Genomic DNA, 65,780 nt, shown 5'->3' with positions numbered 1-65,780 from the left:
GCCAATCGTCGGCCTCGGCCATGGCCGACCGCCAAAAGAAGAAATAAAGAAATAAAGAAAAAATAAAGAAAAAATTAAAAATAAAATTAAAAATTAAAAATTAAAAGAAACAAAAAAAGAACACAAATTTACCAAACATGTTTCTATTCTTTTTTATTCTCGGAATAAGTTTACTAAACACATTTTTCCTGGTCAAAATTATTTCTGAATGTAAATAGTTTTTTCTATTTCGTTCCCGGAACACTTTTGAATAGAAAACACAAACAAACGCACCCAATATCTATGGAAGACGCTAACTCTCCAATAAAATCTGATAAAATGTTTCCCGAGTTTTGGGAAGCCTTTCCACAGTAAAATGGAAATTTAATTTAATCTAATTTATACGAGCAAAAACATTAGTTCCATGTTCTCTAGGTCGTGACTCCTTTGTCATTGCCATCTTCAATTGAATAGTTCATTTTTTCTTCATTATTAACACTATTTTCCTCAATCTGTTGCTTTTTTTATATGAACTCCATCCATCTGATTGAGATCAGAAAACAAAAATTAAGCACCGTATGTCTAAATTATACACATTGTAGATACCAACTAAAACTTGACGTCAAGAAATAGCTTTTATTAAGAAGCGGAGGTTAATGAACCTTTTTTTCTCTTCTGCAAACATGTGTTAATCGACTACAAAATACTAAAACAATTGGGAACTAAATTTTCTCTTAATGTTTAAGGAGCAATATCTACTAAATCTTCTCTTTAAAAAAAAAAAAATTTGACCCGAGAACAATATCCACTAAAAAGTTACTTATTGGTTTATATATATATCATCACTTAGATTTACTTCTTTAAATAAAATAGGAAACTAGATCTCTCATGCCACGGCTTTTTGTATAAAGACTTTATGGATATTTCTGAGGAAATCCCACCAAGTATAGTTTCCCTTATATGATATGTGTGTGTATATATATCCATACAAATTATATACCGCTGAAGAAACTGAGAAGCTAATTCCATGGAAGCTTTACGACATCAACAGGAACGTCGCGGTCTCCAATCTGACCCAGACGTAGAAGGAGCGTTCAAAGCAATACGTTGTTGCTTAGCACTCTTCATTTTGGCAGGCGTCATCTCTCTAGTTTTCGGCATTCTTGTTTTCGTCCACTGCTATTGACATAAACAATTTTTAGTAATATTTTATCTTTTTTTTTTAAAAATATTTATTTTTATTTATTTGTTATTTTCTTTCTTTTTTTTCTCTCTTTTTTTATTTTTTACTTTTTTTCATCCATCTTCCTCTAGCTAATTGCCACCAACGAAGGAGGCCGAGCCCGCTATCGCCAGGTGAGGGGCCCCGCCAAATCTGGTGAGACCGCCAAATCTAGTGAGGCTCAACCTCGCTAGTGCTGGAGGCACGCCGCCATTGACGTAAACAATATTTTAACATTCGTGACATCCAGCCTTTAGAATGTCGCAGTCCACCTATAATCGAATCTAAGTACTCTAACAAGGGGCCAATGCCAACGACACCACTGGATCACCTCACCTACTTTCGAATGAAATTTTCAGGCCAGGATCATTGAAGCAGAGGACCCACTAAATTTGCCAATTATGATGCCAGAGAAAAAGTGTGCTTCCCATCCCCAGCAACATGCTTAGCGAAAGGCCTACCGGCATGCCGAAGCCTCAAGATTTTCCTCCAAGTTTTACAAGCTGAAGGACTTATCCTTTGGCTCGTAAAACTCGAGCCAGACGACACAAAGAGAACCAGCTCGTGCTGAAGATCATCCAGATAGAAAGTATCTCTAAACTCACCTTAGCCCTAATACTAAATGCATAAGAAGAATTATTTGATTACAAAATTAGCTTGATCTTCCGCTTCACCACAGGTGTCTAGCCATCTCCAGAATTTCCATCTATTGTAGCTTAATTTGGGTCTATCTACAAGGAAATCCTTAAAGTACCCGAATAAGAAAATTCTCACAATACTTTCAAGTCTAAAGAATTGACAAGACAAAATTTACAGCTATCAGCTGCGAAAAACAGCGAACTTGGGCATAACTCTTTCTTATAGCGGCGGTATATGTTACAAGTATTCGTATCTAAATCTAAAACATTAAAGTTTCCGAACAGGAACAAAAGAGAAAAAAAGAAGCAAAAATTGCCATGAAACCTAGTTGCACTTGTGTGTCGTGCCACTCAAGAGCGAATCCACTTGGCTTTGGTTTTGGCTCGAAAACCCTGCCTTCAAACCATGGCAGTCGAAACTATCCCATGCCCACTAGTCACGCCAGCCTTCATCATTATTAAGCAGCCTCAGTTCCAACTCCATCACTCCGCCGTCTTCGCTGTCCTTCGCTATGGCCCGAGCCACCAGGTCCCTGACGTCCGTGAGAAGGCGACCACGCCCACAGTTGCCTTCCCTCTCGGAGGGAGGCTGAACCCCTGGAGAAACGTCCCCGCCATGAACTCACCGTGGTAGAAAGGCATGACCAGGGTGTGGCCCCAGCTGAGCCGGTGCGGCCAACACATGAGGTTTTTCACCGAGAGGCCAACGTTCCAATTCCCGCTGATGACGGATGACGGTGGCAGGGACGGCGTGGACGAAAGAGAGACAGAGAAAGATAGGCCACGCATACCGTCTGCAACGGATTACTCAAGGCCCCGCCAAATCACGAGCACTATAACCACGCCGGTCGGCACAAAAATTACGCAACCAGTAACACGAACTGCTGTTCTTGTTCCTGCTTCTCGGTTGATTCGGGATCGTGGCGTTGCTGTCGCTGAACTTCCATGGTCTTCGCTTCTCAGTTCCTTCGGTGATACCTAACTTACTTCCTCGAGTTTGACGTGAACATGCATATACATAGATATATAGAGAGAGAGAGATCACGTTGATGAACTCCAACTCGGATTAGAAAACATTATCTTATCTAATTCTGATTCGAAAGAATTCCTCTACGTTATTTTTCCTTTCATCGAGTCGGTCTAGGGGATTTCATGGGACAATTAGCTAATCTAATTCCGAAACTCATCGTAATATCTTACTTGAATACTTAAACTATAAAGGAAAAATTACATTTAAATCATAAAAATTCTCACGATTGTCCACTTCACTCCTCGCTCCGTCCACTTAATATTGGATTTGTTCACCTAAAACTGATGGAATAAATGGAAGGATTCAAAAAAATTACAAAAAAAATAAAAAAATCATAGATTTATTATATGAATATCAATTCAGTCCTGAGCATTTTAATGTGGTCAATTTAGTCATAAATTCTTTTTAAAATTTGCTAATATTTTGATTGGAAATTGTTAATGTGGACACCGGCACAATTATAATGTTTAAATATTTTTTCTATTTTTATTTGCTAGCATTGGACAAGGGTGTGGTGGCCTTTGCTAGATCTAGGCAAGGTGAAGGTGTCTTGGCCCTTGCCAATGGTCTGCGAATTTTGAGGCCGTGGACTGACGGAGGGCAGGCAAGAAAAGAAAAGGAAAGGAAAAAAGGAAAAGGGAAATTAAAAAAATATATATATGTAAATTGTCTCTTCTGCAAGCATGTGTTAATCGACTACGAAATCCTAAAATAATCGGAACTAAATATTCTCTTATTGTTTAAGGAGCAATATGTACTAAATCTTCTTTTTTTTTAGATAAAAAAATTTGACCCCAGAACAATATCCACTAAAAAGTAACTTATTGGTTTGCATATATAATCACTTAGATTTACTTCTTTAAATAAAATAGGAAACTAGATCTCTCATGCCACGGCTTTTTGCATAAAGATTTTATGGATATTTCTAAGGAAATTCCACCAAGTATAGTTTCCCTTATATGATATGTGTGTGTGTGTGTGTGTGTGTATATAGATATGCATGTATTTATTCATGTAAGCAGTAACTATATACCGCTGAAGAAACTGAGAAGCTAATACCATGGAAGCTCTGCGACGTCAACAGCAACGTCGCGGTCTCCAATCCGATCCAGACGCAGAAGGAGCGTTCAAAGCAATATGTAGTTGCTCAATAGTCTTCATTTTGGCCGGCGTGGTCACTCTCGTTTTCGGCATTCTTGTTTGTCCGCCGGTCCCCGGAAGCTTCTTGGTACACTGGCCTCTCTTTCTCTCTCTCTTTCCACCACGCCGACGGCGCCGCCAGTGGTTAGCGGGAACTGGAGCATCGCCCTCTCGGTGAAGAACCGTAAGCGGCATCACTTGGGCTGGGACCACGCCCAGATCATGCTTTTCTACGGCGAGGAGTTCGTGGTGGGGACGTCTCTGCCGAGATTCAGCGTAGCTCCGAGAGGGGAGGGGACCCTGGAGACGAGCGTGGCCGCGTCCTCCCGCAACGTCGGGGAGTGGGCGGTGCAGGCCATGGTGAAGGACTGGGAAGACGGCGGAGTTATGGAGTTGGCGGTGACGCTGCTTCGCCATGACGACGGACCGGGATGGGACAGGTTCGACTGCCATGGCTTGAAGATAGGATTTTCGAGCCAAAACCATAGCCAAGTGGGTTTGCTCTTGAGTGGCTCGCCACACACGTGCAACTAGGTTTCATGGCCTCTGGCCAGATTTTTAAATCTTTTTATTTTTTTCTCTTTTTATTTTTTTCCCTGTTCGGAAATTTTAATGTTTTGAATTATCGTCCATACATAATTCATTGATGTAAGAAAGCATTTATGCTGATCTTGCGTTTGCATAATTTGTTACACGTTGCGTCTCGAAAGTTCTCTCTCTTCTACCTCCGCCTCCGCTCTTGCCCTTATTGGCAGCCAGAATGTGAAACATTTGCGCAATTACCTCTTTCCCTGTTCAGATTTGGTCGTAGATTTGCACAATTACCTCTTTCCCTGTTCAGATTTGGTCATAGATTTTTGCTATAGGACCGATGAAAATTAGGGGTGAGCATAGTTCAAGTTGAATCGGTCCAGCGTCTAATCCTTGAACCAACTTGCACAGCGCAAGGTTGAGCCTCGGACTAAGGACTAATCTAATCTCGCGTCTAATCCTTGGACCAACTTTTACAGCGCAAGGTTGAGTCTCCGACTAAGGACTAATCCAGTCCCCTCCAAGGTCCACCTTGGATTGATACTCACCCTTAGTAAAAACCCCACATTTCAAGAGGAATTTCATGCCCGTATTCATCAAAGGACTTAGGGAGTTGAATCTTGTTCGTCAACAGTAGAAAGTAATCGCTTCCCACCTTGAATATCAACGGAGTACTTTAGGCCATGAGGGATGAGTATGATAATTAGTTGCTGTAAATTCTAAGAGTTCAGTAGAGATTAGAAAATGCAGGTCGAGAATCGATTTTAGTGGATAGAGAGCTTTCCGATGCGTAGCAAGCCAAAGTAGTTTCTTCATTGCGGAATGGCATCGAGTGTGCTATATGGTTCCTAAACTATTGTATGGTGAGGTATGATTCCAATCTCCATCGATGAGTATCAATTGGTATCGAAAAACTCTGTTGGCTCTATAACATGATGATCGCGGGCCTAAATTCCGCGTCCGGTAGGGTACATGAGAAGACGAGCAACGAGGCTTAGTTACAGGGGCTAGACAACATATTTAAGCATAGTATATAGGACAATAGCAGATGAAATAAATGTATGAAATGATGCTGCTGCTCTTATGCTCTCCAATCGGCTCCCGGCCGCAATGCCGGCACACGCATACGATAGACGGGTCAATCGCAGCACATTTGCCAGAGCCAGCAACAACACAGACCCGCAAGGCTGCCCGATGATGGAAAACAAAGAAAAGGAATAGTGTCAAATTTCGAATTAGGATAGAATTTCATTGCTTTTAGTTCCTCTAATCTGCACCATTTGGACTAGAAAGAGAGATCGGACAAAAGTAAAATCGGAATGCTCGGGAACGTACCATCCACCAAGACAGCCGCTGGCTCCTCCCTGCGGAGGAGGAGGAGGAGGTGGAGGCGGAGGCGCGTACTGAGGAGGAGGAGGAGGTGGAGGTGGAGGCGCGTACTGAGGAGGCGCCATCACCGGCGGCCCTTGATAAGGGGCTGCAGTCACTGGCAGGACAGAGGTTAGCAAATCTGGGTTCCTATAAACAGCTTACAAAACACAAGCAATGTCGGAAAAACGCATTCCGGACTAGCATTCGATTGGCCAACATCATCGAAACCCATTTCCAGTAGAAACAATGATTAGGCCGGAAGAAGCAACGGGAAATATGACTATTTCTGAGTAGAAATTGTTCCCAGGGACAAAGGAGAACATTACCTTGGCCAGGAGGAGGGTATGGATATGCATACTTGGGATCACTCATGCTGCTGATGATGGGCTGACAAACTGCAGAGATCAATAAAAAACCTCTGAAATCAAACTAGAACAGAGTGGCTGATAAATCAATGGTGGATCTTGATGTGGGGTGGGGAGGTCTTCTCTTTATACCCTTGAGAGAAAGAAAAAAGGAAAGTAGTAAAGAGACTTACCAAAGACAGACAAACCCCAAATCCTTAGACTTGGTCGAATTTGGGGCAAGTGCTTTATCTCTTACCGCGTTTTAACTTGCCCCCAAGAAACAAGCATGCAATTAGCAATCATTTCTTGAGGAGATCATGCCTGTAGAAAGGAACAATTTTGGTATGAAATCTTTCAGTTTTGGAAATAATGGATTTCGTTCGGGACGATGCTGTCGGGCCGCGTTCGGTCGTCCGATATGGAAAGCCACGTCCTTCGTCATTAAGGAGACGTGTTAAAGGGCAATCATTGAAAGAGACTCTTCCATCGAAAAAAGAATCTTTTTCGAGCAATTTAATGTTTTTGAATTTCGTATGATGGGTATCTCATCTATCTAATAATTTTTTTTTTGGATGATATTCAATTTAATTCTCCATAATTTTTCGAGAGGAGTACGATAGAAAACATAAAAAGGAGAAATCAAGCTATTATAGCTTATCTCCTATTATTTGCCCTGTTGTAATGATATTGAAATTTTTCATCCAGGATGTGACAAGCCAACAATGATGTGGCGGAATGACTATCGATAAAACCTCTTGGGAGTTATCAACCTATTATCCCCAGCATACTCTCGGATCACTACGGCCAACTTTAGTCTCTATTTAATTGGTCGGTCTCACAGTCAGGCAAGCTTATAACATTACTTTCACTAGTAGAATCTTAGCTTGAATCTATTTTCGCATCCCCGAATCTCTCATTTGGTCAACTGAATCACAGCACGAACCCTTTCTGCCTTCTCTTCCCATCCACTGAGATATAGTCTACCTTTCTCCATAAGAGCAAAAGAAAAATGGACTCTCTTCCAAAACGGACTCAGCACTTATACCTTCCGACCTTCTCTCTTTGTCTAACTTCCTATCTCTCACATTCGCAACATCTGGCCTTTAGAATCTCATAGTCGACCTATAATCGAATCTAAAACTCTAACAAGGGGCCATTGCCGATGACACCACTAGATCACCTCACGTACTTTGAATGAAATTTGCAGGCCAAGATCCTGAACTAATGCATTATTAAACCTCTGAAGCAGAGGGCCACTGGGATGCCAATTATCAAGCCAGAGAAAAGTGTATTTCCCATCCCCAACAACATGCTTAACGAAAGGTTTAACGGCATGCCGAAGCCTCAAGATTTTCCTCCAAGTTCTACAAGCTAGAGGACTTATCCTTTGGCTTGTAAAACTCGAGCCAGACAACACAGAGAACCAGGCTGTGCAGAAAATCATCCAGATAGAAAGTATCTCTAAATTCACCTTAGCCCTAGTACTAAATGCATAAGAAAGACTATGTAATCACAAAATTAGCTTGATCTTCCGCTTCATCACAGGTGTCTAGCCATATACTGAAAACTTCAAAATACCCTAATAAGAAAAATCTCACGATACTTTCAAATATGGATGGTTACAAATTAAGTCTAAAGAATCGGAGAGACAAAACTTACAACTATTGGCTGCAAAAACTGCGAACTTGGGCATAAAGTCTTTCTTATACCGGCTGTATATGTTCCAAGCATTCGTATCTAAATTTAAAACATTATAGTTTCCGAACAGGAAAGAAAAGGAAAGAACATAAAGAAGCAAAGTGGCCATGAACCTAGGTGCACTTGTGTGTCGAGCCACTCAAGAGCGAGCCCACTTGGCTTTGGTTTTGGCTCGAAAACCCCACCTTCAAGCCATGGCAGTCAAAACTATCCCATCCCGACCGGTTTTGCGATCTGTCGTCGTCGTGATTAAGCAGCCTCAGTTCCAACTCCATCACTCCACCATCTTCGCTGTCCACTGCCATGGCCCGCGCCGCCCATTCCCTGACATCGCGGGAGAATGCGGCCGTGCCCGTCTCCAGAGTCGCATTGCCTCTCGGCGCCACCCCGAATCTCTGGAGAAACATCCCCGCCACGAACTCGCCGTGGTAGAAAGCACGAGCTGGGCATGGTCCCAGCCAAACTGGTGCCGCCACAGGTGGTTTTCCACCGAGAGGGCGACGCTTCAATTCCGCTAATGATGGACGACGGCAGCGACGGCGTGGAGGGAAGAGAGAGAGAAAGAGAGGCCACGCGTACTGTCGGCGACGGATCTCTCGAGGGCCCAGGGTTGACAAAGAAAGCCTTAGCAAGCAAAAAACCAAGGCGGTGATCGCCAAGAGGTTCGCGAGTATTAGGGCGATCCTAAAGAGGATTTGGCCAGCAGCAGGACGATCTGCTGCTCTTTTGCTGCTACTCGGTTGATTCGGGATCGTAGGGGTGCTGTCGCTGAACTTCCATGGTCTTCGCTTCTCGGTTCCTTCGGTGATACCAAAGTTACTTCCTCAAGTTTGAAGTAAACATGCATATATAGAAAAGGAGAGAGAAGATCACGTTGATGAACCCAACCCAGATTAGAAAACATTATCTAATCTGATTCTGATTCGAAAGACTTCCTCTACGTTATCTTTTCTTTCATCGAGTCGATCCATGGGATTTCATGGCACGATTATCGCGGGGTAGTTGAAACTTATCGTAATAGCTTACTCGAATCCTTAAACTAAAAAAGAAAAAAAAATTGCATTTTAATCAAAAAATTGTCACGATTGTCTACTTTAGTCCTTGCTCTGACGTAATATTGGTTTTTGTTCTCTTAAACTAGAGTAAATGGAAGGATTCAGAAAAATTACAAAAAAAAAAAAAAACATAAATTTATTGTAGAATGTCGGTTCAATCTTGAGCATTTTTATTTTTTCAGTTTAATCAGAAATTTTTTGACAATTTGCTAGTATACTTTTTCTAACCAATTTTGATCGGAAATTGTTATTGTGAACACCGACTATAGTCGGCCTTATCATGGACAATCATTATAATATATAAATAATTTTTCTAAAGTTTTTTCCTTTTCTTATTCTTTTGTTTTTTACTAGGGATCATCGACCCTACCTAGTATTGGGCGAGGCCATGGCGGCCCTCTAGATCTAGGCAAGATGAGGGTGTCTTGGTCCTTGCCAATGGTTGGCTAATGTTGAGGCAGTAAACCTTGGAGGGTAGTAAATAGAAGAAAAGAAAAAAAGAAATTCATTTTAAAAATATTGTATAAATTGTCAACGTCAACAATCTTTTGCTAAAATTTGTCGAAATGACTATAGCATCAAATTGTCAAAATATTTAGGAATCAACTGGCCAAATTAAAGTGTATAATTAAATCAACATTTGTATTATTAGTTTATGATTTATTTGGGAATTGTCCCGAAGGATTCAAAAGCATCAAAAGTCATAGTTTTCAAAATTGAAAAGCGAAATAAAAATTTTAAGACTTAAAAATATATTATCACATAAGTTTTGAAAGTTGTCTTGTTTGTCCTGAATTTCATAAATTGACTCAGTCAATAATGAATGCCTGTATACTACCCGAACTTTTCTTCGACGCACCATAGGGCAATAAGATGGCCTATTTAGTATCTGGACCTATCTCCGAACGCACCATAGGGTGATGATAATACTCCTATAGTTTGAGAGATTTTCAAACTATTTTAATTAATTAAAATTAGAACTTTTAAAACCATGCAATTATACGCGTGAATGAATTATTTTATAAAAAAATATTAATATTAGATGGAAAATGTTAACGAAAGTTCTTAGGGCACTTTCTAACGCTCGTAATTATATCTTGATAATAATAACAAAATCCCATTGGTAGTATGTAACTTTCTTAAAGCGCGTTTTTTTTTTCTTTTTAAAAGTGTCTTAAATATTGTTATTTTTAGTTTTAGTTAATTTAAGGAATCCCCAAAAAGATCCTTATACGATTGATAAAATAATAAAAATGACGGAGAGATAGAGGCCAGGAGGCAAGATCTAAACTTTGGGCACGAGTAAACCACACACGTAGATGATTAATTATATATATTATCACGTAAAATTAGAAAATATGCCATATAATTTTATTTTAACTACTAGAGAACTACGTTTTATGTAGAAACAAAACAAAGAATAGGGAGATGTAGAGGATATAATTACTTATGTAGATTGTTATCTAAACGTTATTATTAATTATTCTCATTGGAAATCTTGAAATTTTAAAAACAGAATTTATCTACCCATTCGACATCTACGAAATGGATACAACAAAGAAGATAATTGTGAACGTGGCAATTTATGAATTTCGGGACAAACAGGGCAACTTTTAAAACTTATGTAGATAATATATTTAAGTCCTAAAATATTTATTCGGGGCTTTTCAATCTGAAAATTGTGATGCATTTGAATCCTTTGAGATAATTTCAGAAAAAAAAAATCATTCTGGATAATTACCAAAAAAAATCTTAAACTTATTATACGGATGCTAATTCAGTTATGAACTTTTTAATTTGGCCAATGGAATCCTAACGTTTTGACAATTTTACACTATAGTCATTTCAGCCTTTAAATGAAAATCATTAACGTGGATGCTAGTCGTCTCACACAAGAGCCTTACGCTTATGCGGACAATTTATGCACTTTTTTTTAATATATAATTTCCCTTTTTCTGTTCTTTTCTTTTATTTTCTTTCTTACCCATCATCGATCCACAGCCTCAACATTCGCGCCCAATGGCGAGGGCCAGACACCCTCGCCTTGCCCAAATCTAGTGAGGGCTACTATACCTCACCTAATGTTAGTGAGGGTCACCGACCCTAGTAAAAAAAAAAAAGCAAAAAAAAAAAGGAAAAATAATCAATTTAAAAAAAAAAAATTATAATAATTTTCCACATCAGCATCAACCATCTTATTAGTATAGTCGGTGTCTACATTAGTCTTTTTTTTTTTTAATCAAAATTGGTCAGAAGAGCTATACTTATAAATTATCAAAAGATTTATGACTAAATTGACAACATTAAAATGCTTAAAATTCAATTGACATTCATGCAATAAGTTTATGACTTTTTCTTTATTGTAATTTTTCTGAATCCGTCCATTTACTGCATCAATTTAAAGTGAACAAGAATCAATGTTACATGGACGGAACGAGGACTAAAGTGGAGAATCGTGACAAATTTTACAAGTTAAATGCAATTTTTTATTTATAGTTTAAGGGTTCGAGTAAGCTATTACGATAAGTTTTAATCATCCCTAGATAACTGTCCCATGAAATCCCATAGACCGACTCGATGACAGGCAAGATAACGTAGAGCAAGTCTTTCGAATCCGAATTAGATTAGCTAATGTTTTCTTATCCGAGTTGGAGTTCATCAACGTGATCTCTCTCTCTCTCTCTCTCTCTCTCTCTCTCTCTCTCTCTCTCTCTCTCTCTCTCTCTCATATATATATATATATGCATGTTCACTTGAAACCTGAGGAGGTAACTTAGACTTCGCCGAAGAAACCGAGAAGCGACGACCATGGAAGTTCAGCGACAGCAACGCTACGATCCCGAATCCAACCGAGGAGCAGGAAGAACAGTAGATCGTGTTATGGCTTGCGTAAATTTAGTGCTGATCGGCGTGGCTATGGCGGTCGTGTTTTTTATTTTGCTTTTTGAAGCCTTGAGTCATCCGTTGCAGAAGGTACGCGTGGCCTCTCTTTCTCTCTCTCTTCCCTCCACGCCATCGCCGCCGCCATCATCCACGATCAGCGGGAACTGGAGCGTCGCCCTCTCGGTGAAAAACCATATGCCGTTGTGGCGCCGGCTCAGCTGGGACCACGCCCAGGTCATGCTTTTCTACCGCGGTGAGTTCGTGGCGGGGACGTTTCTCCAGGGATTTTGCCTCCCTTCGGGAGGGAAGACGACCGTGGAGACGGGCGCGGCCGCGTTCTCCCGTGAGGTCAAGGACCGTGTGGCTCAGGCCATAGCGAAGGACAGCGAAGATGGCGGAGTGATGGAGTTGGAACTGAGGCTGCTTAATAATGATGGAGACTGGCGTGACTGGTCGGACTGGGATAGTTTCGTCTGCCATGGTTTGAAGGTGGGGTTTTCGAGCCAAAACCAAAGCCAAGTGGGTTCGCTCTTGAGTGGCTCGAAACACAAGTGCACCTAGGTTTCATGGCTACCATTGCTTTTTTTTTTTCCTTTTTGTCTCTTTTGTTCCTCTTCGGAAACTTTAATGTTTTAGATTTAGGTAAAGAGTTTATGCCCAAGTTCACTGCTTTTCGTAGCCGATTGCTGTAAATTTTGTCCCGCAGATTCTTTAGACTTGGTTTATAACCATACATATATGAAAGTATTGTGAGATTTTTCTTGTTCGGGTACTTTTAAGGTTTTCCTTATAGATAGACCCAAATTAGCCTACACTAGATGGAAATTCCGGAGACGGCTGGACACCCGTGTCGAAGGGGAAGATCAAGCTAATTGTGTGATTACATAATTCTTCTAATGCATTTAGTATTAGGGCTAAGGTGAGTTTAGAGATATTTCTATCTGGGAAATCTTCTGCACAAGCTGGTTCTCTGTGTTGTCTGGCTCGAGTTTTACAAGCCAAAGGATGAGTCCTTAGAGCTTGTAAAACATAGAGGAAAATCTTGAGGCTTCGGCATGCCGTTAGATCTTTCACTAAGCATGTTGTTGGGGATGGGAAATACGCTTTTTCTCTGGCATGATAATTGGCAATTTCAGTGAGTCCTCTGCTTCAATGGTTTTCTGGTAGATTAGTTCATGATCCTGGCCGGCAAATTTCATTCGAAAGTAGGTGAGGTGATCCATTGGCGCCATTGGCATTGGCCAATTGTTGGAGTATTTAGATTCGATTGTACGTCCACTACAAGATTCTTATGGATAGGAAGTTAGCCAAAGCGAGGAGGTCAGAAGGTGTAAGTGTTGAATCCGCTTCAGAAGAGAGGGCGTCTTTCGTTGCTCTTATGGATAAAGGTAAGCTATATCTCAATGGATGGGAAGAGGGCAATTAGTCCAGTTCTCTTCCACCCAAAAAAAGTTATCGAAGCCATAAGACACCTATTATACGAATTCAAAAGAAGAAGAAGAAGAAGAAATTGCTTTAAAAAAAAAAAAACTCTTTCTGTGATGGAGGAGTCTCTTGCGATGTTTGCCCTTTAAAACTTCTAGCAACAGGGAAAGTAACGAGAGATATATTCTAATAGCTTGATTTTCATGTAATTTCAAGTACACAAGAAGACTCCTCCGGAAAGGTGTACTTTGCCACATGTGCATTATGTTTAAAAGAGGCCTGCGGATTGGCATATTGAGGTTATTGGGCTGGTGCTGCATTTAAAGGAAAATCTTTTCCTTGCTTGCTTTCCGGTATTTCACGGTATGCCTATTTGTACCTTAAAAACAGGCTGTATATTTTACGGTGACAGTGTGAGAGGAGCAGGCGATTTTTAACGTGCGAGGACGTGCCCGCTGGCAGCAAAGTGAAGAATTAGAGTACCTCAACCGTGCACGGCTGAGACAGGCCTATCAACGAGCTGATGGCGCCATGCAATGGCTCCGAGGCTTTGCTGTGGGATGACAGCGAGCTAGGAGGGGCCGGCAGCAGTGGCCGGCAATGGTCGTGCTCTAAGTTTGGTGGTTAGGGTTTAAGTTGTTTTAGGGGTTTGGATTAGTGTGGGAAAATTGGATAGGGGTATTCGGAAAAAGAAATGGCATCTTCGTAAAAGTCAAAACCACAAAAAACCTCAAATAGTATACTTGCGACAAATTTTTCTCAAATTACTTTTTTAATTATCAAATACCTCAATTGGTACAACTATAACAAATTTAACTTTTGTTAATTTTTTAAAAATTTACCATCAAATTATTGAATTGAATGATATGTGGCAATTGACATGTGTAGCAGTTTTGTATTTTATCTTTTATTTGTCACAAATTTACCAATTTATGATTTTTTATGAATTAATTAAATTTAATGAAAATTAATGGATGATAAATTTATCATAAATATATAAGTTTGAAGTATTATGTGAAATTTGTTAATGGTGTATAAATTTGAGGTTTTTCATTATGCCTTACTCGTAAATAATTCCACGACAATATCTGATGTGGGGGTGCAGAGTAATGATTGAAGTTGGAAATTCGGGTATTTAACTTGTGAGTTAAAAGAATAGAATTATGAAAGTGGTAACGAGCGAAAACAAAAGTATGTTTTATATATTACGAATAAAGACAGGATACCGATGGTCATGGTTTAGAAGTAATGTTTGTCCGTTCTATAAATCTTAAAAGAAAAAAAAAACATAACTTTTCGGAGTGGCTTTTATATTTTATTTTCACCTTAACACGGCCATGCACGGCCGTGTGAGTAGATTACAATTAACCCATGCATGTGTGGAGACTAAGGCAAATGAATAGAGAGGATGTTGGGCTGTATCATTAGGATAATGAGCCGCAACTCACCGGCCCAAAACCCCTCCACATTAACCTCTAATTGCCGACATAATTGGTCAACTAGCAAGAAGAAGTTTGACTGGGGCTTGGCTGGATGAAGCCACGTTGCTTCTCTATGGGCGGACAACAAGATGGATGGAGAGGCCAGCTGAAGACACGTACCCCCCAGCTGTCTTCGGTCCTTGCTGCCACCATAGAATTTGCATGCAAATTGCAAATTAATTGAGGACAAACAGGCGGATTGATCGAGAGAGAGTGTGAAGGAGAGAGAGAGAACGAAACCAGTGAAAGTGAGAGAGAGTCCGTGGGAGAGCGACAAGCGAGTGTGAGGAGAAGGACCATTCTCCGTACGTGTGTGTTGCCGCCGTTGACGCCGTTCAAGCCCGCCATCGTTGAGCCGCGCACTCCTCACCGTTTCACCACACGCCGTTGAACCGTAGGACATCAAGACAAGTGGAAGTTCATTAAAAATATGTGATGCAATGCCATAGAAATTTGATATAGTGAGATGGGTTTAGAAAATGTTTGAGTATGAATGGTGTGTGCTGGATTTCGGTGGTGATGGGTTGAGAAATTGAGAAAATGCTTTGATTATCCATGTGTGCTTGTAACCCTCATGAACTACATTGTGAGATATAAGTTTAGATGAGCCTTTGAAAGTAAGTAGACCAAGGTGTAGGTATCGGATTCCATTGAATCTGTGTGGTTCGACATTTTATCTTGAGAAACCTAGTAGTTTTGCCGATTTTTCTATAAGAATTTCTAATAGGATTTTGGTTTTGGTTTCTTCACAAAAGCTGTAAAGAATTGCCTAAACTATAACATAGATTATTGTTAGATTTTTCGGAACTCAGATGGTGGCAGAAAATTATTCTAACATGCGGTATCTTCCTGATTGAAAAGCAAACTCTGATTTGAGCTTGTAGCTGTGATATACGGTCCGTTGCGACTTGTACATAATTATTTTGGCTTAGTGTTCTTCATGAAAATTTTTCCTCTAGATCTCAATTATAACGTGTTAAAATTTTAGAATTTTTCAAGGTCATTTGATGATTATTTCGAAATTTTTACTAAAAGAGCGCATTCTGGCCTTTAAACTGTTTTACTATGAAATTGTTCAATTTGTCCTAAAAGTCATTGTATCTTGAGTTGTTATTCACTTGATGGATGCGGGGACATTCAGCATATCATATGACATCGAAATCTTTGATAAAGATTTATAGATTTATGAGACTCTCGGTATCATTGCATCGAAATATATTTTAGTAATGATATATATCAAGATATTAATGTTACCATCGGACAGCTGAGTCGACGATGCGCTGGGAGACGGGATGCCCATAGGATTGAATGAGCCGATGCCATTGGATGCCTAGGGTCTGTAGTGCCCAAAGGGTCCCCGGGAGCCTCGAGATGCCCGGTAGTAGGTATTGTATGTAAATTCGGAAGGAAGGGGCAACCATTTTCATAGCGAGCCCTGGATATGCCTCGTGATACCAGGTGGGATGCGAGATGCCCAGGGGTGAGATGGAACATGCTCTGATGCCTGGAGGTTTGTGCCCGCTCGCGATGCCAGGTTGCATCCCTCCGGGCTTTCGCACCCAACCTGGCATCGCGAGACCCTCCAGCACAAACCTCCGGGCATCTAGAGCGTGTTCCATCTCACCCTTGAGCATCTCGCACCCCACCTGACATCACGAGGCATATCTAGGGCTCGATATATGGAGCATTTTCTCAATTTCTCAACCCATTACTACCGAAATCCAGCACACACCATCCATAACATTTTCTAAACCCATCTCACTATATCAAATTTCTATGGCATTGCATCACATAGTTTTAATGAACTAGTTTTAATGAACTTCCACTTGCCTTGATGTCCTACGGTTCAACGGCGTGTGGTGAGACGGCGAGGAGTGCGCGGCTCAATGACGGCGGGCTTGAACGGCGTCGACGGCAGCAACACACATGTACGCAAGATGGTCCTTCTCCTCACACTCGCTCGTCGCTCTCTCACGGACTCTCTCTCACTTTCACTGGTTTCGTTTTCTCTCTCTCCTTCACACTCTCTCTGGATCAATCCGCCTGTTTGTCCTCAATTAATTTGCAATTTGCATGCACATTCTATGGTGGCAGCAAGGACCGAAGACAGCTGGGGGTACGTGTCTTCAGCTGGCCTCTCCATCCATCTTATTGTCCGCCCATAGAGAAGCAACGTGGCTTCATCCAGCCAAGCCCCAGTCAAACTTCTTTCTAGTTGACCAATTATGTCGACAATTAGAGGTTAATGTGGAGGGGTTTTGGGCCGGTGAGTTGCGGCTCATTATCGTAATGATACAGCCCAACATCCTCTCTATTCATTTGCCTTAGTCTCCACACATGCATGGGTTAATTGTAATCTACTCACTTGGCCGTGCATGGCCGTGTTGGGTCCTCGCTCATAGTTCAATTCCCCCAATATTCGACTCTTAATTTCAGCACATACAAGTGCTGAAAAATAATTACTTTCACGACCACACGGGATTGCAACAATGTACTGGGGTTCGGTTAGTAGGGTACACAATTGGATGACCAAAGTTAATATAGAAAAATATAATTGTCAACATATCTTATAGCACACTCTTGGCCTCATTAGAGATAGTGGGCAGGGATGGGACTATGACTTATGCAACGATCGAAATACTTCTAAACGCGACCTATCAGTCCGAGGATGGAATCGAAGCAATGTCCATGCAAAATACTAATGATACCATCCGGTGATGCTTTCATTGATCAGTCACTACTGTTGCACAATCACGGGTTGTCGAAATTCTCGGGTGCCACAATTCTCCCCTCTTTAGAGAATTTCGTCCTCGAAATTAGGCATTACTCACGTCTCCACAAACAAATGGGGATACTTCTCCCTCATCTCTTCCTCACTTTCCCATGTGGCTTCCTCCACATCATGATGTCACCATAATATCTTAACTAGTGGAATTCTCTTGGTTCTAAGAATTTGCTCCCTTCTATCTAGTACTCATACAGGCTCTTCAATGTACCTCACTTTCTCATCCACTTTGATGGCTTCATGATCGAGTATGTGTCTTGGATCGGGCTGATACTTCCTCAGAATCGACACATGGAACACATCATGCAAGTTTTCCAGCTTAGGAGGTAATGCTAGTCGATAGGCTACATCCCCTATCATTTCTAGTATCTTAAAGGGTCTAACAAATTTGGGACTTAACTTCCCCTTCATTCCAAATCGTGCTATTTCTTTCATCGGAGATACTTTAAGGAATACATGATCTCCCACATTAAATTTTAAAGGTCCTCTATGCTTATCTGTGTAATCTTTCTGTCGACTCTGGGCTATCTTAAGTCTTTTTTTGATAATCTCAATTGCCTTAGTGGTAACTTGTACCAGTTCAGGTCCTGTCAATCTCCTTTCACCTACTTCATTCCAACAGATGGGGGTCCTGCATTTTCTCCCATATAATGCTTCATATGGAGCCATGCCTATACTTTTCTGAAAACTATTGTTATAGGTGAATTATATCAAATGCAATCTTTCATCCCAACTTCCTTTAAAATCAATGACACAAGCTCTTAACATGTCCTCTAATGTATGGATCACTATTTCTGTTTGTCCATCTGTTTGTGGATGAAAAACAGTACTTAATTGGAGCTTTGTCCTTAAGGCCATTTGAAGACTTAGCCAAAAATTTGAAGTAAATCTTGGGTCTTGATCAGTTGTGATCGTTACAGGAATACCATGTAAGCGTACTACCTAGCTTACATATATCTCGGCATATTTATTCATTGAATAGTCTATGCGGACTGCTAGGAAATGAGCAAATTTAGTTAAACGATCTACTATCACCCAAATAGAGTCGTGACCACTTGATGTCATTGGTAATCCTTGCACAAAATCCATCATCACATAATCTCATTTCCATTCTGGTACATCCAATGGTCTCAACAGTCCTGCGGGTTTGCGGTGTTCCACTTTCACTTGGTGACACGTTAAGCACTAGGAAACGTGCTTGGCTATATCCACTTTCATGTCATTCCACCAATACTGCTGGCGTAAATTTATGTACATCTTTTTACTACTAAGATGAATACTATAATTACTCTTATGTGCTTCCGACATGATTTCCCTTTTTACTTCTTCATTGTCGGGAACACAAAGCCATCCTTGACATCTTACTACAAGAGTTGCTTGATAAAGGATTTATTAGGCCAAGTGCTTCTCCTTGGGGTGCACTAGTCCTATTTGTGAAAAAGAAGGACGGGTCAATGCGTTTATGGATTGACTATAAACAGCTGAATTAGGTAACCATAAAGAATAAGTATCCCTTGCCTAGAATTGACAATTTATTTGTCCAACTGTAAGGAAGTTTAGTCTTTTCTAAAATTAACTTGAGGTCAGGAAGTCAAGGATAAAGAAAGAAGACATTCCTAAGACTGCATTTAGGACTCGTTATGGACACTATGAGTTCCTAGTTATGCCATTTGGACTAACGAATGCTCCGGCTGCATTCATGGATTTGATGAATATGATATTTAAGCTTTATTTGGATCAATTTGTGATTGTCTTCATTGATGATATCCTAATATATTCTAAAGGACCTAAAGAGCATGAGAGACACCTGAAGACAGTATTGCAAATCCTTAGAGACCATAAGTTGTACACCAAATTCAGTAAGTGTGAATTTAGGTTGGACCAGATAATATTTTTGGGACACGTGGTGTCGGGAGATGGAATTGTAGTAGACCTCGCAAAAGTTGAGATAGTAATAAATTGGCCTTTTTTTTTTTTTTCTTTTTTCAAATTTGCAATATTAGTTGGCGCACCCAAAATGGTTGTGGTATAAGCCATTGTGGTATAATGACAAATTAGAATTAAGGCCTATTTGATAACCATTATATTCTTGGGAATAATTTCTGTTCATAATTAATTTTTTTCTGATTCTGCTTTATAGATGAGTTTTTGAGCATTTGAAGGCATATAGTAACTGTACAAAATTTATATTCCTGAAATAGAAATGCATTTGATACAATCCTCAAATTTTTTTATAACTTAGAATTTCTCTTAATTTTTAAATAATGTTATTACATTTTTTTTCTTTTTCTTCTTTGTGTTCTTCCTCTACCTAGCTGCTCTAGACAAGAGGAAAAGAAAGAAGAAAAGGAAAAGAAGAAAAATAAGAAACGAAAAATGAAAAAAAAAAAAATTGCTTGATTCTTCAGTTGTTTCCGAAAAAAAAAGTAATTTTTATTTTTTATTTTATTCTAAATTTATTATCAAGAATAAAAAAAAATTAACTAAAAATATCAAATGGATTTTTATTTTTTTTTGTTTCAAGAAAAATAGAAATAATCTCTGTACCATACAGGGCCTGTTTTAAAAGTTCACTACCCATCCTTTTTCACAAGCAATCATTGCTAATAATCAATTTCACAACCATAATTTCATTTGTTTGAAACATTGTACGTAAAAATATCATTATTATTACCCACTGGTGGGCAGCTGCGTTAGTAGGGTGGCTTGGTTCTTCATCGAGAGGTTGTAACCTTCGAACTCTCATGTTACTATCACCTCTTAAGTGAGGAGCCATGGTTGTGGGGCCCTGTATAGTCATGATACTTGGGCGTAAGCCTTACGGAGTAATGAAGCAGATCCTTGGATATAAAAAAAATGTTCAAAAAAAAAAATCTCATTATTATTATGCTACGACAAAATTATAGAAACATTCTCATTAAAAAGAATGTTTAAGTAGAGGAATTGGTTTAGAAAGCAAATTAAATGACTATATGAGAGATTTAAAGTTGTCAACGGGACAAGCTAATGAATATCTTGACAATTTTAAGGGTCCGTTCATTTTGCGGAAAATGGGCAATTTTTGGAAAATATTTTCCCATAAGTCATTTTCCAGAAAAATAACAATATTTTCTGGTGTTTGGTTAAAACCTGAAAATGTTTTGGAAAATATTTTATGGTGTTTGGTAATAAAAACATTTTCTAAGACTTCACTACTTAGTAATGCATCATTTACTGACCTATAAATTCATTAAATATGAACTTGCCGTTAAATCCGGCAAACTTGCTTCATATCTTTGCTCCCTCATTGTCACAAAACGCTTATCTACTCTAAAAAAATGTTCATATGGATTTTAAAAAGAAGCAAAGGAGAAAAGAAGTAAATCATGTACACCCCTAATAAGAATATTTTAGTTGAGTGGCATGTTTTCCTCCTGCGTCTTTTGTGTTCCAATAAACAAAAGAAAAAAGAAGCAAAGTGTGTAGAGCCATTTACTTAAGTAATGTACAACTTGCAGGCTATAATAAATAAAGAAAAGGATAAGTAAGAGTGGAGAGTGTGAGCTTGAGATTGACGGGCTCGAGGTTCACTTGGCAATGGCCGACGATTAGCCAAAAAAGAAGAAGATGGGAAATAAAGAAAGAAAAAGAAAAAAAAAAAGAAAAGAGAAAAAGAAAAATAAAAAGAAAAAGAAAAGAAAAGGAAATTAAAATTAATTCGAATTAAAAGAAAAAGAAAATTAAAAAATAATTCAAATAAAAAAGAAAAGAAGAAGAAGAAATGAGATGAGGAAGTGGGGATTTGTAGAGGTGTGAGATAAGAGAGATCAAGAGAGGAAAATGTTTTCTACTTTTCAAAAGTTGAAAAAATTTTCCCTTAATTTAAAAAACATTTTTTCCTTTCATGGAAAACATTTTCCTCAAGGAATTTATTTTCTATGAAACGAATGCTGAAAAATAGTAAACATTTTCTAGAAAATTATTTTTCGCGAAATGAACAAAGTCTAAATCACAAGTTTTTCAATTTTGTTAGAAACCCGAGAAAATATTGAGTACATTTAGTATTCAAACGTGACAAATAAAAGGGCACCTCAAATTACGCCACAAGTCTAGCGTGGGCTTACATAGGGGTGTTAACGATTCGGTTCGGTTTGGTTTTTGAAAACCGAACCGAACCAATAGGAAAAAATTTGAAACCGAACCGAATAAAACTTGAACCGAATCGAAATTTTGGTTCACCCCATTTTCGGTTTTCAACTTTTTGCATCTGTTTTTTTTATCTTTTTTTTTTTGTTGTATATATTTTTCATTTTCAAGAAATAAGCTCTTATTAGTTTGTTGGTTCGGTTTGGTTAACTAATAAAAACCAAATTGATAACAAAATTTCGATTTTTAATGAGAACCAAACCGAAAAAATTGAATTTTTCGATTTGATTTTCGGTTCAGTTTTTGACACTTTCCCCCTCATTTCTCTCTTCTCTCTCCCCACTTTTCTCTCTCCTCGGTTCGGTTTTGGTTTTTCGATTTTCAACTTTTTGCGTTTTTTTTTTTTTTTGTTGTATATATTTTTCATTTTCAAAAAAATAAGCTATTATTAATTTGTTGGTTCGATTCAATTAACTAATAAAAATCAAATTAATAACAAAAAATTTCGATTTTTAATAAAAATCGAATCGAAAAAATCGAATTTTCCGATTTGGTTAAGTTCAATTTCATTTTCGGTTCAGTTTTTGATACTCCTGGCTAACATTGCGAGGTAAATTTCCCCTCATTTCTCTCTTCTGTCTCCCCACTTTTCTCTCTCCTCTCTCCTCTCCCCCTCCCCTTGCACGCTCTCTCAGCGAATTTCTCCCCACCTTTCTCTCTCCTCTCTCCTCTCGCTTCTCTCTCCCTCCTCTGCACGCTCTCTCGCCCGACTCTTCTCACTTTTCTCTCTCCTCTCCTATCTCCCCCAACACACTTTCTCTTCGCCGGTGCGGACGAACAGCCCGCCACCTCGACCTCCGCGACGACCGGTATGTCCGGAAAGGTGCACGAGTGCTCGCTCTGCCACAAGAACTTCCCCACCGACCAAGCTCTCGGTGGGCACAAGAGGTACCAACCTATGAGGCCCCCACTCCTGCCTCCTCGGCCGCCGCCGCCTCGACTGCCAACAGGGTGAGAGTCTCCGAGGGCGTGGGGTCAACTTACACGCAGAGCCAGGGGCACCGCGAGCTCAATCCGAACACCCCCGGCACTCCCGGAGTTCTCCCCCCGGTTCGCAGCCTCCGGCAACGTGGACGACGAGGTGGAGAACCCACATCGACAACAATTCCTAGCGCCGGTGAAGACAAAAGCGGCCTAAAATGGGTCGGATTGGAAACACATAGAAATCCACACCAAAAGAAAAAGAAAGGGCAATCAGAGATGGAGAGTCGGGCCAGAGAGCGTGCAGAGGAGGGAGAGAGAAGAGAGAGGAGAGAGAAAAGTGGGGAGAAATCGTGCAGAGGGGGAGAGAGAAAAGAGAGGAGAGAGAAAAGGGAGAGAGGAGAGAGAAATGTGGGCGGAAATTTGCCTGACAGTGTGGGCTCACGCTGGACATGTAACGCAATTTGAGGTGTCTTCTTATTTGTCACACGTAGCATTAAACGTACCAAATATTTTCTCTAGCAACACTGTCGTATATATGTAAATATATATTTTCGAAAAAAAATAAAATTGAGATTGAAATCCTTTGCGGGGTATATATATGTTTATATATATATATTCAAAATGCGCTGGCAAGACCCCCGCTGACCCCAAAGCCGCCGCATATTCCGCTATTAAACCACCGGTGGAGTCTAGAAAAAAAATTCCGTTCATCCTCATCTTCACCTTCACCTTCATTTCTTAAATAAGACATTCCAAAAATCAAACCAAAAAGTCTGCCCCCCAACTTCAATTCACATCATCCTTTGCTTTCCTAATTTCGCGGATCTTCAATTTTTCAAAGTCATGTTATTTACGAAATCATTGACGTTCCTTGCCCTAAAGTCTATCGTTTGACAAAGCTGCTTCTTTTTTTTTCTTTTTTAAGTCAGCGTGATGTGGATATGTTTGTGGAATCGAAGCGATGTGATGAGTAGAAGAATACACCCACAATAACATTGAACGCCTCTTGAATCAATAGTCTAATCCGAGCAAGGAAAAGTTATACTATCTTGCATGATGTTGCTACTCCAGCATACAGGTATCGGCTTATGTTTTGAGCATTTGTCGTCTTGTGTAAAAATATTTTTTGATTTCTAGTGCGGAGATAGGACTATGGTGATAGGCCGCTATACATACGGGATGAATTCGAGATACCGTGAATCTCTAATCAGTTTGTGTTTCGAACATTTACCATGTTGTATAAAAATACTTTTTGATTTCTAGGGCATCGATAGGACTGTGGTGATAGGCCACTACATATACATGGGTGTGCTGAGTAATAATCGTTCGAATTTAATATTGAATAGTTGACTCGAAGATCTCATGATGATATTCGAAAGAGTAGATATTTCTATCTAAAAAAAGAAAAAGCTAATAGTTGTCATAAATAAATCGCACTGCAATAATGGAGCATCCGCACGTTGAGGAATTTTCCCTTCTTTTTTTCTATTTTTCTATTGCAATTGGCGACCTTGGATGCTTGCTTGGCAATGATAGTCTCGTGTTCTCTTTGCATTTGCCCACCTATAAAGAATAATTGAAGTCCAAGCTTTCAAGCATGCTCAACCAGTCAACCCTCCAATCCATATTAAAAAGGCTAAAACTTCAGCATTTCAAATCACTTCAGATCTTACACACTTACACATAACCAAATCCCCCTCAATATTCACACATACCCGACGCCATGGGCAGTCTAGAACCAGAGCCCCGCCTTCCGCCACCGCCACCGTTGCCAACTCGAAAAAGCCGGCCGCCCCGAACGATGTGGACGACGCCGAGGATGACCTCTCCCCCATCGAGGAAGTCCGCCTCACCGTGACCAACACCGACGACCCGACCCTGCCTGTGTGGACCTTCCGGATGTGGTTCCTCGGGGTGCTCTCGTGTGCCCTTCTCTCTTTCCTCAACCAGTTCTTCGCGTACCGGACCGAGCCCCTCGTCATAACCCAGATCACCGTGCAAGTGGCGACCCTCCCCATCGGGCGGTTCATGGCGGCAGTGCTCCCCACAGCCAAGTTCCGGATCCCCGGGCTCGGCCCGAGGACGTTCTCGCTCAACCCGGGGCCATTCAACATGAAGGAGCATGTACTCATCTCCATCTTCGCCAATGCCGGAAGCGCGTTCGGGTCGGGCTCGGCCTACGCGGTGAGCATCGTCAACATAATCAAGGCCTTCTATGTCCGGAGCATCTCCTTCTTCGCCGGCTGGCTTCTCATAATCACTACCCAGGTAAATTCCCTATAGTTGAAGGACTTGGCCTTTTTTAATAAAGGGTTTTGATAGGTCTCTCTGTCTTTTTTTAATATTTATCCAATGGGGGTCTCTTTTTTTGCTTTTCATGAATAGGTCCTTTATTTTTATTTTATTAACTTTTGATTCTTACAAAGTAACCCCTTTTCTAAGAATTGCCAGCAAGTTAATTGACTTGTAGTAAGTTGCCCACGGGACTCTATCATTGGAAAAATTTCAACAATAATTATTCTATGCAGTTAGCTTTAAAGAGGGAGCAAGCGAAAGGAATATTATAATATGTATTACGCCATCGACATGTAATTAATTTATTTATTACGCATTTCTTCAGTATATTTCATGAGTAAAAAGAGATGAATTTGCTAGTGGTGGGCATGAGGAATGAGTGGGTCTCATCTTATATTTGGATGGATGAGAAGAGCCGAGATTCAGGTCACATTCTAACCGCCAGCTGGTGCGGAACACTAGGGACAATACAGGCCTATATTCTAAGCCTCAGAAAGGCATAAAATATATAGGAAACCAAACTTACCATACACCATAAAAATCCAAAAGTATCAAGAGATGGTCCTAACATATGAATTCTCATTAGCATAAAATATTCTCATTTGCGCCTTGCTCCAAAAAAAGCCGTATCAAGTGTTGTATTTTTCGCACGATACTTATTTTGATGCCATAATTTTTTGGTCTATCACTTGGGTGCCGCGACTATTCAATAGATCAATCGAATAGCATAACTTTTGAAAGGTTTCGTCAACAGGTGATAAGAATTCTAATGCCTACGTCGGATTTCCGAACGATGGAAATTGGTGGCATTATTTGAGTGAATGTTTTCTAATAGTTACAGTACCTGAGTGATCGATAAAAAAAATATGACACCAAAGCAAGCACGATAGAAAACTTTTGATACTTGTAATGTTCTACTATTTACTTTGTACTATTTACCGCTCATTTCATATCGAGATTCAGGTTTTGCCACTTTAGAGTTGAAGAAACTTAATGTAATGCGAGAACCCAAAAAAAATTGTATGTTTTCTCCGATATAAATCTCACTTACAAATTATAGGGAATTTCCGAATTAGAGAATAAAAAGTGCATGGAATGAGTTTTTTCCCCACCTATTTTGGCAAAGAAAAATACTGATGATGAGAGGAAAAGAGGGGTGCAGGTGCTGGGATACGGATGGGCGGGGCTGCTGAGGAAGTACGTGGTGGAGCCTGCTCACATGTGGTGGCCAAGCACTCTCGTTCAAGTCTCCCTCTTCCGGTTAGTAATTCATCATTTATTTTTACTTTATTTTATTTTCGAGGAAATTGCACAAAATCACCCTTTCTCCAAGAGACAATTAATAATGTTTGCTACTCGAAATTAAGAAATTCTCTCAACCATCACTTGATTCTTCACTTTAAATTATGATGAAAAGTATGAATTGGGTCAATTACCTTCTCTAAACTAAATGGATCCATGTCACACCAACATTAATTCTAATAATTAATCTACTAAGAAGATCTATCACAACAATGGTAAACGTCATATGCACATTTGAACAGGGGTAGAAATCTCTTTGTAGTATGAAATTTACTTCGTATGGAGGGGTTGCGAGAGAAACACAATGTGGAATGTGCAAATCTTTGTTTTGAAAGCTACGTAGAGGCTTTTGATAATTCCATTATGTCATTTAATAAAATTGTATAATATTTTTTAATAAATTTACCTCTTTTTTCTCTTGCGCCCTATTCATAAATATTATAAAAAAAAGGAATAAAAGCTAAGTCATAGGAATCCATAAGCGATTAATTGGACCTTTGTCTTGGCATTAGCTGTCCAATTGTCTTTGAACATATCTTATGCGTGCATTTGCCCCTTGTTGTTTTCCACATGTGTAAGCTGAAACGAAGGATGGAATTGAATAGAATTACAAGGTACGGGCACGCGGACTGTCGGCATGTCGGGTTGAGCAGCCCTGGGCCTTTCTTTTTTTTTAAAAAAAAAAAATTATCTTTTAGATGTTATTTTAATAATAAGTTATTTGGCAGCCAATATATATGAAGCCCATGGTTAAAGACCACTTAGAGCGGAAAGAAAGAAGAAAAGCCATCGGACTATAATGAATAGTACCATAGATCGTAGTAAACAAAAGAACATATGGAGTGCAAAAACTTAGCACACAATGATATTTAAGTATCAAAAGCATTACGAAAGTGAAACTTAACTGTCGCTATTTTTTTTAAAAAGAATAGGACAATTAAGTGCCAAATCCGATAAAAATGGCTGGAATTTCATATGGCAATTTTCTAATAATATAATTTGCCTACATGGCATGCTGTAGAGTTGAGTTAGCAACGAAGAACCAAAATGACATCATTTTGTCTTCTTCTTCTTCTTTTTTGAATTTTAATATAAATATTAACTAAATTAAACTATTTATATTAAGTTAAAAATTAAAAATTAAAAAGGAGGAGGAGGCAGAAGGCTAGCTCGATGACCTCAACCAACCCTTTCCCTATTGCTGCCACCTACAATGTCTATCTTTTAAAAAAAATAATTTAGTTTTAATTTCAATTTAATTAATATTTATATAAAATATTTAGCCATTTCAAAGAAACGACATTGTTTTTGCATTTATCTGGTTACATCGGTATTTAAGTGTCATTTTTTAACTTTTGACACTTAAGATTCTCGACTAAGTTTGGCACTTCGGATATTCTTTTATTGATCATAGTAGAATATAAATAAGTAGGGTTAGAGGGTCATCCCGGTTCGATCTGACCTAACCCAATTCGGCGTCATGATCCAAGCCACTCTTGTAATAAGAAAATACAACTCGGTATGACACGAGATCTATTGTTACTTTAGGCTTTTATTTTAAATAATCATAATTATTTTAGGTCTTTCTGAGGGTATTTTAGGTCTTATTTGGAATTTTTTCTACATATGATATGTTTAATGATGGTTTATTGAGTATAATAAGAAGAGTCGTCCACGCGTGAGTATCGGGAAATCCCTTGGCTGCTCTATTACGGCGACTCGCGTGATCCACGGATTGCGAACGATGTGACCAAATTCGTTCAAAGTCAATCCACGATCTGACACCCAAGAACGTGGGTGGTCCCCAATCGAGTGTAGATTCCGCCGAAGATTCATCCCTCCGGTCTCATTCCCAACATTAAAGCATTCACATCCCAACTACCTCTTTAGGCGCTTTCGAGATCTCAAGGATAATTGCTGAATTTGTCCAAAATCAATTATGTGGAATGCTAGTTTAATTACAGGCTTTTTCTAATATTGCCGATACGGTCCTAAAATCTTTGCGCAGAACTCCAATGTAGCCCTCTTACCTAATTGCGGTTGGAATTTGTCAACGTGGTGCTGTCATCGCTAATCATTCTATGTGACATGTTGACGTGGACAACTTCACTCGAGACGTCATCCGATCACCAAATTTCTGATGGCAATTGGAGAGAGAACTATGTTGGAGTTTCGTGTGGAAATTCAGAATTATATTGACAAAATTGAAAAATTTGTGATTGAATTAATATCCACACAATAAATTTAAGACCGAACTAATGATTTCCCCTTGAAGACTTTTTTCTGAATTGACATCCTCTTATAATACATGAACATATAAAGAAGGTTTATATCCTTAGCTAGCTTTATTTATGATTTGACTTCATTCCTGAATTTTGCAGCTTCTTCACTTTTCTTCATTCTGATGCCAATTAATTATTCCTTTACTAATTGATAATTCTCTTTTGAATTCGTTCCATCTGGAACCATAAACGAATTCAAGATTTCTAGATAACCCTGTCATGTAAATCGCCAGACAGAAAACGACGCATCGACGTCTCAGTATTGGAAATTTTGCAGCGTGTCTTTCTGACTTTTTTCTTATGTGAACATGGTCGCATGCATTGACTAATGCGTTTTGCTCCGCTGAAGTTTCTATCATACCAGCTGCAATTCTTTACTTCAGCGAGGAAATTAAGGAGCGTTTCGCTTTCGAAACGCGACTTAAACAGGACTCTGATGCTGGAAGCTTGTCGCCAAAACTTTATCGGGCTACCTTAGGAGGTAGTTAGGCCTAGAGGGTATCTAACCCCTGATCAATGTCAGCAACACGAACTTTCCCATAACGAAAGCGGTAGACAAGATTTTGAGTTAGACAAGTACAATGTAGATCCGATGAGTAAGCTTAAGCTGATTGACGGCAATTGGGAACAACAAGACAGAGCGAGAGAGTCAAAACACTGTTCATAGGTACAAAGAACAATGTCCATTGTCGAAGCTTTCGGTTCTGCAGGGAAAAAATGACTACACTCCAAGAGACGTTGGGACATAATGGGCTTATGAAGTTATAATTCGATTCTGAAGTTTCTTGAGTATCTAATATGATGAAAGTTCATTAACTGTCAAGTGTTTGATGGCATACCATAATGAAATGTGTTGTCATTATGATAATTGACACTTTTGGAGGATGCATTTGCTGCTGATAAGTTCAATCAGCAATAATAATCATGTTCATCTGATTGTTTGTCATCTGAAATCCGTATGCAATATGAATTTTGCAGGGCCTTGCATGAGAAAGATGATCAACGCATGTCGCGGGCAAAATTCTTCGTAATAGCCTTGACATGCAGCTTCTCGTGGTACGTTGTCCCGGGCTACCTCTTCCCGACGCTCACAAGCATATCCTGGGTTTGCTGGATCTTCTCAAGTCAGTCACAGCTCAGCAGATCGGGTCTGGGATGAAAGGGCTCGGGCTCGGAGCAACGACCCTCGATTGACCGTGGTCGCGTCCTTCTTATTCAGCCCTCTCATATGCCCGTTCTTTGCCATAATGAACATCTTCGTGGGATATGCATTGGTGGTGTATGTTGCCATCCCGTTAGCGTATTGGGGATTCAATTGGTATGGCGCAGATAGATTTCCCATCTTCTCATCACACTTATTCACGAAACAAGGCCAGACGTACAACATCACGGCCATCGTGAACAGCAACTTCGAGCTGGATGTGGCGAAGTACGAGGAGCAGGACGATTTATAAGGAGCATGTTCTTCGCTCTCACATACGGGTTTGGTTTTGCCACGATTGCTTCCACACTGTCCCATGTCGGCTTCTTCTATGGAAGGTACTAATTACAACTTGATCTAATTAAATCCCTGGATATTAGCTTTTGTCCCCTGATATGGATGAAATAGATTCTGAAATGTTGCTTTCTCGGACAATGGGGACAGTGAAATATACACGCGATATCGTGCCTCATACAAGGGGAAGGAAGACGTCCACACGAGATTGATGAGAAGATACGAGGACATACCTTCGTGGTGGTTTTATTTGTTACTCGCTCTAACTGTCGCGGTGTCTCTGGCACTCTGCATATTCTTGAACAAACAGGTCCAATTGCCTTGGTGGGGACTTCTGTTTGCCAGCGCCCTCGCATTTATCTTCACTCTTCCAATCAGTATAATCACTGCCACGACGAATCAGGTCATATGTGCTAACAAAAAACGAACTCGTCTTATGTTTTGCATCATTAGTACCTTGTAGTGTTGACACCGATTCTTGACATGACCTCGGTTTACAGACGCCGGGATTGAACATTATTACAGAATATATCATGGGGTTGATATATCCGGGTCATCCGATAGCAAATGTGTGCTTCAAGACCTATGGCTACATGAGCATGGCCCAGGCTGTGTCCTTCCTCAATGACTTCAAGCTTGGACATTACATGAAGATCCCTCCAAGATCCATGTTCTTAGTTCAGGTACATTCTGTTGCTTCCTATGACTAAAAATCTTAGATGCTGGAAGTATTTTGGCTGGTTGTTGAAATGCAAAACCCGCCATGGTTGATGCAGTTCATCGGCACGATCATTGCCGGGACCATCAACATGGCCGTGGCATGGTGGCTGCTCAACTCCATCACCAACATATGCCAGGATCAGCTCCTGCCGCCGGACAGCCCCTGGACGTGCCCGGGTGACAGGGTATTCTTCGACGCCTCTGTGATATGGGGCTTGGTGGGGCCCAAGCGCATCTTCGGAGTCCAAGGGAACTACCCGGCCATGAACTGGTTCTTCCTCGGCGGCGCAGTGGGCCCATTCCTAGTCTGGTTGCTGCACAAGGCATTCCCGGACAAATCCTGGATCCCGCTGATTAACCTCCCGGTGCTCCTTGGGGCGACGGGTAACATGCCACCCGCCACACCATTGAACTACAATGCGTGGGTACTCGTGGGTACAATATTCAATTTCTTTATCTTCCGTTACCGGAAGAAGTGGTGGCAGAGGTACAACTACGTGCTCTCTGCGGCAATGGACGCGGGAGTGGCGTTCATGGGTGTGCTTTTGTACTTTTGTCTAGGAATGGAGAACAGAGGACTGAATTGGTGGGGAACGGGTGGCGAGCATTGTGACTTGGCGAGTTGTCCGACCGCCAAAGGGATATTTGCGGATGGATGTCCAATGAAATAATGTGAATTCATTAGAAAAGTACACAACGACTACAACTGGAAAAGTTTTAAGCTAATGGAGTCTGATTACAGGAAATGTAGATGCTTGATGTACTTCGTTTTCCTCTCACGTTACCAAAATTGTGGATTTATTCGTTTGCATTAGTCATTGGATTATGATAAATGGTTTCAGTAAAGTACTTCGCTTGGAGATACAGAGAAGAGGGTCACGATTGATTAAAGCTGAAGTAATCAAGCTGTCATCAGCAGCCATGGTCACGTTCTCTATTTGCAATGATCCTATTCCTCGACTTGGGGCTTCTACGGATTTTTGCACGGCTTATAAGACTCATTCATGCTTATAAGGAACTTTCATTGATCAATTCAATGTCCGAGGCCAGTTCTGAGATGTGCCTATGTAACCGGAACAACATAATGTCAATATAGTACCAAGCTTCAAATTTCGAAAAATGTGTAAAGTAGAATGAAATTGACAACTCCCTGATGAAGAATGATGGCAAAGTAGTAGTTGCTCACTAACATCTCCAATGGTTTTACTGCTTACATAAGGCCCAGCAATTGATTCTTCGTCTTTCAAAGAGATTGCTCAACAAAGTGGAGGTCTAATCATACAAAACAAACTCTAATGTATATGCGGTCCTCGAAATTCAAAAGTAAATGTCTTAAGAAAGTAGCCAAAATTGTACACCTTATAGGACGGGTCAAAGAAGTTCCTAACCTACTTCAGTCGTTTCCCATTCAAAATGCAACAAGCATTGATAATGGAAAAATGGCACATCACAACATTTGATTAATCATACCTTGGATATATATCTCTCTTACATGATCACTTGGAGGTTGAGTTTGAATTTTCGAACAAGCAAACTTGTCGGGTCACGAATCTGTAGGAAAGATAACCACAAGGTATTGACGCCACGTACTAAACTTGAAGCACAAACAAATCCTGGCAACACCCAAAAAGATTGTACGTGATATCCACTGCCATCGTATAATTCTTTTTAATTAGTATCTTATTCTGAACAAGTATGTGAGTGATAGTTTCTATCTTACTCAAGCAGACTGGGACGTATCCTCGGAATTTGCGCAACAACTTTAGTAGTTGATGGAGAGATTGGCGGTTCAATCATTTAGGAATAAACACGAGCAGATGGAGGGCAGATCCAATAAAAAGGAATAAATTCAGTCAATTTCAATGCAAAAATCACAAAAAAGAAGAAGAAGAATACTAGAAATGTCAACTCATAAATATGCTCAATCAGGTGGTGGGAAGATTCAATAAGAGAACAAATTCAGTCAACCCCAAGGCAAAATTCACAAAAGGAATGGGTTTCCCCTGCTACGAATATACACAAACAGGTGGTGGGTAGATTCAAAAGCTGAATCCATCGACAAGAACATAACCCTAATCACTTTAATCAGCTTTGAACAATCAATAACATGCCCCCCATCAAGCTTATTCAAGCGTACGCAGGAATCATCCACTTTATCCAAGCGAGTAAAGTGGAAGCTGTCGTCAAATGCAGTCCTTAGAGACAGTGAGGAAAGGACAGAAAAGAGAGATGTTAGATGTACAAACTTTTTGGTAACTCTCTCAGAGAACTATAAACCAGGTCATTTACAAGCTTTTATTTGCTTTTCTTGCCTGCCTTTAATTTACCAACAATTATATGAAATCATCTACTTTGATTTGAATGTTATTTTTCTTGGTAGTTTGTTTATAAAAGAAATGAAAAGGTGCCTTGTCCCACATCGAAAAGATGTGAGTGCGCACGTGGACGAGATTTGGTACTAACCCACGATCATTATTTTTATTTATTGAAAATTCGGATTTATTTTTATAAAAATCTTATTAAAATAGTGCGATTATTCACAAAAAGTTATGATTTTATTTATTTTTTATTTATTTAATTCCGAATTTATTATGTCTTTTCAATGTACCCTTTGAGGTGTACTTGTTCATTTTGCAACATTTCCCAAAAGGTTGCGTTTGTTCTTTTTTGTAATATTTTGAAGAGTTGCCTCTATTAAAAGGACATACATAAGTACGTTTATTTTGAGAGAAAAAAAAAACTTCTTCCATTTTTTTTTTGCTTTCTTTGAAAAAACTACAGCCATTGTTTCTAATTATTTTCCATGAAAGACCCTAGAGAAATACTAGAATTGCTATCTAGTATTCTTATTTGAGACTTTGTTGTATCTTAGAGGAAATTTGCCAATGATCATTAACAATATTGTGGGGCAAATAAATCTTTAAAAAAAAAAAATGATATCACGTCTCAAAGTCGACAGTTAGTCTAAAGATCCGATTTTATTGTTCTACCCAATTTAAAGCCATATTTTCCCAACAATTTTTCTCAATTAACTTATCAATTAGCATTGGGTTGCCAGCTTTCTTTTGGGTTGCTCATAAAAAATATTTGTCTTTTAAGTTTATCGATTTTTCTGTTGAGTTACGATTTTAATTTGTCCGGCTTGTCAACTTCTTAATTTTACCGGCTCCTTTCAGAAATCACTAATCTCTATTGGAGAAATTACCAACTTTCTCTAATTAAATTGCCAACTATTTGCCGTTACAAACCTTTATTTGGTTAATTGAAAAAATTTATTTGATTTATGAAAATATCAAATTCTCTTATCTAAGAACTGGAAAAAAAAAAAGGTTCTTTCAACTTTTACAGATTTTTTATTGATGACTTAAATTTACCAACTATTATAGACTTATCAACCTTCATTTATGTGATTCACAAAATTTTCTCCATTGAACTCAGATTTGACATGCTTTCCAACATTAATCAGTTTTTTTTTGTTTTTTGTTTAAGTTAACCGACTTTTATGTTTTTACTGGTTTGTTATTGACTTTTCTATTAACTTGCAACTTTTACTTGCCTTACAGACTTCATTCAACGTATGACTCTTTTTTTCTTTAATTACCAAACTCAATCTGAATGATTAATAACTTTTCTCTTATCAAATCATTGATTAGTTTAGCTCTACCAACACTTACTTGTAGTTACCAACATCAATTACTAAGATATTTCAAGGATACTTTTAAGAAGATATATATATATATATATATATATATATATATATATATATATATTTTACATAGAATCACTTTCATGTGTTACTCAATAACCAGAGAAAATATAGCATATATACAACTTGGATGCCACTTCATTTTTTCATAAACCACTTAGAGAGCGACATGTGTTGCTTTCAAGTCCACTTAGTTGAAGACCTCTGCATAGTGCCCTCTTTTTTTTTTTTCTCTCTCTCTCCTCTTATTACTCACTCCCTCTTGACTTTCTCTCTCCAACTCCGTTTGCAATTTCTCATCTCCTCCATGGACACCAAAATCAGAGGATGTTGAAGTGCCTCCCAACAACTCATCCAAATTGGCGTCACTGACATGTTCTTCGTCCTTAGCTGCGAGCTTGATCCCAATGCTCGTGGCCGCCATGGCCACAGAGCTTGACCTCGAGCCTAGAGTTTGCGGGAGCCATGGCAGCTTGAGTTTTGAGTACATAGACATTCTCTCTCTTTTTTTTTTTTTTTCTACTATCGCGACCCTACCTCGGGTGCACCACCTAAGGTTTGGCTAATGGACTGTTAAGTCTAGACTTAGCTTGAGCTTTCCCAAGTTCATACCAATTCGCGATTTAGGTTCAAGTTTTTAGCATGTAAATGAATTTTATCTAGGAGTCTCTACTAATCAGTTTATGATAGGTCGATTAGACACCTAAGTAAAATAATGGGAGAATTATTTTATTTCTACGAACTAGAGACTTTGGGTATGGGAACTTGGTTACACTAAACTTCTCTAATGCCTTTTCAGTTCCATTTCTTTTTATTTTCAAAAATGTATTGCAAACAGCTTGAATTGATTTTAAATCTATTTCCCTAACATATGAGGTGATCATGTGGGTACGCAAACCACCAATTTAACATCCAAATAATGTAATGAATAAATTATGGGACTTACTTCATAGCAACGAAAGCATCTATGATAGCTTTGCCATTTGTTCCTTCTCAGTATACTGTTCATTGGAAGCTCTCTATCATGCGACTCGGCTACTGTTCCTACAGTTTTGGTGCGGCTCGGATTCTAGGAGTTTTGACTAATGGTTGGGGCTGGATTTTGGAGGCTAGGCTCGCTTGACTACCCTTCTCTTCCTCTCCAAAGCGATTGGCTTGGTACGCTCTATTCGTTCTGCTATGGCCTACTCGTGCTAGGGTTTGTGGTTTCTTTGTGGGTTTTTTTTACTGCACCTATGGTCTCCTGTCTGCAGCGTTGCTTGGCTAGTTAAGTGAGGCCCTTAAGGATACTAGTGGTGAAGGTGGACGAAGCCCCACCATCCTCCCTCAAGCCCCTCTATCTTCAGTGGGTATTGGACAGTCAGGCTCTGTTATGGTAGGCCCTGTTGCTTCGTTGGAAGGCTATAGGGGTACTCTCAAGGCCCCTTAAGGTGCTGATGGTCCACGCGGTCATAGTTGAGGCAAGTCCTCCTCCAAATGCCCCTAGCCCAGTGGCCAATAAGCAAGGGACTTAAAGCCTCCTACTCACTCCTGGGTCAACGTTGCTAGAGCAGCTGCTAAGGGGTATGATTTAATGTTTATTCCCCCAACCGTAGTAGACGATAAGTTGGTTGTCAAGCTTTTTTAGGAAGTTCTTGAGGCCATTGACCCGAAATGGCATGAGTGCCTGGTCGGTTACTATGTCGGGAAGAAACTCCTATTTAAGCTCACAGAGACAGCCCTAACCTGGGGACCAAAGCTGGTTGAAGTCATGGAAAACGATCAGGGATTCTATTTATTCCATATCATTGGCCGTGATTTTCGCAGGAAGATTCTTAAGGATGGACCGCTAATGGTGTCTAGGGTTCCTCTCATCCTACAACAATTACAGCCCCCGTTGGAATTGAAAATAGACAATTAATCCTCTATCCCAGTTTGGATTAGATTGAAGAACTTCCTCTATGATTTGGTCGGCGCTAGGGATAAGTGCTATTGTGAGTGCTGTTGGGAAATCTCTTTATGTTGATCAACGCATTGAACAAATGAAAATGATCTCCTATGCTAGAGTGTGTGTGGAGATCTCTGCAAAGTAGTCTCGGCATTCTTTAGTTGATGTAGTTCTCAATGGGGTATCTCGATCTGTGGCTATTGAATATGAGTGGAGACTAGTGTCGTGCCCGAAATGTGGCACCTTTGGCCACAAGTGTGAGACTCCTCCATCTCTATCTAGTCTTGTGTTAGAAGTCTAGTAAGCCCCGACCAGTGATGTTTCTGATGCTCCCGGTTACGCCCTACTCCATATGAGGTTGTTTGCCCGAAGTCCCCGAGTTAGGGTGGAAACAGGTAGAGGGCAAGAAGAATAAGTAAAGCTTGTCTCGAAGGAGGGAGTGTCGTCTCTTCCGATCATTCCTAGTGAAGCAAGCTAGATTATGAAGTTAAATAATACCAATCTGGAGATTGGTATGCCTTCCACATCAAACCGTAAGGCTCTGAGGGGACATAAAGGTTAGTGAAAACCTAGTGATGCCCTCACCATCTCACCTACTGATTTTAGAGCTAAACTAGTGGATGTTAGCTCTACAACGTCGTCATCCAGCTTTGGGAATGAATCGGAAGGAGTGGTTAGCTTGATTAGCTTAGATGTGGCTGACCAGGTTCCCCCTCTCTCTCCAAAAGCTCCCCCTGTTAGTAGGAAGCCTGTGTCCAAGCATGATAAGGTTCCTAGTCCTTGCCCAGATCTACCCCTTGTTGATCCCCTTAGTTTGGTAGCGAGTCGGCATAGGCCGAATAGGTAGAGGTAACCCTGGTTTATTTGTATATTCCTATTATACATAGTAGGTTCCTTTTCTTTTGTATATACTCTTTATGTACATAGGTATTTGGAATATTATGGGGGTTTGTTGACCCCATTAGATAGGCTTAAGTCTGGAAACTTGTTTCCTCAAATAGTTTGTGCTTTGTTGGGTTGTTGGAGACTAAAGTCTCGGTGTATTCCCGTCCATTTCTTTGAAGCTATTAATGGGCTGGAACTGGAAGACAAACTATGAAAACTCCCTAAGAGGAAGAATTTTTGTTGGATGGGATCATTCCTTAGTCGGTTTGATGTCTCTTCGACCAATGCTCAGGGTAATTCATGGAAGACTGAAGTTTCTTGTGTCTGCTTGGATTGTCTGCATCTCGATTGTTTACGCGAGCACAACTTCCTTTCACGGTGGCTGCTTTGGGCGGACCTTATCCAAATGAATGCCTTCATGCAGGACTCGCCTTGGCTAGTGGTCGGGGATCTCAACGCCATTAAGGATTCGTATGATCGGATTGGTGGCTTGAACACTTGGATTTCTTATTTTGATGAGTTTAGCTAGTGTTTATCTCAGATTGACTTAGATGATCGAGATATGTTGGCTTTCGCTTCACATGGGCAACTTCTTTTGGCCTTAACTGGAAGTTAAGGAAGATTGATAGGGTCTTTGTGAAAAAAAAATGGTGTTAGGCTTTCTGCTTTTTAAAAGCCTCATTCCTCGCTCCCAGCATTTCTGATCATACCCCTATGGTTATCAGGGTCTTAGACCCTATGCATCAAAGGAAGCCTTTTAAGTTTTTCAACTTCTAAACAGAGTACCTGGCTTTTCATGCGATGGTACACTAGGTGTGGGAGGTCCTGTGGAGGGAGTTCCGATATACCGGCTAGTGTGCAAGCTCAAGGTCCTTAAAGGCCGCCTTAAGCAGCTCAACAGGGATTCCTTTTCTAACATCTGTGCCAGAACAACTAAGATGAGGAATGCTCTTCGGGTCACTCAAATTGGCCTCCAACAGGATCTGACCATCGACTCGCTTGCTGAGTTGGAGAAGTTTTAGCGGTGAACCTTCTCGGAGTTGCGCATCCAGTAAGAGTTTTTCTTTAGGCAAAAATCCAGAGTTAGGTGGCTTAAGGAAGGGGATCAGAATACCAAATTCTTTCATCACTCTGTCATTAAAAGGCAGCTAAGGAACATAATTCTTTCAATCAAGGATAGAGATGGTACCATAGTCACGGACCCCCCAAGGGTGCAACAACTCTTTGTTACCTACTTCCAAGATCTCTTGGTGCCGCGAACTCCGCCTTTGAGGCCTTCGGTGTAGGAAATTCAGTTGGTCGTTCAACACCCGCAGGATATGGAACAGGTTAGGTCTCTCTCTCACCCTGTGTCTGAGTTAGAGATATAAGATACCCTGTTTTCCTTAGCTCGAGGTAAAGCTCTAGGGCCGGATGGTTTCAATGTAGAATTCTTTAAACATAACTCTGGGAGGTGGTAGGTCCGTCGCTTCTTGCGGTTAAAGATTTCTTCATCTTTGGGAGACTTTTACGGGAGATAAACAATACCATCCTTTGTTTTGGTGCCGAAAGTTCTTAATGCATCTACGGTCTCAAACTATAGATCCATTGTTTGCTGCAATACAATATATAAGTGCATCACCAAGGTCCTGGCTAATAGGGTGGCTGCGGTTCTTCAGACTGTCATAAGTCCTCCACAGAATGCTTTTGTCAAAGGCCAGCGGATTAGGAATAACATTCTCCTGGCCCAATAACCTTTTAGTGGATTCCATCTAGACTCTTATTTGCCCAAGTGTGCCGTAAAAGTGGATTTTCAGAAGGCCTATGATACTGTTGATTGAGACTTCTTGGAGCTTGTTCTCGAGGCTTTTGGTTTTCCTATTCACTTGACCCAACTCATTATGGTTTATGTGTGCACGCCCAAATTTTCCGTCTACTTGAATAGGGAACTACCGAGATTCTTCCTAAGTGGTCGCGGTCTTCATCAAGGGGACCCCTTATCCCCTTATTTATTTACCTTGGTCATAGAAGTCTCCTCAAGGATTCTATACCTTCACACGAGACAGCCGAAGTTCAGATTCTTCTGGAGGTGCAAAGCTTCAGGGCTATCTCACTTGTTCTTTGTAGCTGATGTCTTCCTTTTTTGCGAAGCGGATATGGTGTCAATCTCTCTCCTCAAAGGAGGCCTTGATATCTTCTCAGTTTGGAGTGGACTAAGACCAAACATAGACAAGAGTGAGGTTTTCCTTACTGGTGGGACCTCCTTATCTTGGAACCAAATTGCTACCGCCCTGGGGTTTCCACGTAAGGAACTTGTTGGTCAGGTACCTGGGGGTTCCCATTATTATCAAGCGGCTCGGCAAGGCAGACTGTATCTTCCTCGTCAATCGCATAACTGCTAGAGTTCAATCTTGGGCCAAACACTTCCTTTCCTTCGCTGGTAGATTACAACTCATAAGGTCAGTTCTTCATGCCATACAAACCTTTTGGGCTAGTGTCCTTATTCTACCTAGAGCTATCTTAGACCGAATTAAGCAAATTCTAAGACAGTTTCTATGGAAAGGCCCGGCCTTAGTAGGGGTGGTGCGAAAGTGTTCTGGAAGGTTGTTTGTCTTCCGATAGAAGAGAGAGGACTTGGTATTCGAAGGCTGCACGATTGCAACATGGCAGCCATGCTCAAGCACATCTGGATCCTCTTTTATGACAAAGAGTCCTTGAGGTGCAAGTGGATCTATTTAAACTTCTTAAAAAGAAAGAACTTCTAAATAGCCAAATAGCCTTCCCGTTGCTTGTGGGCTTAGAAGAAGCTTCTACAACTTAGGATTGATTTTGGCATCATTTCCGTTGGACGATTGGGAACGGTCCGATCGGTGTCTCTTTGATTTGACCACTTTGGCACCCTGAGGCTCCCTAAACCTAATATTCTCTAACACTTTTATTTATGTTCTGGGCTTTCTAGACAGGCGTCAGTAGCGGACCTCTTTTCTGATTCTGGCCAGGCTCTCAAGGCTTGATGAGGTCATGGGAGCACCCCTTCCCTGTTCTCTCTCAATGCCTAGACCATTTCATATGGCTGTAAAACTCTTCAGACGTTTTTTCGGTGGCTTCTGCATGGGAGAACGTTAGATCGAAGAAGGATGTGGTTCCATGGTTCGCTTTTATTTGGAGCAACACAATCATATGGCGATATCAGTTCAACCTTTGGCTTATTGTTAAGAATCGACTTCATACCTAGGTCTTTTTACTTTCCTATGGTAGGAACGAGAGTGTGACTTGTGCCTTTTGTAACTCTAGGCCTGACTTAGTTGATCATTTATTTTTTGGATGTCGTATCACTGCCGGCCTTGCTTTGTTTTGGGCTTCGAGATGCAACTTCCCTTACTAGAACAGGTCGTGGGCGTACAATCTTCAATGGGCAATGAAGTTCCTCTTTGTAGAATTTCGTCAATGCTTTGCTAGGTTCTCCTTTGGAGCCCTTTGCCATGTGATCTGGAAGAAGAGGAATAACATCCTCTTTAGAGAGTAGATGATGGCGGTCCCGACCTTGAAGAACCACCTCATCAAAGTCGTCAAGGACAAGGCCTTGACTTTCAGAAATGTGGTGGACATTTCAAGAAATGGAAGGATTCAATGTTACTAGGGGTTGGACTCATCCATTTTTACTCCAGTGGTGTAGCCTTGACCTGGCTGCTTCTTCGTTGGTAGCGCTTGCGATGGGCTTCCTCGTTCCCATTTTGGCGTAGATTCAGCCGCTTTTAATGTTTACTCACCTGCTTCCCTAGGTGCTATTGGTTGTTGTTGCGCTTGGAAGGCGTAGTGAAGGTGGAGCCACTTCAATCCTCGAAGGTTGCTATCGTTGGTTGCCGCCGTTTTTCTTTGTCTGTTTCTCCTTCTTTGTCCTTCGTTTTGCTACCATTGGGTTTTTTTTTTCTTGCTGTTGTCTTGCTTGTTTTGGTGCCATTGGTTGGCTGTTCTTGCCGCTGTTTGGCCTTGGTTGCCACCGCGTTAGATGGTCCTTGTTGTTTCTTAGCTCATTGCCGTTGTGTAGGCTAGTCCTAGCCTTTGTTTGGCTATTCTGCTGCCTTTGTTTTGGCAACTGTTGTTTTTCTGTCGGTGCCCTTTCACTCATTTTGACTAGTGTGTCATTATGAGTGTAAGTTTGGGAGCCGATCCTTTTGTATAGTTTTGGTTAAAACTCAGTATATTCTTAATTTACCAAAAAAAAAAAAAAAATGAAAACATCTACGATGTTAGATTAGAATTCACATCAACAATCCTAAATATGATTTCTAATTAACACGCAATCACTGAATCTTTTTCAGGATTTTCTCTTGTTTAATGAAATATAATCTATGTGCAATGCAATTTAACCAAATGACCTAATTCTAATGACGGGCAGTTTCTAATTAAATGGACATAGTAGTAATCACTAAATGACATGCATTTCATGAACTTAATTCTATATGACATGCGCATGATATTTTTCTATTTTTTTTTATAAAATTTGTAATTAAAAATTACTAATAATAAAAATCTAACTAAAATGAGATATTGTCTATTTTATGTTAGGAAATAGACTAATATGAATCCTATCTTAACTTAGAAATTTATCTCGACATGCAATTTAACTCAAAGATATTATCTAACCTAAATACCATCTAAGCAGACATTTTAGTATAATTAGAAAAATATCTAACTATTCTATCATGCAATTCTATCTAGGAAATCAATTTTAATCTACATGATATGCAAATGCAAGCAATTAAAAGATAAGCACCAAATTATTCATGACCATCAAAGATATTATCTATTGTTCGAATTCGGAAATGATATCTAATCAAACTTGATTATTTCGCTAATAAAATCGATAAATTGATCTTAAGCCTTAAAGATCAAGATATTAATTTTATTCTCGTGTGATTAATTATTCCATCTAAAGCCTTATAGATGAAATAAAAAATTGCTGTGCGGTTGCGAATTGGGCAATAAATCATAATTGGGAATATGCCGATAATTCAAATATGCACGTAAGATATTGAAAAGATGCATTAGGCAATAAAATATCTAAATCAAATTTAGATAAGATAATTACCTAATTTCGCAAATAATGTTACCAAATTTGAACCAAACGAAATTTGCTCAACGGGTGATGGCAGTGCGTGGTAGTGCTTGGCTAGATGCGAGGACGGGCAGCCGTGGGCGGTGGGACATTGTCGTTCGGAGCTTTGGCGAGGGGCAACAAGTGCGGACCACTAGTGGGTAGAGGAAGACACGACAGCAAAGGGGCAGTGCTCGCTTGGGCTGGCGGAGAAGCAGTGGTGCTCGAAGACCGGCTGGGGATGGCCTGGAGGGGCGGTGCTGCAGCAGAGCGCGAAGAGGATAGGGAGGTCGGCAAGTGGAGCTGGACAAGGGTGCTGTAGGCGTCGCAGGGCTGGAATTGCGGGGGGTTGAGAGGAGCGTAAAAGGGTGGCAACCAGCGCGGTGAGAGGCGAGCTCGTGAGCTTGGTTGTTGGTTGCAGGCGTCGGTGGGCCGTGGTTCGGAGCTACAGGAGACGGGCGCCAAGTGGTTGCGAGCGGGTTGAGGGTGGAGTCGTGGTAGGGGCGGCGGCTTCTAGCGTCGGGTTGCAGCGACGGTGGTGCTCGGAGATGGCGAGCGGGGGCTAGGCTGCTGTAGGTCACAGGCGGAGCAGAGGCAGCGGTGGCGGGCGTCGGCGAACGGGGTCGTCAGCAATAGGCAGGTCATGAGTTGGCACGGGCTGCAGACGAGGCGAGGGGCAACGGTGGCTAGTGGAGTCGCGAGTGAGGCGGTGGCTGGTGAGGACTTTACGAAGAAGATCAACAGTTCTTCTTTTTTCCTTTTTTCTCTTAGCTCTTTACCTCACGTCCCCTCCCCCTATCTCTGCTGTACTTTTTTCAGCAGAAGGGACACCAGCTAGTTGACCTTAACCCCTCCCAAAAAAAGAAAGAAATTTTTCTTTTGAATTTTGACCTAAAAAAGAAGAAGGAAAAAGCCCCACGCTTTTTGTAGTGTAGCAACCTTTTTATAGGTGAGTGGATTAGGGCTTTATTTCATTCTGCAAATCAACATCCTCGAAAATCACCTCCCGAATGCAATATCCTCCATCGATTTTATCACATATTGCTAAAGATTCAAGATTGCAATGAGATTTTTCTCAAATTCCAAATCTTATAAAGATGAGCTCGCAATATCTCTTTATCACACTTGCCCTATCCGAGGATATTGAAAAGTCCACCGTCATATCACCGAAAATATCAAATCTCTATTTTTCACAATATAATTTTCGGTCATAAAAAAAAAATAAATAACGGGCTTGGGCTAATTTGTTCTCTTCGTGGGTTTAGTCCAACTCGTCAAATTAAAGCTCGAACTACCAAGTCAAATCCATTTGTCACCAGTCCGATACAAATGCAATAATAAAAAAATGCTCCTAAAACTATATGTTATACAATTTAATTCTAATATTCTTTTTTAGGGGTAAAATTAATCCAATTTTTTTAATGCGATAAATGATTAAACGGGTTGTCAAAATTTAGGTATCAACAACTGTTCCTCTTTGAAGGTGAGCTTGTAGAGGTTGCATTCAAAGACAAATTGAGACCTAAAATTGTATCATACATGCACTCAATGATTTTTTGTTGGAAAATGAATTCCATTTTGGAACGCAATTTATATGATGCATGGAAATGCTAATGCAAATAATAAATGAACCTACCTGGAATAACTTACCTTCAAGGAGGGTAGAGTAATTCAAGATAGTTAGTGTTACATGTCCAAGACCCATATCTTTCTACGGTTGCCCAGCATAGTAATGAGGCTTTGTAAGGAGACTACTTTTCTAGGATTTGTACCTTTCTACGGTTGCCCAATATGGCAGTATTTGGTTGTCTAGGACCTAAACTTTTTTTTTTTTCGGTTGCCTTGATAAAAAAATTGCTTCTTCAAGACTCGTACCTTTCTACGGTCGCTGGAATGGAAAACATATATTGTCTAGGACTTGTACCATTCTATAGTCGCCTAAATGGGGATTCACTTTCCAGGACTCGTACCTTTCTATGGTTGCTTGAATAAGAAGCAGCTTTTCCAGGATTTGCACCTTTTTATGTCGCTTGTTAAAGCAATAAATATTGTTTAGGACCTGTACCATTTTACAGTCACCTAAACTGAGGTTTTACTTGACTAGGACCGAACCTTTCTTTGATCGCCTTAATCAGACTGAATCTGGAGAAAAATCTTTTGGAGATAACTCGACCGAGTCAAGTGTCGGTGCACTTGAGAGAGAATACCTTGAATGTTTGTGAAGGTTTCTTATCTCCTAATATCATAATGCACTCTGAAAGAAGCCTGAATGTCAGGAGCTCTTGGGTCATCAAGAAAACATTATTGTGTCGATTAAGAGAAACTCTAGAGTCTTGAAGTACGTTGATTTGATAGGGGGACTCTAGACTATAGAAGCACGCCATGTTGATGAAAAGGACTCTGCATAACGGAGACTTAGCAGTAACCTGCGAAAAAAATCAAGATTATGCTAGCTTTTGACTGAGAGCTTGCTGGACCGCCACTATTGCATCGCTCGTGCGTTCATCCAGAATTGGAAATTCACTAAAATATTTGAAAGTTGGTCAAGGAGGTGGTCTTGCACAGCAACAGGGACCAACAGAGATGCTGAATTTACTAATGTAGGCGTGCTTGAAGCGTTGGACTATTATTGGGATGGAACTTTGCAACATCAAACCCATTGAGTAGGACTAACTGAACGTGAAGCCCGAACCCTAGGGAAAGGAGAAATTTCTTGGCTTTTTTTAATGTCCTTTTGAGTTGTGTGACCCCAATGATGTGGTGTTCGCTGGTGCACAATTCAGCTTGCGAAGCAAAGAAAATCGATGGCACAATCTGAATAGCAAGTAATTGAGGCTAAGGTCGTCGATGAAGGTATCTGTTGGTGGTCTGGCTTGTCTGGACAGCAGGGGCGGTGTCATTGGTTGCTCAAGGTTCAGTTGGGTGAGCAGCAGTGATGAAAGGCGGTAGTTCGGGTACTAGACACAGCAGCACAAACGACGATGGGGGTGGCGAGCAGCAGCAACAGGGGACGTCAAGCTAGAGGCAGCAGCTTAGCGTTGTCGGATCAGCAACTAATCATCGCGGATTGCAGGCTGCTCAAAATAGTGTCACGGGTGGTGAGGCACAACAATGGCATAGGCGTAGTGGCAAGTGGCACAAGTCTTGCGTGGCAGGGGAGTCTCACGGCTTGGTCGAGAGAGGACCCCCTCCCTCCCTTCTCACGTGTGTCTCTCAATGCATTCTCAACGTGGCCGTGTATGGAATTGTGTGGCCTCCCTCTGTCATACCATCGAGAGTCTTTCATAGGTCAATGATATGATTTCTTCCAGGATGGACACGACCCGCTTTCCTTTTTCTTGTACATGCATATACTTTCCTATTTTCTCTCTGTAAGCACATCCCCTTTATACGACAAGATTTCTTTCTTTATGCTAATATGCTGCCTCTTTCACAATATGTCGCCCAAAGCATGACATCGAGTATATGCTACCACGTGCAATATTCCCTCTTATGTTTTGATATTTCATCCGAAATCTTTTCCTTCTATTGCAAAATATATCCCTCACTATATATATTGCATGAATATATAAAAGATTTATTGAAAATATCAAATCGCTATTCCTCAATCCCTCTCTCTATGGGCTTAGTCCGACTCATCAAGTTAAAACTCAGAACCATCAATTCAAAACTATTTGTCACTGGTATGATACAATAATAATAATAATAAAATATTGCTAAAATTATATGCTTTTGTTTTAGGGGTTGAAAATTAATTCTTAATTTTTCTATGCAATACATGGATAACAGGGATGCCAAAATTTAGATGTCAACAAAAATTTATCTACTCTTTTCTTACTTTTTTTTTTTACCTCTTTTCTTTCTTTTCGTTTATTTCCTTTTTTTTTTTAATCTATGGCCCTAGAATGCCAGGACACCCTTGCCAGGGTTGGATTTGATGAGGGCATCACGGCTCTCGCTAGCCAAAGCAAGGATTGCCAAGGCTCCACCTAGTGCTGGCAAGGGTGGCTGGCCCACAGTAAAAACAACAAAGAAAAGAACCAAAAGTAGAAAAAAATCATTAAAAATTATAAAATTATCTACATCAGTATTGTCTATCCTAGGTGGCAGGGCTAATATCCTTGTTATTGATTTCTGATCAAAATTAGTACAAATGACTAAATTGGTTAGTTTAAAACGCTTAGAACTAAATTGACATCCATATAGTAGGTTTATCACATTTTAGATAATATTTCCGAATCCTTCCATTTATTCTCTGTTTTAAGTGAACGAAAACTTATATTACGTTGACAGAGCGAGGACTAAAGTGGACAATCGTGACGAATTTTAAGATTAAAATGCAATTTTTTTGGTAGTTTAAGGATTCGATTAATCGCCCCACGAAATCCCATGGATTGGCTCGATGAAATGAAAGAAAACATAAAGGAGTTCTTCTGAATCAGAGTTGGATTATATAGAATTTTCTAAGGCTTTCCCAAGTTGGAGTTCATCAACGCGATCTTCTCTTTCTCTATATATATGTATGCATGTTTACTTCAAACTCGAGGAAGTAACTTAGATATCAAAGAAGAAACTGAGTGGCGAAGGCCATGGAAGTTCAGCGACCGCAACGCTACGATCCCGAATTCAACCGAGTAGCAGCAATAAAAGCAGCAGATCGTGTTACTTCTTGCCTAATACTCTTGTCGACCGCCGCTGTGGTTATCGCACTCATGATTTTCCTTTTCGACCTCGAGGCCTTGAAAGATCCATTACCGCCGTCATCCGCCATTAGTGAGAATTGGAACGTTGCCCTCTGGGTGGAAAACCACTTGTGGCGGCACCAATTCGGCTAGGACCATGCACAGTTCGTGCTTCTCTACCACAGCAATTTCGCGGCAGGGATGTTTCTCCAGAGATTCAGCATGGCTCCGAGAGGCAATGTGACTCTGGAGACGGGCGCAACTGCGTTCTCTTGCGATGTTAAGGATTGGGCGGCGTGAGCCTATTGGAACCAAAAGAAAGATAATAAACTCTGGAAACTTATAATAAGAACGCTAGAAATTGGAGGGAGAAATTTTTATTGAGAATGTTTCCTCTTCTTTGTGTTTTCATGGACTATAACTTGTGGCTTGATTTACAACTCATAATTTCATTCCTTTAATAAAGAAAAACATAACAACCACATATCATTAAGAGAGAGAACGAAACAGTCCAATGTCAAAGAAAAATGCAACCATTGTGAAGTCTTTATGGCTCTTCTTCAATGTTTGCAAGTTTCTCATCCAACAACCATTGTCCAATAATCAATATTATTTTATTTCAATAGCCTCCCTTAAAATTGATTTCGGAATTCAACATCTCCAAGCATCGTCTTCAATTTTTCAAATGAATTTGCCTTCAGTGGTTTAGTTAAAATATCTGTAATCCAATCTTTTGATTTGCAGAAATTAAGCTCAATTTCACCATCTTTGACTTGCTCACGAATATATTGATACTTGATATCGATATGTTTGGTCCTACCATGAAAAACAGGATTCTTGGCTAATGCCATAGCCAATTTGTTATCACACATTATTTTGGTAGGACCTGCTTGTTCATGCGTATGCATCAATTCACATAGTATCCTAAGGAGCCATATTGCTTGACATGCTGTCGAAGCTAATGTTATATATTCTACTTCAGTTGTGTGCGACGACTTCTTGTTTTTTGGAGGACCAAGAAATTACTCTTGATCCGAAAAGAAGAAGAAGTATATCCAGAAGTTCTCTTATGGGTCTTTATATCACCTACCCAATCACTGTCTGTGTATCCCACCAAACTAAAATTGTTAGTGTGAGAATATAAAGTCCCATGATCACGAGTTCCACTGACATACCATATAATTATTTTTGCTGCTTGCAAATGTGATTGGCATGGTTTCTTTATAAATTGACTAATAATTCCCACACCATAAGTAATATCTGGCCTTGTAGAAGCTAAATATCTTAAATCGCCAACAATGCTTTTGAAATAAGTGGGATTCACTAGTTCACTGGTTCCTTCTTTCTTCAACTCCAACCGTTCTGCTGCAAGAGTCTGTTTTGGTTTGAGCTATTCCATCTTGAATCGCTTTAGAATATCATTAGCATATTTCTACTGTGAAATAAATATGCCATTATTTGTTTGCTTCACTTTAAGGCCTAAAAAATAGGGCATTAATTCTAAATCCGTCATTTGAAATGACTAATCTTAGCCTTTTTGAATTCAACAAACATCTTTTCACAACTTGTATATATCAAATCATCAACACAAGGCACACAATTATTATGTTACTGTTAGTGTTTGACTTGATTATAGTATATGTTCATATGGACATTTTTGAAAGCCATGCTTTAACAAATACATGTCAATCCTCATGTACCATGCTCAAGGTGCATGTTTTAGTCCATATGATACTTTCTTTAATTTATAAACTTGATTTTCATGCCCTTTCTTCTCATAACCCTGCCATTGCTCCACATAGACTTCGTCTTCAAGAACACCATTAAGAAACACTGATTTCACATCCATTTGGTGGATCTTCCAACGATTCTAAGCTGCAAGTGCTAAAATCATCCAAATGATTTCAATTTGAGCCGTGGTGCAAATACTTAAAAATAATCAATACTTGGCTTTTTGCTTGTAGCCTTTTAAAACCAGCCTAACTTTATATCAGTCCACTTGACGGTCTGGCTTGTACTTCATCTTATATACCCACTTGACACCAATGGGCTTCTTATCATGTGGTAGAGAAGTTAGCTCCATGTGTCATTCTTTTCAATGGAGTGGATTTCTTCATCCATCGATTGGATCCACTTCTCATCTACTACCGTGTCATCATAGGATATGGGGTCACATTCTACAAATAAAGAAAAATTTACCATAGTTTCATTAGTGATTCCTTCATTATCACTATCATTATCTCTTGTGATCACGTAATCCTTGAATCTTGATGGCATCTCCCTCAATCGCTGCAAACGATGTATCATCGGTTTTGAAGCTACTCTTGGTGAAGAAATTGAACTACTAGGCAAAGATGATGGATCTCCAATTGAAGATTTTTCTGTCTCTCTGGCCAATTGTTCATCTTTAATGGTGATGCTGTTCTAGTCAATCTTCTGAGTCTAGTCCTAGGCTTCATCTTTAAGAAACTAGACATCATTACTGATGATTACTTTCTCACTGATTGGATTATACAACTTTTAACCCTTAGTCATGTCACTGTAGCCAATGAAAATGCACTTTTTGCTTTTGTTGTCCAACTTTTGCCACACACCCAAATACTTGTAGGAACGAAACATTTGGCTTGTTCCCACTCTAAGCCTCTTTTGGAATTCTTCCAAGAACACTCTTGTTGGACACATGTTTAATAGAAATACTATACACACAATAACTTTTTCCAAAAACTTTTCAATTTTAGCCTTTAGCATACTTCTTGCCATTTCAAATATTGTCCTATCCTTTCTTTCTACTAAACCATTTTATTGAGTATAGCTGGCAGTCAACTGACGTTTCACCCCATGAATTTTACAATATTTATCAAATTCATTCGAAGTGAATGCTCCCCCTCTATCTGATCTCAACGTCTTTAGAATAAAGTCATTATGCTTTTCAACATAGACTTTAAATTCTTTACACTGACAAAAGCTTCACATTTTTCTCTAAGAAAATACACCCATGTTATTTTGGTAAAATCATCTACAAAAATTAATGTATACATTTTTGTATGAATGACTCCACCTCAACAAGCCTACATATGTCCGTATGTACCAACTCCAATGGTTGTTTTGCTCTTGGCTTTTCGACTAGAAATGATTCTCGACGTTGTGTTCCAACAAGACATCCTCTGCATGGGTGATTTAGAATGTCAATCAATGTCATGCCAATCACCATCTTTTTTTGGACCAATAATTTTAGTCTACGAAAATTTAGATGACCAAATTGAAGATGCCACAACCAGTTGCTATCTTTCATCATTGCATGAAAGTTCAAAAGATTCTTCATCTGAAGAGTAAGAGGGAATATCTTATTCTTTGTCATCTAGACCGTTGTGATCAAATTATTGTTTACACCCATAATAGTGCAAACTCCATTTTCAATGTGGACTTTGTGGCCTCTTTTGAAAAGTTGCCTAACACTTACTAAGTTCCAAAAAAGTCATAGCACAAAATAAACATCTACAACAGTAACATTACTACTATCTTTTGAGTTGATATTAATATCGCCTTTGTCCATTACAAGAACTTTGGATTTATTCCCAAAATTAACTTCACCGCGAACTATCTCGTCTAAGTGTGAGAATAACTCATTTCAGCCAATCATATGAATACTATAACTGTTGTAACTTTTTTATGGCCCTCACTTGAGTGTCAAGAGCCATACAAAAGTTATAGCACTAGTAGTGTCATTTACTCTAATTTTTATTTATGTGTTAAAGGGCTTTATGTAGTCCTTATAGTTTACGGGTGCTTCCAGCAGATTGAAATTACTTTTATCACTAAAAAGGCTAAGATGAGTCTACATATATCTTGTGCTTGTCTAAAGAAGAAGGTGGCCTTGGTCAAAGAAAAGATTGGGTGTCGTCCGGGCCCCACGTTTAGCATATGGAGTGAAATTTTTTTGGCTCTGTACCAGAACGGAGTCTAATAGGGAGAGAGAGAGAGAGAGAGAGAGAGAGAGAGAGAGAGAGGAGATGGAGGGCCTGCGGAGGAGAGAGTGGTCAGAGGGTCTACAGAAGAGAGAGGGTCAGAGCAACTGCAGCGGTAGACGTCAACAGCACGTATCTATCGATGAATGATTTTCCACATGGTTTACGTAAAGCATTTCACTTACCTGGTATTTTTCATGGAATCGATGTGACAGGTACAATAATAAACCCTCGATGACATTGCAAGTTCATTGAATCAATAGTCCAATTTCAATGCAAAGAAAGTCATACCGTCTTGCATTGGGTGAAACTAAGTGGAGGTCCGAACTGATGTTGAAGAATCAGTGGATGAGTTGTGGTTAAGGGTGAAATGCCACTCGAACCCAGAGCTAGCTAGTTCTCCCCGAAATGTGTTGAGGCGCAGCACATGTCATGACTTCGAGATACTATGAATCTTTAGTCAACTTCTGTTATAAAATTTTTTCTGATTTCCAGTTTATCTATGGGATTATGGTGATAGGCCACTATACATACCGGTGCATTGAGTATAAATAGCTAAAATCTAATATTGAGCTTATGATGACATTAGGAAGAGTAGCTACCCTAACAACACCTCCCCGGCCTTCTTATCTATAAAAAGACAAAAAATGATAGTTGGCATAAATGGATCGCACTATAATAATGGAGCATCCGAACCTTGTGGAACCGTCCCTTCTTTTTTCTATTTTTGTATTGAATTTGATCAAATTGGATCTACCCCGCTTAAAAAGAATATTGACGCCCAACCTTTCAAGCAAGCTCCACCAGTGAACCCTCCAATGCATATTAAGAAGGCTAAACGTAGCATTTCGAATCACTTCAAATCATACACACGCACACATAACCGAATCCCCCTCGATACTCACACATGCCTAACACCATGGGCAGTCTAGAACTAGAAGCCCCGCCTTCTGCCACCGCCACCGCCACCGCCCCCAACTCAAAAAAGCCGGTGGCCCCGAACGATGTGGATGACGCTGAGGATGACCTCTCACCTATTGAGCAAGTCCGCCTCATCGTGACCAACACCGACGACCCGACCCTACCTGTGTGGACCTTCCGGATGTGGTTCCTTGGGGTGCTCTCGTGTGCCCTCCTCTCTTTCCTCAACCAGTTTTTTGCTTACCGGACCGAGCCCCTCGTCATAACCCAGATCACCGTGCAAGTGGCGACACTACCCATCGGGCGGTTCATGGCAGCCGTGCTCCCCACGGCAGAGTTCCGGATCCCCGGGCTCAGGCGGAGGACATTCTCGCTCAACCCGGGGCCGTTCAACATGAAGGAGCATGTGCTCATCTCCATCTTCGCCAACGCCGGGAGCGCATTCGGGTCGGGGCCAGCCTACGCGGTGGGCATCGTCAACATAATCAAGGCCTTCTATCTTCGGAGCATCTCCTTCTTCGCCGGTTGGCTTCTCATAATCACTACCCAGGTAATTTTCAACTTGGCCTTTTTAATCAAAGAGTTTTGATTGGTCTCTCTCTGTTGCTTTTTTCCATGAGTAGATCCTCTTTTTTATTTTACGAAAAATTTCAAATAAAAATTTGAAATACCTAATTTTCTCAAATAGAAACCTAAGGTGAAGAATGTTTCAAATAAATGATTGAAGTGATTATATTAGTCTTAAAAAAGTCCGAAGTAATTATGCTATTTCAAATTAGGGCTTAGCCTAGCTGTTTGGTAAATAAGGAAAATAATTTAAAATGCAAAAGATGAAATTGCCCTTCACTAGCTAATGAATTCAGGCCATTCTTTAAAACTAATATAGTTACTTCATACCATTGTTTTAAATAAGATCTACTTTATGTCTTTATTCGAGAAAATGATGACACTTCAGGTTTTTATTTTAAACAATATTCATTTTAGACATTTATTTTGAATTTTTACTTTATTTTATTAACTTTTGATTCTTACAAAGTCACCCTTTTTCTAAGAATTCCCAGCAATTCAAGTGGCCTGTAGAAAGTTGCCACGGGACTCTATAATTGGAAAAAATTCAACAATAATTATTTTATGCAGTTAGCTTCAAAGAGGAAGCAAGCGAAAGGAATATTATCATACATACATTACGCCATTGATATGTAATTAATTTATGACTAAAAAGAGATAATTTACTAGTGGTGGGCACGAGGAATGGTAGGTCATGGAAAAACTCTCTCAATTTATATTAGTTAGATGAGATGAGGTGAGAGGAGATTCAGTCACTTTCTAATCGCCAGCTGGTGCAGAGCACTTGGACAACCACATGCTTATATTCTAATCCTCAGAAAGGCCTAAAATATCTACAAACACTAAAATTACTGTACACTGTAAAAATAAAAAATATCTAGAGATGGTCCTAACATATGAATTCCCATTACAATAAAGTACTCCTGACATATTCCCATTTGTACTTTTTACTAAAAAAAATCGTAAGAAGTGTTGTATTTTTCGCATGACACTCATTTTGGTGCTATAACTTTTCAATTGGCTATTTGGGTGCTGTGACTTTTGATCGATTAATTGAGTAGCATAACTTTTTAAGGACTTTTTTGACTAGTGAAAGAAAATCTAATGCCACGTCAAACTTTTTGACAAGGGAAATCACATTGATGAACATATCTTTAAAAATTATGCTACTTGAGTAATCGATCAAAAGTATATGGCACCAAATAAATGCCGAGTGGAGGTTAAGACATTTGTGGTATCCTAATCTTTATTTAATACTGTCTACTGCTCATTTCGCCTTGAGATTTCAATAGCCCTAGATTTTGGACTTCAGAGCTGAACTTGATGTAATACAAAAGCCCAAAAAAGATTGTATGTTTTCTCCGATATATATCTCAGTTACAAAGTCTAGAATTTTCAAATTAGAGAATAGAAGTTGCATGGAAAAATTGTTTTTTTCTTTTTTGGGTGGCCAAAGAGAATGCTAACGACGTGAGGAGAAGAGGAGCGCAGGTGCTGGGATACGGATGGGCGGGGCTGCTGAGGAAGTACGCGGTGGAGCCTGCTCACATGTGGTGGCCAAGCACTCTCGTTCAAGTCTCCCTCTTCCGGTTAGTAATTCGTCATTTATTTTTATTTTATTTTATTTTCAAGAAAATTGCGCAAAATCACCCTTTCTCCAAGAGATAATTAATAATGTTTGCTACTCGAAATTAAGAAATTCTCTCGACCAAATTGATTTAATCAGTCCTTCACTTTTAAATTTTGACGTAAAGGATGAATTGGGCCACTCACCTCCTCTAAACTGAATGGGTCTCTGTCATGGAAGAAAAGAAACCAAGAGTAATAATACAATATTATAATTATCCATTGTAATAGTTAAGAGGACATCTATCTTAACAATAACCAACGTCATATGCACATTCAAACAGGTGCAGAAATTTGTTTCTGTAGTACGAAATTTAATTTCATGCCGAGAGGGTAATAGCTAGCCTTGTGAGAAACCCGTGATGTCGAGTGTGCAAATTTTTATTCTGAAAAACTACGTAAACCCTTTCCATAATTCCGTCACATTTTTGATAAAAAAATTGCAATAAGATTTTCTCGATAGATTGATCTCTTCTTCCTTTTTCTCCTCATCATAAAAATAATCTAAAAAGGGAAGAAAAAGCTAAGTCGTAGGAACACATAATGGCCCCGACTTGGACATTTGCCTCCGTAGTGGCGGTTCAATTGTCGGGTCACTTGGAGGTTGAGTTTGAATTTTCGAACAAGCAAACTCGTCGGTTCAATTGTCGGCATGTGCGGCTTCAGCAGCCCTGGTCCTTTTTCTTTCTAAGATTATGTTCTAAATATTATTTTTATAATTAAGCAGCCATATATATACAAGGGAAGCCCACGTTTAAAGGCCACTTAAAGCAGATAGAAAGAAGAAAAGCCACCGGACTACAATGAACAGTATCGATAGATCATAGTAGAATCCAAATGGGAAGTGTCAAAAGGTCGCTTTGGTCCGGTCCCGCCTGGCTCTCATTTAGAATTTTTCCTATATATTATATGTGTAATGATGGTTTATTGAATATAATAAGAAGAGTTGTCCATGCGTAAGCAAGAGGAAATCCTTTGGCTGGTCTATCACGGCGACTGGTGTGATCCACGGAATGCGAACGATGAGACGTCAATTCGTGTTCAAAGTCAACCCTTGATTCGAACACCCAATGACGTGGGTGGTCCTGAACCGAGTGTAGATTCCGCCGTAGATTCATCCTTCGGTATCGATCCAAATATAAAAGCATTCACATCCCAACTTCATCTTTAGGTGCTTCCAAGACCTTGACCACAATTACTGAATCAATCTTAAATCTATTATGAGGAATATTAATTCAGTCATAAACTTTTAATATTATTGATATAGTCCTCAAACCTCTGCGCAAAACTCCAATATTGTTAGTTGTTCTACGCATTGGCATGCTAAGATGAACAGCAATCAACAAGAGGACAACATTGGGGTTTTGCATGAAAATTCATAATTACATTGACAAAATTAAAATGTTTATGATTAAATTAACCGAGCTTATGATTTTCCCGCGAAGACTTCTTATGGAATTGGCATCCTATTATAATACATTAACATATAATTTAGGTAGACATCCTTAACTAGCTTTTATTTATGATTGACTTTATTATTGAATTTTGTAACCTTCCACTCTTCTTCTTTCTTATACCAATTAATTACTTAATTATCCCTTTCTTAATTGATCATTCTCTTTGAAATGTTCCATCTGGAGTCACAACAAATCAAAGATTTCTGCGAACATGGTTGCATGCATTGACTAAAATGCATATTGCTCTGCTGAAGTTTCTATAGCTGTGACGTAAGGTCTGACAAGATCATACCAGCAGCAATTCCTACATCAGTGAGGAAATTAAGGAGCGTTTCGCTTTCAAAATGCGACTTAAACGGGACGTCGATGCAGGGAGCTCGTCTTGGAAATTGTATTGGGCTGCCTTAGGAGATAGTTAGGCCTATAGAGTATCTAACCCCTGATCAATGTCGGCAGCGAGAAATCTGTCCCATAACAATAACTGGAAGACAAGACCTTGAGTTAGAACCGAGTAGGACGTAGATCAGATGAGTAAGCATAAGCCGATCGGTGGCAATTAGAACAACAAGACGGAGCGAGAGAATGAAAACACTGTTCATAAGTACAGAAAACCATGTCCATTGTCGAAGCTTTCCGTCTTGCAAGGAAAAGATGACTTACTCCAACGGACATTTGGACATGATGGGCTTATGAAGTTGTAATTCGATTCTGACGTTTCTTAAGGATCTGCATGATAAAAATTCAGTACCTGTCAAGTGTTTGATGGCCATACCATAATAAAATGTGTTGTCGTTATGATATTTGGTACCTTCCGAGGTTGCATCTGCCGACGATAAGCTGAATGTGCAAAAATAATCATGTTCATCAGATTGTCTGTCATCTGATATTGGTATGCCATATGAATTTCGCAGGGCCTTGCATGAGAAAGATGATCAACGCATGTCGCGGGCAAAATTCTTCATAATAGCCTTGATATGCAGCTTCTCGTGGTACGTCGTCCCAGGCTACCTCTTCTCGACGCTCACAAACATATCCTGGATTTGCTGGATCTTCTCCAAGTCAGTCACAGCTCAGCAGATTGGGTCCGGGATGAAAGGGCTCGGGCTTGGAGCACTGACCCTCGATTGGACTGTGGTCGCGTCCTTCTTATTCAGCCCTCTCATATGCCCATTCTTCGCCATAATGAACATTTTCGCGGGATATGCATTGGTGGTGTATGTTGCCATCCCGTTAGCATATTGGGGATTCAATTTGTATGGTGCGGATAGATTTCCCATCTTTTCATCGAACTTATTCACGAAACAAGGCCAGGCGTACAACATCACCGCCATCGTGAACAGCAACTTCGAGCTGGACTTGGCCAAATATGAGGATCAAGGACGGATTCATCTCAGCACGCTCTTTGCTTTCACTTACGGGTTCGGTTTTGCAACCATCGCTTCCACACTGACCCATGTCGGCTTCTTCTATGGAAGGTACTAATTACATCTTGACCTGATTAAGTCTCTGGATCCTGGCTTTTGTCCTCTGATATGGATGAAATAGATTCTGAAATGTTGCTTGCTCGGACAATGGGGACAGAGAAATATATGAGCGGTATCGTGCCTCATACAAGGGGAAGGAAGACATCCACACGAGATTGATGAGAAGATACAAGGACATCCCTTCGTGGTGGTTTTATTTGTTGCTGGTTCTAACTGTCGCAGTGTCTCTCGCGCTCTGCATATTCTTGAACAAGCAGGTCCAAATGCCATGGTGGGGACTTCTCTTTGCCAGCACCCTTGCTTTTATCTTCACTCTTCCAATCAGTATCATCACCGCCACGACAAATCAGGTCATCTGCTGAACAAAAAAAGAAAAAAAACAAACAAGTCTTATTGCTTTGCATCATTGGTACCTTATCATATTGACACCGATTCTCAATATGACCTTCATTTACAGACGCCAGGATTGAACATTATTACAGAATATATCATGGGGGTGATATATCCGGGTCATCCGATAGCCAATGTGTGCTTCAAGACCTACGGCTACATGAGCATGGCCCAGGCTGTGTCCTTCCTCAATGACTTCAAGCTTGGACATTACATGAAGATCCCTCCAAGATCCATGTTCTTAGTTCAGGTACATTCTATTGATTACTTATGACTAAAAATCTTAGATTGCTGGAAGTATTTTGGCTGGTTGTTGGAATTTAAAACCCACCATGGTTGATGCAGTTCATTGGCACGATCATTGCCGGGACCATCAACATGGCTGTGGCATGGTGGCTGCTCAACTCCATCACCAACATATGCCAAACTGAGCTCCTGCCGCCAGACAGCCCCTGGACGTGCCCGAATGACAGGGTATTCTTCGACGCCTCCGTGATATGGGGCTTGGCGGGGCCTAAGCGCATCTTTGGAGTCCAAGGGAACTACCAGGCCATGAACTGGTTCTTCCTCGGCGGCGCAGTTGGCCCATTCCTAGTCTGGTTGCTGCACAAGGCATTCCCGGACAAATCCTGGATCCCGCTGATTAACCTCCCGGTGCTCCTTGGGGCGACGGGTAACATGCCACCCGCCACACCATTGAACTACAATGCATGGGTACTCGTGGGGACAATATTCAATTTCTTTGTCTTCCGTTACCGGAAGAAGTGGTGGCAGAGGTACAACTACGTGCTCTCTGCAGCAATGGACGCCGGAGTGGCGTTCATGGGGGTGCTTTTGTACTTTTGTCTAGGAATGGAGAACAAAGGACTGAATTGGTGGGGAACGGGTGGCGAGCATTGTGACTTGGCGACTTGTCCGACCGCCAAAGGGATATCTGTGGATGGATGTCCGACGAAATAATGTGAATTCATTAGAAAAGTCCACAACGACTACAACTTGAAAAGTTTGAAGATAATGGAGTCTGACTACAGGAAATGTAGATGCTTGATGTACTTCGTTTTCCTCTCATGTTACCAAAATTGTGGATTTATTTGTTTGCATTAGTCATTGGATTATGATGAATGGTTTCAGTAAAGTACTTCGCTTGGAGATACAGAGAAGAGGGTCACGATTGATAAAAGCTGAAGTAATCAAGCTGTCATAAGCAGGCACGGTCACGGTCTGTATTTGCAATGATCCTATTCCTCGACTCGGGGCTTCTACGGATTTTTGCACGGCTTATAAGACTCGTTCATGCTTATAAGGAACTTTCATTGATCAATTCAATGTCCTTGATTGTGTAATCTAAAACATATTTAACTTGTTTGGAGCGGCTATTATATTTTATTTTTGCCTTTTTTTTTTCAAATTTGCAATGTCAGTCGGTGCACCCAAAATGTTTGTGGAATAGGCCATTGTGGGCCGCTTATTGAAAATTCAACAGCCACCCTTTTTCTTTGTTTGTGAATGTCAAAAGCAATCATTTCTAATTATCAATTTCACAATCATAACTTCATTTATTTGAAATATCATATCTAAAAATCTCATTATTACTATACTACAGACGACTAAAGAAGCATTCTCATTAAAAAAAAAAAAATGTCTAAAGAGGGGAATTGGTTTAAGAAGCAATTTTTTTTTTTTAGTTTGGATTTAAGAAGCAATTTAAATAAGGGTTAATACCTTAAAAAACCCCAAACTGGTACACTTGTGACAAATTTACTCCAAACTATTTTTTTGACCATGAAAAACCCTAAACCGGTACACTTGTGACAAATTTACCCCGACTAACTATAAAAAAACCATAAACTGGTACATTTATGATAAATTTACCCCAAAATAATTTATTCGACCACAAAAAATCCCAAACTGGTAAATTTGTGACTAATATACCCTCCAAAAAATTAGATTAATACCACAAAAAAATCACAAAAATTATAAACTGTGACAAACAGAGTGTAAAATCCCAAATTGATATACCGGTCAATTGTCACGTGTTATTTAACTTTATAATTTAACAAGAAAAATTAACTAAAACTAACAGAGGGTAAATGTGTCACAAGTGTACCAGTTTAGGATAAATTTGTTAAAGGTATACTAGTTTAGGGTTTTTGGTGGTCAAAAAAATAGTTTGGGGTAAATTTGTCACATGTGTACCAGTTTGGGGTTTTTCAAGGTATTAACCCTTTAAACAATGGTTAAAACCACAAAAGATTTTAAACTATGACTATTGTGATACAAGTACCTCAATATTTTCTTTGTGTTGCTAATACCCTAATCATATTTGTCGTGACGCAAATACCTATAAAAAAAACTCTGAATTTATACCAATGTGATAAATATATATTGAATATAATTGAAATAGAAGGCATATATGTGATATATAAGTTTGACTCTTTTCATGATGCAAAAAAAAAAAAAAAAAAGGTTGAGGAAATTGTATTACAGTGGACAAGTTTAGGGTTTTTTATGACACAAAAAAAGTTTAGAATATTTATGTCATAATGGTCATAATTTGGGATTTTTGTGTGGCATTTATCTATTTAAATGATTGTTAGATGAAAGATTTAAATTTCTTTCCGAAAAAGGGCGATGTCCACAGGATGAGCTAACAAATGTCTTAACAATATAAATCATACATTTATAAATTTCGTTGGATGATGCTGAAAGTGCTAGTATGAACACCTAGATGGGGGTGAATAGGTGTAAAAACATATTCTACAAAATGCAGTGAAAACCTTTACTTTTAACCTGAGTTTGAGTAACAACAGACTTTTGAAACTGAGTCTAAAGAGCAGCAGATTTTGAGCGAGATTAGACTTTAGCAGTTAAATAGAACTAAGAACAAAATAAAGAGATTCGGAGAAGAGAATAAGAATACAAGGTTTATAGTGGTTCGGCTTAGATTAAGCCTATGTCCACTCTCCCACGCTAACAGCCTTCTTGGCTGGATTCCACTATGCAATCAACAAGAGATTACAACTTTGAGTGCAAACACTTAGTAGTAGATCACACTATCTCACTAAGTCATTCTTTTGGTATTTCTCTCACGATCACAAATATTTAAGCTCACAAGAGACAAGTGTATGATCGAAGTTTGCTCAGACTTTGGAATTATAAATTCTACGCTTCATCTCTTACTTGCTCATCTGTCCTTGATCTCCTTAAATACTCCTTCACTTCCAAACTAACCGTTGGACAGTATCTCGAGGATCGTCTTCCAATCTACTCGTTGAACAGATCTGTATCATGAAGATTTGGTAGCCGTTGAGTGACAAAAGTAGAATCCCAAATTGATTCTGATCGCCCATACAAACAGAATCTCGGTTTCCATAAGTAGAGCTTCTTCGTATAGAAAGTTCTTGTCTTCAAGATCCAATTGTCAATCAATTAGATTGAGTCAATCAAATCAATCTTGATATAGAATCAAAACCAGATCACTAGCCGTTATATGTTTGGGGCTTGTGTTACGTTCTGTCGAATATGGATGTAAAGTCTAAGAGCAATAGACTTTACAATCTAAGTCTAAGTGCAATAGACTTTACAATTTGGGTCTGAACATATTATGCTTCTGAATAGATTTAGCTTTAAGGTCTAAACACAATCTGAATAGTTCAGCTTTAGCATAAAGTTTGTTTTCTGGTTCAACTTCATCACGAGTCTGTCTTCCGGTTCAGCTTCAGCATAAAGTCTGTCTTCCTGGTTCTTCATTCACGTTCAATCTGGAATTTGTCAAAGTGGGCAGACTTGATGTAGAACAAAATTTGACGATAAAGTATAGCAGTCTTCAGAATATACTTTGGACATGTGTTATGTTTAGTCTTATGGTCGTCTTTAGACTTTGATAATATTATTTATAAGTTTTATCATCTACATTGTTTATTACTTAACCATTAAATACGTTAGTAGACTTTGATTTATTTTGTCATCTTTAAAACATCATAAGATATTTTCCTAATAATCTCCCCCTTTTTTTATGATGACAAAACAATCTCTGAATATGCAGATGTGTAATCACACTTTCTAAAATATTGATAAATCAATAATCAAGTTTTAGATTTTCAAAAAATGTGATTTGAATCAAAAGACAGCAAATAATTTGAGCATAACAATATATAGAAAAATAATCACAGCTCAATATTATGCAATAAATAATATTAACCAATCAGCACATATGCATATTTATATTCTCTCCCCTTTTTTTGTCATAATCAAAAAGCGATAATAATAGAAATAGTATCACGTAGAGAATATAAAATATATCTTGCACAATTTAGAAAAATCAGCATTTACTAAGATATACAATATGGCTCACTCCGATCATATATATAAGCAAATATTCAATAAAAATCACATATGCATTATAAAATTCACTTGACCTTTTTGTCACAAAATTTAATAATATTAATAAAAGATTTGTTGATGACAAAAGGTAATAAAAGATGCACTAACTGGATTTTGTAGAACTTGGTAAGTTCTAACAAATTTACCTTTTCCTTTAATATCACAATCAATTCAAAAAGATTTTTTTTTTCCATAATTGATCAATGCTTCCCCTCAATTTGTTGCCTTTTTTAGGTGATCTCGATTCTTTTCCTTTCCTTTTGGATTCACATTATCCCCCTGTCATCATGACAATATTTGCGAATAGCACTAATTGTGGCTTGTGCACGTTGAGCAGAATATTTTTCCTTTATTTCCTTCGTAGCAACAATATCCACAACGATCATTTGTAGTTTGAAATTCGAGGTAAAAATTTATTTTCTTCAATCAAGCTCTTCTCGAATTCAACCTGCATAAACTTAACAAACTTTTTGCACTAGGAAGCTGTTATAATATCAACGTAATATATAATGGCATTTCTTTAAATAAATCGAATATTATCAAATATTTAAATTTAGAGCTACTCAATCTTTCATACAACACATAAGGGATTTCCTTAATAAGCAAGAATTTTGCACAAGGAATAGAATCTTTGAGCCTTCAAAAAATAGTACAGAATCTTCATGATTTTCAAATCTAGCTTTCCAAAATCCAAATGAAAGATTCTTTTGCAACCTACAAATTCAGATAATAATCCTTACAAAAATATCACGTAATACATTCCTCCGATTTGCGGATCAAACTTGCTAGATATAAGATATCTTCTAAGAATATAGAAAGAATATCCATAAATATGCAATAATATTTTTCAAAATCAAAGGGATTTCCTTAAGCATAAATCTCAAAATATGTTATTGATGCATTTTGCAAAAAGAAAATAGATATTTCTCACGTGCCTAAATTGCAATGCCTTATATTTATGAAAAAGATATTTGTAATATAATAAACAATCAACCAAAATTATGATAAATGCACGTAGAAATTTGTAAGGTGGAATGATAAAAAAAAAATATTCTCTTACCCATGGTATATGTTTGAAATATACCGTTGAAAAAAAATCATTACCAATCTTCACATGAGATACATTTTTGATTGCATCATGAATTGCATAGATTTACGATCAGTCTTCCATTAAAATATCTCCTGCAATCAACTCTTTTCCCATTTTAGTATCCATCAATTTGGATCCTTCCATTCCGTTAGAGTAAAATAGAAAATCTCCAAAGATAAACAAATATTCTTTCTTAATTCATCATGACAAAGTATTCAAAGAAAGAATATTATGCACAATGATATTTTGAAAAATAAATTCTCACTTAGTCATAGAACGATAAAAACATAGAGAATAAAATCCTTGAGTATCTAAGAATATTTTGCATAATTAACATCATGTAGAATCAGATTTTTACTTTGCAAAATATGACAATTTGAGAGCATAAAATCAAACCAAATAAACTCAATTATCTCTTAAGCAAAAATGATCACACGTATTATATCAAATCTCAACGCACGAATCACAAAAATAAATCACACTATTCTTTCTTCAATAAAAAAAATCAAAGAATATGATCGTTATAAAATCCGAATCAATCAAGGATATATCGAATATCAAGCATAATGAGAAACTTTAAATTGTGTACTCAAACCAAATTGAGAATAAAATATATACATTCCTTACCAAACTCTACTTCTCTTCCTTTATTTTTTGCACAAATAACTCATCTTTTCTTTGGTACCCATTTCTTCTTGGGTTCATGAGAGTTAGTAGAGTATGCTGTTTTTACCTAATCTATTTTAATAGGTCTCCAGACTTTAGGACATTCTTTCTCAAAGTGTTTCGAGTCTCCACAATTTGAACACTTTAGGGCATTTCGACCAACAGGTTTTATAAACACTTTTTGAAAATGATTTTTGTAAAATGCCTTTGGAAGTTTTTGTCTAAGTCTCTCATTGACTTTAGGAAAATCTATTAGAGAATTATTTTCCTTATTGAAACCAAGTCCCGACTTATTATAGTAAGGAACTTGTATAGAAAGGATATGCTCTAATGTTTTTGATCCATTTGAAAATCTTGTCGAAATATTTGAAAATTCATTTTTCAAAAAATCATTTTCTTTGACAAGTAAATCTCGACTTTCTTTTGTTTGTAGAAAATCTTTTTGCAAAATTTCAAACTTTTCTTTTCGAGAAAGATCATGTTGCCTAAGCCACGAATTCTCATTTTTTAGTTCGGAGATCCTTTTAAGAGAATATTTGAGATTTGAGCAAAACTCATTTATATACTTAAGAACTTTGATAGGAATTGATGAATGACTTATCTCGATTTTCTCATTAGATTCTGAGTCTCGTGTTTGAGTCAGACATTGATTCTGAGTCTGTGTTTGAGTCAGACTCAGATTCTGAATGTGCCATCAAGCATATATTTCCTTGCTCATCATCTTCTTTCATGGTTCTTTTTTGACCATTCTGCTTATATTGTCTTCTTTCATTGAATTTCTTTCCTTTTCTACTTAGCTTTTTGAATTTCTTGATCATAAAGGCAAGTTCTTCGTCGTCCATGTCATTTTCTGAATTTGTATCATCAGAATCAGCATTAGATTTAAGTGCAATGGACTTCTTACCTTCGGGATCTTCATCAACAATTTGTTTCGCTTCGTAGGATTGAAGAGTGCCAATCAATTTATCAACGGAGAGTGGCATAATCCTCCGAGTCTCCCGGATTGAGATTTTGACATGGTTCCAATCTTTTAAGAGACCTCGCAAAAGTTTGTTGACCTTCATTGGGGAAGAAATTTGCTAATCTTTATATGCTAAACCATTTACAATTTCTGTAAAATGGCTGAACATATCTCCAATCGACTCTCCTTGCTTCATCTTGAAGGATTCATATTTGCCAAGCAGAAAGTTTACTTTTGTCTCTTTTACACGATCAGTCCCTTCATATGTAACATGAAGTCTATCCCAAACTTTTTTTGCTGTTTCACATGAAGAGATTCTGTTATATTCAGTAGGAGACAAGGCACAATATAAAGAATAAATGGTTTTTGCATCAAGCGCTTCTCTTTTGGACATCTCTGCCCGAGACATAGCAACGGGGGGTTTGCTTTCTTTGTCTTTGTCATTCTTATTTGATGTAAACATAGTAGTGGGATTGATTCTTTTTTCCACAACATCCCATTGCAAGGGATCTCTGAATCTTAGAAATGCCTTCATTTTGTTCTTCCACACGTCGTATTCCTTTCCATCAAAATATGGTGGCCTGCTGTTGCTTTGCCCTTCCATAAGTCCTAGTATCAAGATACTAGCCAAAGAAGATCTTTAGCTCAAAAGTAAAAACACTTTTATGAATCGAGCGCTTGGTTCTGATACCAATTGAAAGTGCTAGTATGAACACCAAGAATGGGGGTGAATAGGTGTAAAAATAGATTCTGCAAAACGTAGTGAAAACCTTTACTTTTAACATGAGTCTAAGTAACAACAGACTTTTAAAACTGAGTCTGAAGAGCAGCAGATTTTGAGTGAGATCAAACTTTAGCAGTTAAATAGAATTAAGAACAAAATAAAGAGATTCAGGGAAGAGAATAAGAATACAAGGTTTATAGTGGTTCGGCTTAGATTAAGCCTATGTCCACTCTCCCACACTAACAGCCTTCTTGGTTGGATTCCGCTATGCAATCAACAAGAGATTACAACTTTGAGTGCAAACATTTAGTAGTATATCACACTATCTCACTAAATCACTCTTTTGATATTTCTCTTACGATCACAAATGTTTAAGCTCACAAGAGACAAGTGTATGATCGAAGTTTGCTTAGACTTCGGAATTATAATTTCTACACTCTGTCTCTTACTTGTTCATCGATCCTTGATTTCTTTAAATACT

At 39.2% G+C, this 65,780-nt stretch overlaps 1 protein-coding gene and 1 pseudogene across 1 annotated transcript; both read left to right on the top strand.

The window, feature by feature from the left end:
- The first annotated feature begins 24,828 nt into the window (after positions 1-24,828).
- Positions 24,829-31,652, top strand: LOC120295358 (annotated as a pseudogene).
- Positions 31,653-51,841: 20,189 nt separating this feature from the next.
- Positions 51,842-58,724, top strand: LOC120295560 (oligopeptide transporter 4-like). The gene is made up of 6 exons (XM_039316789.1): positions 51,842-52,501; positions 54,010-54,107; positions 56,513-57,076; positions 57,183-57,435; positions 57,543-57,725; positions 57,821-58,724. The coding sequence occupies exons 1-6, from the start codon at positions 51,938-51,940 to the stop codon at positions 58,433-58,435; spliced, it is 2,277 nt and encodes a 758-aa protein (XP_039172723.1). The 5' UTR covers positions 51,842-51,937; the 3' UTR covers positions 58,436-58,724.
- The last annotated feature ends 7,056 nt before the right edge of the window (positions 58,725-65,780 follow it).

Source organism: Eucalyptus grandis, chromosome 7 (assembly GCF_016545825.1).
Source record: "Eucalyptus grandis isolate ANBG69807.140 chromosome 7, ASM1654582v1, whole genome shotgun sequence".
Lineage (NCBI taxonomy): Eukaryota > Viridiplantae > Streptophyta > Magnoliopsida > Myrtales > Myrtaceae > Eucalyptus > Eucalyptus grandis.
Note: the sequence above shows the minus strand (reverse complement) of the source record. Positions and strands in the feature narration are given on the sequence as shown.

Excerpts from the sequence above, each read along its gene's own strand:
- LOC120295560 (XM_039316789.1), top strand. The coding sequence starts at position 51,938 with ATGCCTAACACCATGGGCAGTCTAGAACTAGAAGCCCCGCCTTCTGCC. Across the intron at positions 57,077-57,182 it reads GTCGGCTTCTTCTATGGAAG|AGAAATATATGAGCGGTATC; the intron begins GTACTAATTACA and ends CAATGGGGACAG. Across the intron at positions 57,726-57,820 it reads GATCCATGTTCTTAGTTCAG|TTCATTGGCACGATCATTGC; the intron begins GTACATTCTATT and ends TGGTTGATGCAG.